Source organism: Dreissena polymorpha, chromosome 14, assembly GCF_020536995.1.
Source record: "Dreissena polymorpha isolate Duluth1 chromosome 14, UMN_Dpol_1.0, whole genome shotgun sequence".
Lineage (NCBI taxonomy): Eukaryota > Metazoa > Mollusca > Bivalvia > Myida > Dreissenidae > Dreissena > Dreissena polymorpha.
The window spans coordinates 16,545,127-16,617,215 of NC_068368.1; the positions used below are offsets into that span (position 1 = coordinate 16,545,127).

Below are 72,089 nucleotides of genomic sequence, written 5' to 3' on the forward strand. Positions count from 1 at the left end.
AAGGTCTTATGGATATGATAACCACGCTGCGACGATGAAACCTCGGAATCGCGACTATAAGGCACAACAGCGAGCGAACACAGCCCAAATTCAGACTGACTTTAAGCTATTAAAGGTCGCTTCCAACTCGCAGGCAACTCACAAATCGGAGACTACATATCCATCGAAACCTGTTTTGAGCCTCGACTTCAAGTATGTAAAACTAAAAGTCAGTGTCTATGTAGGCGAAATCATTATGGCAGAGACAGACGTGATCGTAAACGCAGCCATGGGGCCGCTTTTCAACGGCGGAGGCGTAGCATGGGTCATAGCTTCAAACGCTAGTCCGCAGCTTCAGGAGCAGTGCGACGATTATGTAAAAAAATATGGCAGCGTACCGACGTCGGGCGTCATGCATACGGTTGCTGGCGGAAGGTTGAGGCCCAACGTAAAGCACGTGATCCACGCGGTCGGACCGGTGTGGAACGTCTTGAATCAAGATGACAAGTGTATGTCGCAGTTAACCATGACCTTCTTAAACGCATTGAAGTATGGGAATGAAAAATTGCGTGTGACGTCAATATCTTTTCCACTGATAAGCTCTGGTAGGTGTTCATTTTTGTTGTATTTGATTGAGAATTCTAGAGTTAATTGAAGAAAATAATTATATGTATAGTGTTAACTTAGGTAAAAAGATTGGGCTCATCACTAAAGTTAAAGTTGATAAAAGAGAGAGAGATTGCAGTGAAGACGTACAAAATGAGTTATATAATTATGCACATTGTGTTTTGCAATGGATGGACCGTTATATACGCAGAGTCAAAGTTTTGGTTTTTGAATTAAAATAAGATAACAGTTAATAATCGGTGTGTCATATTTCAGGGATTTTTGGTTGCCCGGTAGAGGTTTGCTCAAGGTCGTTTCTGTACGCAATCCTTCTGTTTGGAAGCCAATACCCTGACGCTGGCTTGAAGGAAATCCACTTAGTAAACAATAACGAGAACAACACCGGTCTTACAGTCGCTTATTTACGAGAAATGATTCATCAGGGAAGTGAGCATCTTTTAGATAAGGCGAGAAGAGTTTACATGGAATATGACGGTACGAGATTTTAACGTAATGCTTACGTCAGGTCCCATAACTAAGAAGTTCTTAAGCTTGCAAATTATATCCTAATCTTATTATCAATCAATTTAATCACAATCTATTGGTAACATGCGTAGATACCACTTTGCATATTTTATTGTTCATTAACGCTTTCAATTTTTTAACTGCCTTGGACTAATGGTGTGGGGAATGTTTACATTTTACTCAACCACTGGGTATCTTTCCGTGTTCCATTTGAAAGTAGTGATTATTTCTGAAGAGTTCATTTTCTCTGCTTTGAGAAAAGCAATTGAAGAATTGCAAATATGTGATTTGTGGTTATTTTCTTTATCAAGTGTCTCTTCAAAATGGTGAGGCATTTAATTGGAGAAAATGTCGAAAGATGAAGTTATTGGGTACGTTTTATGTAGAAATGGGATTTTGTCAATTGTTTTTCCGGCGGTGTAAGAATTGCTAGACGCATTTTCATTTTAGTAATTATATAATATATCATTATATTTTTCAAGAAACATGTATTTAAAGTTGGCCTTTTTATAATGAGAACAAATGGGGTATGGATTTAGTGTAATTTTAGCCATGGTCAGCTGTAGTATTTAACACAATTGGGATAATTTAACTTAACCGTTTCATTGAACGGCATTACTATTGTATAAATCTTTTTTTTTATTTTTATTTTATTCAATATAATACATACAATGTGTACATGTATATGATCATACATCATAGTAATTGTACAAAGCAATAAAGTTCAGACATGTTATACAAGATATGCTAATATATATATATTTATTTTTTTAAAGAGAAAAGAAAAGAACAACAGAAGAATAGTTATGAAAAATGAGTTGTATAAAGTCGGAAGAAAGCATACTGGACTTGTGTGTTTTGTTGTATATTCACAATGATCTTATAAGATTGAAAAAATAAATATACAACAATATTTTAGAAAGATAAACTAACATTAGAGTGAAATGTATATAAGTGGACACAAATTATGAGAATTTAATCCGATTCCATTTTTGTTCAAAGATTTGTAATGTGTCATTACTGAGGGCTATTTCTTTCTCAATCTGGATTTTTAGTTTAAGACTATGGACAAAACAATTAAAATTTGGTACTTGTTTTTTTCACTTCATGTTAAAGATAAAATATTTCATCAACATAAGAATAAAATTCACAATATTATTACAGTCTATTGATTTTAATGAGTATATTCCGAAACTTACATTTAAGAAAGATAGTTTAACGTTTAGTTACTGTTGTTCAAGAAAAGATACTAATTGATTCCAAATAGGCTGGATGTGTTTGCACTCCCAAAAATGATGTTCTATAGTTTCGATGTTTCCACCGCAGAAGTCACACAGATTTGAGTTAGATAATTTGCTTTAAAAGAGATATTTATTTGTAGCTATAATTCTATGGATGTATTTATATTATAAATTTCTCAGTGTGCTTTCAATAGTTGCTTTATATGGCATGGTAAATATGTGTTTCCAATTAAGTTCATGTTCTCCGAAAAGGACTTGCCATTTATTTTGTGTTTTGGAGTTTTCTGTAGGGTTTTTAATTTGTAGTGTGTAAAATATTTTATTTGTTTTGTTTTTTCTTCCAAGTATGTTTTCTACAAATGTTGTTTGAGTACATGGTGTATTTTTTGTATTGATTTCAGATTTAATATGTATGGGTATGCTTTTGATTAGTGTGTAGTACTTCAGAAAATTATTTGAAGGTATTCCGTATATGTAGCATATATCATCAAAAGAGTAGAAATCCTTAATTCTGTGGTCATATAATTGGTCGACATATATAATGCTTCGTTCAAACCAATCTCTATATAAAAACGTCTTATTGTTTGAAGTTATGTCTTTATTGTTCCATAAAATAGTTTTACTGCTGGTTTGGGTTTCTAGGTTATGAGTGACATCACTCCATGCTGATAGAACATCAGACAGAAATATGTTTTCGTTTGCAATTTCATGTAAGATAGTATTGCTGATGTTACATTCAAAAAGTAAGGAGTCACCATATTTTTTTAGGATTTTCTGGTAGAATAATTTCCATTAACTTGTATTGGTATTATCTAGGTATCTTTAAACCCAGCTGCATTTGGTTGCATTCAAGAATGAGTCAATGTTCGTTAATTGGATACCTCCATTTTCTACAGATTGAATTAACTGAGTTCGTTTTATTTTATCAGGCTTACCGTCCCATATGAAATTAATGATTATACTTTTAATATCGGTATAGAATAGTTTGACCCATTGGATGAGACTTTCACCAAAGTTCATATTTTCTAAGCAAGAAAACATAAATGAATGATCAAGCGAATCGAATGCCTTTTCAAAGTTTGCAAAGAATATTAGACCAGGATTATTTGAATTGTTGAAATAGTTTATGCATTCTTGGATAAGTCGAACGTTTTCACCAATGTAACGTCCTTTTATGAAACCAGATTGAGATTTTGAAATGATTGATGGTAATATTTTTTTTATTCGGTTTGCTATACTTTTAGTTACATTTTATAATCATTGTTTAGTAAACTAATCGGGCGCCAGTTTAATAAGGATTCTAAGTTTCTCCAGGTTTTGGAATAAGTCATATAATACCTTGTTTTTGTAGCGTAGTTAAGTTTTCGTTGTTAAATGAATAGTTTAGTGAATTAATTAGATGTGTTTTTATATCATTCCAGAATATTTTATAAAATTCGATTGTGATGCCATCAGATCCTGGGATTTTGTTATTTTGCATTTCTTTTAGGGCTAATCCACATTCATATTCATTAAACAATCCGTCGCACAGTCGTTTTTCCTCTTGGTTTAAAGCGTGATGTGTATTTTTAAAAAGGGTGTTATTTTCATCATTTTTTCGCTTATAGAGGGTTTCGAAAAATAAACGTTGTTCTTCTAGTATTTGAGTTCTGTTTGTTATATCTTTGCCATTGACTACTAATTTGTGTACAGTTTTTTGTTCGCTTTTACGTTTTCCAATGTTTGCGAAGTATTGTGTATTTTTTTCATTGTGGTCACCATGCTGTGCACGCGCTCTTAGTATTATTCCATTGAGTTGTGTCTGATAGATTCCTTCTAATACTTGTTTGTTTGATGTAATTTCATTTTCAATGTCGGTGGTATCATTTGTGTTTGTTTGATGCAATTGTTTTTCAAGTGTTTCAATGGTTTTGATGGTTTCAGTTTCAAGTTTGTGTGTTTCTTTTTGTTTAAATAATGTGTATCTAATTGTTGTATTACGTATATTTCCTTTAATTACTGCCCATAAGGTGTTTGGGTTTGCGTCTTTATTATTTTGAACTGTATTTAATATTTCCTGTTTAATTTGTGTTTGATATTGTGTATCTAATAAGATGCTGTTGTTAATTTTAAAGTATCCTGGGCCTTTTTCAGGTTGTATATTGTGCAGTTTAAGTTCAACTAGAGAGTGGTCTGTCATAAATCCTGGTGTAATGCTACATGTGTCAATAATGTTGCAAAGTGACTCAGATATTAAAAAATAGTCTAATCTACAAAATATTGTTGGTTTTGTGTTTGAGTGCCAGGTGAATTTGCTTTCTTTTGGATTTACTGTACGCCAGATGTCTATCATATTGTAGTTTTCAATTATGTTATTCAAAATGTGTCTAGTTTTTTGATGAGTATAAAGGTTTCCCTTCTGTTTATCTACTGATGGGTTCAGGACAGTATTGAAATCACCACCGATTATTATATTTTTTATCTTGGTTATTAATTATGAAGGCTTGTAATGTTTCGTAAAATGTGGATTCGTCTATGTTAGGACCGTAGGCGTTGATTAATGTTAATTGTGTTTCGTGTATTTTGATATCTATACTTGCTAGTCTGCCAATTATTATTTCGTTTAAGTTATCGACTGTGATCCCTGTATTGTTTTTAATAAAAAAAGCAATGCTTTGTTGATTAGTATGTTGTCCACTACGATAGATGTCTCCGTCCCATTCATCCTTTAAGATTTGTGCTAAAGAGTGTGTCAAGTGACTTTCTTGTAGTATGCATAAAGTGTTTTTTTTTCGTCTAACCATTTGAAGATTTTTATTCGTTTGTCTTTATTGTTTAGCCCTTTTACATTCAAAGTACATATTTTAATCATTTAAAGCGGTAGAGGGTGATGTAATTGATCATTTTTGTGTGCTTGTCCAGATGGTTTCTATTTTAAGACATATATCCATACATACAAACAAAAAAAGGAAACAAAGATTAGAGATACAAAAAGATGAATATACCATAGAAATGAGGAAGTAAAAAGAAATAACAAAAGTGAGAAAAAAAGAACAATAAACGACTGGCCTCCGAGACATGAAAAAAGCATATTTCCGTACACTGGAAATACTCAAACTAATTGAGTAATAAAAGTGATCTGAGGCATAAAATGTATGGCAGTAAATTCTAAAAAGCAGTTGTTGTTTTTTCATATCTTCAAAAGATAATTTTAGTGTTATAGAAATAAAGGTCAGATAAGTACACTGTGCGCAGAAAATCACAATCAAAATTACAAAAATAGCTATTTCATAAAAAAATTGTATAAATCTTAATGTTCACGCGTATTCACAATAATTACGCAATTTATACATTTGATTCAAACGTTTTCAAAGCAGATGTTTAAACAGTCACCCGGTTCGACGGACAGAAACTCTTGAAGGATGGAAAAACAAAGAGCAAAAAATCTTTAAGCACAAAACTCAGGACGGATGGCAGCGAAACCGTTGACTATGAGCCAAGACATTTGGCGCCAATCCTTAACACAATAATCCTGAATAAAACAGACAAAAAGCAGAAATAAGCGAGGAAAGAACGAGTTGCACTGACTACATGCGAGACTTTGGAAACATCTCCCGATGATCATCATAGAAATGTCATACTAGTTCATTGCAGTTTGAATACGAAACAGGTGGTACAATTAAAAAATATCAACTATGTATGAAATTGTTCTATTGAAGAAAGGTAGTACCGATTTGCTATCTATCATGTTAATCATGTGCGTCAAAATATTTTAGGAACGCATACTATTAAGTCAAACGGACTGCAATTAATATGATTCGCTTTCTTAAATATGACATGCTGTCTAGAATATGTTATGAATTGTATTCAGTATAATTCAAATGAAGGGACAGAATGCCAAGGGCCTTAAAAATATTGAATTTGAACAGATGAGGTGTGTGGACAGAATATAATAAGAATATAATGAGTTCAGCTTAGTTGACCCTCTCGATCCTAATCCGAAATGCTATTCCGTGCTTTCGTTGGTATTCAATGTTTTTAGCTTGATTGTTCAACATATAGTCCAAACTATGCTACTCACACAACGGCCGTCGTCGGTGTATGCATATTGCTATTGTTAACGTAAACGCACCGGTCTGTCGGCGGATGGAAGCAAAACTGTCGGCTGACGAAACTTTCAGCAAGATGATGCTGAACAAAAAATATAAGGAGAAGAAATAAGTGAGAAAAAACTGCAGAAGATTGACGGAACTTTCGCCCATTTGGTTTTTCCTTTTAAAGCATTAATATTTAATAGCGTGTTGGAAGGAAGAAACACAATTGTTTTTGTACGGGCTTGTTTTTGTGTGTTCGAAATCATAACAGAATACGTGCTCATGACCAGAAAGCTGTGTTAGAAAAATCATGAAGGCAGCATCTTATAAAACCAAAAGTATTCAGTAACTAAATGCATAAATCTGTATAAAAACGATAATGTTGTATAACTGTTTGAATAAATATTGGTTAACAACAAGCGGACACGTTCTGTTTTAGCTCACCTATAAAACAGGGTGAGCTTGTTTGACTGCTTTTCGTTTATTTTGCGTGGTCCTTCAACACTTCATTCAAGCGACACACATCTCCAAAACCGTTTGGTAAATTTTGAAAAAAAAAACAACTTTAAAGGCATGATTCTTGGGTGACCCTTTTTAAAAGTAGTTAAAATTGTTACGGTCCCTATATAAGGCCAACATAGCTTATGCATAGTGCTTTATTTATTAATGTAAATCGGAGAAACAAAACATTGAACCAAAACTAAGGCTCGATCGGCCATTGTCAGATCATGTTTTACTTAAAAGTACACTGTGCCCTTAAGAGTACCCGGGTTATATTGTAGTATACTTACAAAAGTTATTTCCAAAGGTTTCAACCTTTGTATGATATATTGTAAAGATCTCCTCCACAAAGAGTGCCCAGATGCAAACCCGATGACAATCAATATACACCCACGTTACGAAGTTTTAATGTAACGTTCTCTTTATTACTTTATTATAGTTGTTCAAAAATACAATACTAAAACAATGATAACTATCTTTTGTAAGTGCACACTATACACTGAACATATCCCTGAAGGTGACGGTGATACAAATACCCCCTACATACAATTTTGACCCAGCTGTAAAGCTTTGGCTATTAGTGCTGTATACCTTTGATCTCACGAACAGCGATGTTTCTCTTGGGTGGAACTAGTCATATTCATCATGACATTATGTGAGAAGTCGTTTTCATACCATTGAATACTTGTGTCTGTAATCATATAAAACATCTTGAAATAAAAAAATGGCTGCTGATGAAGACCGTGAGGTCGAAAGCTTCGGCATAAAATAAATACAGCGTTTTTGTTTAAATAATACAAGGCTTATAGAGACTTTGTTATATATATTATATATATATACTTATCCAAGCCTACTAGTCCACTTCGGTTTTGCAAACAGGTTTATGAACATGTAATGAATGCGATTATCTAAGAAATCGAGCTCAAACATATTTACACTGCACAAATACATAATTATTTAGCATAATGTTTCAATTACAGAATTGTTCTACAATGCCATTGATATTGGCACTTAAATAAGAATTTGAAGAATAAAGTACACACAAAATCATCTAGTAAATGATATAGCATGCGATTGACACATTAATAAGCATTTTAAGAATTCAGTAAACATGTTCTACAAAACGATAAATATGCAAACATTTATTTGAAAAAAATACAGAATTCAGAATTTGTATACATGTAGTAAAACGGTCTACACTACAACAATAATGCAGACGTGAAATAAACGCTCCCATAATTCAGTAGAGTCCAAACTTATTAGTCCACTTTGATTTCGGGGACATCGTTCCCAGCTTGTTCTCCATGTCGTATTTGTACTTCCGCTCGCGCTCCAGAGCGGCGTTCAGGCGCGACAACTTCCGCTCCAGGATGACAAGCTTGACCCGCTCGCTGACTGTCTCGGTGTTAACGATGCCCTTTGTGACGTCATGGTTGGTGCAATGCACGTACTCGGCTATGCACATCTGAAGTAGCTCCTCGAACTTGTACCGGTCCGCTATGATTAGGTACTCCTCGTTAATGTCCGCTGAAAACGTATTTTATATGAGCCTCGCTCCTAGGAAAACGGGGCTTAATGCTTGCGCGTAAAATGTCACAGATTAGTCTGTGCAGTCCGCACAGGCTAATAAGGGACGGCACTTTCCGCCTTAGTTGGAATCGCTAACAACAAACTAAGGAAAGAATTATACAAGCGGAAAGTGTTGCCGCGGATTAGCATGCGCGCACTTCACAGGCTAAAGTGTGACGCACTTTACGCACGTGCATTAAGTCCCGTTTTTGTTTAGCGAGACTCAATATAGAATCATTACCCATTTAAGGTAGAGATTTAATAATTTTCAAATCTAGTTAGTCGTCTCCCTAGCTAAAACAAGTAGTTCTATCCCGGTGAAAACATATTTTGTTGATAGTATATATGTTTGCTCAATGTAATCAAAGGGCTGAAGGCAATGAAGTTGTTCGCTGTTGTCGTCCTTGATTAGCTTGTGCGCATTGCACAGGCTAATCAGTGTGCACAGGCTAATCTTATTTGACATGCATTAAGCCTCGTTTTCCCTGAAAGCAGCCAATATGTACAGATTTCAATGATAAACGCTAGACTGGCCAATGTCGTCTTACAAGCTGGTAAATACACACTGCAGTAGTAAGCAGACGCTCCTAAGCATTCGTCGTCTGCAGTGCAGACAGGCAGCGGTAATCGTTCCTAGTGTAGTGAGTTACCGTCCTTAGCGTAGCTAAGCACATACTGATTTGCAAAACATGATCTGTAAATTTAGTCGGCCGCTAACGCGACTTACTAAAAAATAGTTTTCATGAACGTTTGCTCTTGTCAGTTTGCCATCGTTTATGTGATAATATCAAGCGTGATCATAATAAAATTAACAACGGAACTTATGTCTGCTTATTTGGGCTTTTTACCAGTGTAACATCTTAGCATTCGATTGATGAGATAATTTAACACTATTAAGTTCCGAATAATTTGCTGTAAATAATTCGGCACCAAAGCAAATGTCAGATATCAGCTTAAAGCCCATTGATATTTAAAATATAAAAAAAACGCGTGTGTAATGTGGCATGTTTTCGATCATATCGGTATCAAATACAACAGTCAAACAAACAATCAAAAAAGAAAAAAACTATTAATTATTTATATAATTGATAACAAATTTGTCATTTACATCAAACCTGATGATTTTCTATATGTTAAGTGTAAAGTTTTAACTTCTTGTAAAAAGTTGATTTAACTGGGACTTCAAAATATCTATGAAAGTATAAATGCCGTAAGTTCAAACATATTTATATTATATTATACAGGGCCGTACGCAGGAATTTTTGACTGGGGGTGCCCAACCGGGGAGGGTGCGGGAGGGGTCTCTCCCTCCCTATTATTTTTAATTTGGCACTTTTGACGGTGAATTTTAATGCTTAACCCTTTACCACTTAGATATTTATTTTGACGCATTTGTGGTCCATAAGAAAGTTACATTTAATAAATAAATTTTAATTAAATACCTTTCTTACCAGATTCAAGTTTTAAAGGCTTCATTTTCAACCCTCAGATACTGATTAGCAGCAAACGGCATAAAACCTGAACAGACTGCAACTTACTCCTGTATCATTTGCTTCCATTCGCTGCTCGTCTTTCCTTGGTCAGTCAAAAGACGTGTTACATTGACCATCGATAGATGAAGCATTCAGGATCATAATGGGTAATTGACTGATCAGGGATGTGTGTACATGCGATAAGAAAACAAATCCTAACTAGACAACCAGCTGGGGTGGGGGGGCGGGCCCCAGGGCCCAGGGCCTGCGTACGGGCCTATTATATTAAAGTTATATGAGTAATTGTGTTTCGAAAAACAAAGATTAAAGTTCAATATGCTAAATGGTTATCTTCAATAAAAATCTCACGTGGCATGTGGCCAAGTCGATGGTCTTTCCGAAGCTGTTCATACGCATGGTACAGAACGATCTCACAATCCCGTCTGAGTCGAAACATTTCGTATTCTTCCGCGAGAGGCAACAGCTGCTTGGCTGATTGTGCTGAAAAAAGTAGTTCGACATTGTCATGATTTTATATTAAAAAATACCGTAGAAAAGCAGACAGGCTATGTGTAGCATTTGTATTGACCAAATATTTATAATAACAATTTTGATGTTAAAGCGTTTTTTATTATTTTAGTTTACATACATAAATGTAATTACAGCAATGAAATATTAAACTGAATTGAATACATCCGAAAAATGGTGAAGATTTTGTAAAAATAAAGTTTATAATTACCTGTGCATGCAAGGTAGTTTTGCGTGGTCAAATATCAAATAGCCGGTTTCAAAAGTTAACAAAGACTGCGTGTATATAATGGCGGTAAAATGATTTGAAGGCGACTTCCTGTAAAATCTTCACCATTTCGAGAAATGCAGAATAATATAAGATTACATAAGGTATTGAGAGTCATGCATGATCATACATATATATACAAAACATACATTCAAAATAGTTATGAATATTGCAGTTAAATTCATTCTATAAAATATATTTTAGTCTAAACTAAATTAATAATATTAATAATAATATTTATTATTATTTAAGGTTGTATTATGAAATGTCTTGTTTTCGAACAATCAGTAATTATGAAAAAATAAGCAACAACTAGATGTTAAAACAATACATTTTATGAACGAATATAAACTGTTTACTACGATAGTACATGTTAACACACACATTTAAATTATGATTTAATATAACTGTTATACAAAACAAACGTATAGCTAGATTACGTCAAAAACATCTTGTCGCAACTACGATTACAATGTTATTATGTCCAAACAGCTGTTATAAAAATATGTCAGAACAAACAATGTCGTTTATTCCAGAGCATGAGGATGCCAATATTTCTGCCAGTCCGTTTTCGGTGTCAGCTTCTTTTCCTCATCTTGTACCTCGCTCTTGTATCGCCGCTCTTTCTCGAGATGGTAGGTTAGTTTCGCCAGCTTCTTCTGCAAAATCAGTAGTTTCACCTTCTCCGATATCGTCTCCGAGTTCACGGCGCTCTTGGCGGTAGAGATGTCCGGATTAGCGACGAACTCCTCGATGCAAAGGTTCAGTAACTTCTGTATCTTGTATCTGTCCGCCAAAAGCAGATATTCTTCGTTGATTTCCGCTTGGATTCCTCCGATATGGTGGTCTTTCCGAAGGCTAAGATAGGTTTCCATCAATACCTTTTCACACTCTCTTCTTAACTTGTGCATTTCATATTCTTCGGCCAATGGCATCAACTGTTTAGCGGACTTCGCTACAAAGGAGACAGTTGCAACATAGCTGCACAATCTTTCAATGTATAGTGTCGTCAAAGCACTTGTAAGAAATGCACATTTTCAGAGGAGGGTGGGGCGTATATAACATTGAATTGGTATTGTCTGTGCTTCCCAAATCGGAAAACTGTAAACTAGTAAATTCGTTCAAATGATATTCCCCGCAAAATAAAATGTGTTTATGGTTGGTGCAGAGCTTAAAGAAAATGTGCAAGTGAAGTGTAGTGTAGTGTCTTTTCTTAATAAATTTTTCATTTGATTTGTACTTCAAATAGCTTACAGCACACCTTGATGTTTGGTAGAATCCTAAAAAATAAGTCATATAAAATCAAAACATGTAACATTAGACCTTAGGGTGTGACCTTGACAATGACACTAGAAACCCGCGTTTTACGTGTGACACACAGCCAATTAAAGGAGCACAATTGTAGAAAATGATTAACAAATCCATTCATGTACATTGACGTAATGGATAAATTACGAACAATTGATCTTTGACCTCAATATGTGACCTTGACTTTGTCTCTAAGGTTATGGGTCTTGAATGTGACTCTTTCAAATATGGTGGAGAACATACGTCGTAAGTTTCATGACTCTGGCTCATATGTTATTGGAAAGACTGCACACAAAAGTAAAATCCTACATAAATAGGCTGTTGTTTTTTCATAATGAAAAAGGGCATAACTACGTTATTGACAAATGGCTTTTTGACGTTCACAAAGTTCTTATAGATATATAAACCCATGCCAAATGTTAATACAATCTTCTAAAGTAGCTCCAATATGTGGCTCCAGACACAAACATGTGCTTATTTTCAAGTAAAAACAATAACTCCGTTATTTGCAGAAGGATTGCGATGGTATTTGCCCTATATCATTCTCTTATCCATGTATACACTTATACCAAGTTTCTAAGAAATCGACACAATTAATTTTGAGGTATGGTTTCAGACACAAAAGTCTTCTGGACAAAAGGACGGACGAATGGACACCGCTAAAATATTCCTCCGCCTACGGCAGGGGGTAATAACCTCAGTAATAGATGGTCAGCCAATTTATAATCAAGCCTTAATTGTATGATTATAAGACCACCAAGAAAAGTTTTTTAAAAGCTCACTCGGACAATTGGACTAATTCAAATTGTAAAACTGAATTTCAATAAAAACAAGAAGTTCTTATTAAATTCATATGTTTCTTTAAGTACAAAGAATCAAAAGCCGAAGATGGGAAGCTATATACGCCATGATAATGCTACTTCAATGCGTAAAATCCACGGATCTAGGTCGAAAATAAAATACTGTACCACATATTATAACTTATCGTTTGCATGACAAAGTGATATTTAGTAAAATATCATTCAAAAGAATGTATATAACCGTTAGAAAGAACAGTCGGACTGTCTTTAAGTATGATTAGATAAGACTACCTCTATTGCATTACCTTGCAAATAACACACTTTTTGAGTCATGTTATGTGAAAAGGGGGTTTAATGCATGTGCGTTAAGTGTCGTCCAAGATTAGCCTGTGCAGTCCGCACAAGCTAATAAGGTACTACACTTTTTGCTTTTATTATATTTTCCGTTTAAAGAAAGTCTCTTGGTAGCAAAAATCTAGTTAAGGCGGAAAGTGTCGTCCCTGATTAGCCTGTGCGAACAGCAACTACGAACCTGGGACGACACTTTACGCACATGCATTAAACCCCCTTTTCACAGAGCGAGGCTGATTTCTAATATTATGGTAATGTTGATCGCAAAACCTACCGGTGATGGTGTATTGGACCCGGGGGTCGAGATAGCACAACAGTTCCACAACATCATCGTAGTTCTTGTTGTGCAGTTCTATCTCCGTCTTCTTGGCCGGTGCAAGCTGTTTCTCGAACACGGGCGAGTTGTAGGCGAGGATGCACCTCGCAGTCCAAAGCTTCTTTCCTTGCACCTATAGAAGAAATAAAATGATAAATATGGGTTCTTAACATATCTAGTAAGTAGTTGTCGATTTCAATCATCTATATTTTCATAGCAACAATTTATGAATAATATGAATACTACTACTACTACTACTACTACTACTACTACTACTACTACTACTACTACTACTACTACTACTACTACTACTACTACTACTTCTACTACTACTACTACTACTTCTACTACTACTACTACTACTACTACTACTACTACTACTACTACAACTACTACTACTACTACTACTACTACTACTACTACTACTACTACTACTACTACTTCTACTACTACTACTATTACTTCTACTACTACTACTACTACTTCTACTACTACTACTACTCCTACTACTACTACTACTACTACTACTACTACTACTACTACTACTACTACTACTTCTACTACTACTACTACTACTACTACTACTACTAGTACTACTACTACTTCTACTACTACTACTACTACTACTACTACTACTACTACTACTACTACTACTACTACTACTACTATTACTACTACTACTACTACTACTACTACTACTACTACTACTACTATACTACTACTACTACTACTACTACTAGTAAAAACTTGAAACTTGAAACTTATTTATTTGATTAAACGCCTATTTTTATGCGTGCATATTCAATGGCGTTGTACATGTAAATATGACATAAAATTCATAAAAGTTACGAGGTAAAAAGCTGACACCATATAAATATAGGCAGTAACTAAAATCTGATAAACACTTTAAAATAACCAAACTAAATAAATAAAACAAAACACTACTTAAATTAAGTAAAAAAATCAATAAGTAGATAATAAATAATGAATTAATTAGTGAGTGCATTGATTGTGGGGTTTAAAATACACATGAAATGAGCACATTAAAAAGTTTATACAATTTAAAACAGTGTGTCAAACTTCCTAAAATAAAATGTCTTCAGGTTTCTTTTGAACAAATCCAATGTCTCTGACTGCCTGATCGCTAATAGAATAGTGTTCCAGATTCTTGGGCCAGCAGTCCGGAAAGCCCTTTCGCCGAATGTTCGTCTTTTGTTTATAGGGGCTGTGTAGCTCATCACGTTATTGTCGGCAGATCTCAGGTTCCGCTTCGGAAATTGGAGCGTTAATAGTTCCGTTAGATAAGCCGGCGCGTTTCCGCGGGAACAATTGTACATAAAGGTCAATAGTTTGAACTCTATTCGGGTTTTTACCGGTAACCAATGGAGATCGAACATAGCTTGACTGGAACTATCGTATTTTTTCCGATTAAGAACTAGCTTTGCACACATATTTTGAATTCTCTGCATTTTATTAAGATCACACTGGGCGGCTCCATACAATAAGACGTTACAGTAATCTAGGTGTGAAACAACTAATGATAAGACAAGAATCTCTGTGGCTTCAATTGTTAAATATTTTCGAATGCTTTTGATTTTAAAATAATTAAGCATGGCTGTTCTGCATTTACGCGTTATATGCTCCTTAAAATTAAGTGTTTCATCTAGAAAGGCACCAAGGTAGCGTATACACTTTTGTTTTGGAACTGCATCATTTATAATGACAACCGACTCAGTCACACACTTGTCAAGTTGTTTCCGACTACCAAACATTATAAATTCCGTTATTAAAGGTTATAATTATCGGTGTGGATATTAAGCCTGAAGAGAGCAGCTTTTTCAATCAATTTGGATAAAAATGGGAGATTGCTTACTGGTCTATAGTTCGAGAGTTCAAGTTCGAGACCAATTTTCTTGATCAATGGTCGTACTATCGCTTGCTTCCATTTCAGCGGAAAGACTCCTTGTTGTAATGAAAGATTCACTAACCTGGTCAAAAGAGGGAGTATGTCATTTAAATGTGATTTAAGAACATTTGTTTGTAAAACATCAAGTTCACAAGATTTAGTTTGCAATTGAGAAATAAGAGTTTTAACTTCGTCTTCAGACAGTTCTTGAAATGTTTCAAACAATGGTGCATCTTTAATTTCTGCTTTGTAGAAATCTTAAATCTTTCAAAGATTCTCGAATGATATCAATTTTATTCATAAAGTGATCAGCAAATGCTTCTGCAAGGTTGTTTTCTGGAATGTCATTTGGCATTTTATCTTCTATACTACTACTACTACTACTACTACTATTACTACTACTACTACTACTACTACTACTACTACTACTACTACTACTACTACTACTACTACTACTACTACTACTACTACTACTACTACTACACTACTACTACTACTACTACTACTACTACTACTACTACTACTACTACTACTACTACTACTACTACTACTACTACTACTACTACTATTTCTACTACTACTTCTACTACTACTACTACTTCTACTACTACTACTACTACTACTACTACTACTACTACTACTACTACTACTACTACTACTACTACCACCACCACCACCACCACCACCACCACCACCACCACCACCACCACCACCACCACCACCACCACCACCACCACCACCACTACTACTACTACTACTACTACTACTACTATTACTACTACTACAACTACTACTTCTACTAGCTGGATTAACTCTTAGGCTTGTCAAAATACTCAAAATATACGGAAAGTAAAATGCCGTATGTTTTCTTTATGATAATGTTAATTGCACCACTGAAAATGCTGACAGTTTTAACGGAAACTTTTAATATATATATTTATTTCATCACACGTACCCATCTATGCTGTATATCTACTACAAGCACAATCCTTTAAAAGCGCGCTTCTTTCATAATACAAAATTAGATCGTTCAGAGAAAATGTGTCTTCATGCACGTGCTTCTTGATTTTACACAACTGGGCTTATAGATGTTACATGTTCCTTTTCAGTATGTGACGATGTAAAATACCAATATGTGCGCTACGAATGATTTTTTTTCAAAAATAAAGTTTCAACAGCGGTTAGATTTACCACAGGAAGTGGGCGCCTTGCGCCGTGCTGGGCGGCGTCCACACCTCCTTCCGGCGCCCGCGTGTTACTTACTATCAGCCCCACGTCGGAAAAAAAGTCCTGCTTGAAGAACGGCAACTCCCCGTCGTCCTCGTTGATGATGGGCGGAAGTGGCGGGCGCGTTGTCTTCACCATGTTTTGGCGTTTCCTGTTTGACATCCCGCGATCGTTTTGTGTTATTTAACGATTCCAGAGATCGGAGCGGCCCAAAGTAGGATAGGGTTGAGGGTCTTCTGCTTTGATGTTGTGTCCGCGTGTTATGTTTTGACTTTAAGTAACTACGCTCTTCAGTCAGTTATACTTTCAATAAATGTTTCGACTAAATGTATGGTAGATTGGCTCCGATAGGCAGTAGTCCAACGTTAAGAAGTCACTGTATAGGCGTTTAAGTTAAAATGTTTGATGAACCTATTTTAAGATATGTCCTTGTGTTTCGTCACATTTGTGGTTAAAAATCCAACGTGTTTTTGCAGGTTTTCAATTTGCTTTGAACCAAAGTCATTTTCGTTCTTCGCGTTATTGTTTATAGTATTTCAATATGATTTTTTTTTCAATATCCAGCGTAAAGTATATGCTTGATTTAGGTATTTTACAATATGTCAGGATCCCATGTCCAAAAATCCATCAGGTTATATGTGTTATTTGAATATTGATATGAAATTGTCAAATTTAAATTGTCTAGCGTACGAAGTTAAACATTAATTATATCCAATGCTTCACTTCGTTGTTTTCATTTTCTTTTTGAAATATGCCATCTTTACGCAAATTATATATATCACATTTTCTTTTGCAGTAATACATTTGTATTGAACATGATCAAATGAATTTCCATGTATTCATTGTTTGCGTACCTATTCCAAAATGCTGCAATACGATATCAAAAGTGAACAATAAACTGTAAGCATTTGAAAGAAAACGATCGATTTGAGAAACAATAAAACAATAGATTTAAGAAATTTGACGCGCAAGTTTTTATCTCAAAACAATGTATTATTTAACTCAAATCGTGAAATCACATTTGATTAAACTGGTAAACACTGTTAGCTGAATACGTTTTATAAAGCACTTAATTTAGAAACTCATTTTTAACTTTCTGTATTGATAAAAACAATAAGTTTCTACCACGCAGTTTACTCTATAACAGTAATTATCGTGTATCGTTTCATAAGTATAACAAACGTAATTAAAGGTGTTTATTTGTATTTTTATAATTAAGTTTTTTTCCGTACACATGCATGTGGTCGATCACTCTGTTCACCTAAAAAAAATCTCTTATATACAATAAGCAAATACTTGAATTATGGTTTTGTTCTTACACAGGTGATTTAATCTACGCCTAGAAATTTTCGACTTAGACAATTTAAACCGAATTTAAATTATGTGTATTAAGTTTGAAAACTGTATTGAAGTTTTTATTTTATGTGGGCAAATAATTACAAGGTGCTATTGGGCTTGTTATGAAGGTTTTGGCAAAGGCGAAAGTGAGTAGTAAATTATCAGCAGGGATTATCTCCAAACGCAGTTGTCTTTCCTGTGTGTTTATTTACGTAAAGGGAGAGAACTATATTACTGCGCCTAGTGGGGTATTTGTATCTACTTTCGTTTTGAAAACCTAATTTTCATTCTTAAAAAATAACAATTATTTCCGTGTCACACGATTGTTGGTTGTCAAGGTATGCTTGGTTTTATCTGCTCACATTTTGCTGCATGCGGTGTTTGTTATCTTTAAACCATACAGTACGGAGCGATATAGATATTGTTTTACTTGTTTTCAATATCAAATATTGGCATAGCATAGAAATTATACGAAATAAAAAAAGCATATAAACTATGATACCTTGATATTGTGATGACATCGACTATGCTATTATGTATAAAACATACAATAAGTATAAATATTCATTTGTTATATTACCGTGTAAATGTTGTTGGCGCATAAGTTTTAATTTATTCAAGTCATTTATTCACTCAATTACATGCAACAATGAATAGTTTGAGGCCGCCTTTCAAATGATAGTTGATTATCGCAATTTTCTTTGAGTAAAGAAGTGTTGTTGTTTTAACTCATCGAAAGAAACACGAAAAGTTCAATATTATTAAGTAGCAGGGTGCGCTATAAGGGGGATTTATACTGCCTTGCTATATGTGTTGTGGGTGTTATTGTATATATTAACCCGATTCAATTAAATACAAATAGTATATGTATATATAGATAACATAATATGTCTAAATAGATTCAAATGTATGCTTGTTTGCTGTACTATTACTAGTGATTCGAATTTTCAGAATAACAAGAATGTCAGGCATTCGTATAAGGTACGTGCCATCGGCACTTTCAACAAAAGACCTGACTATTTACTTCTCAAACCCTGCTAATGGAGGTGGGGCAGTCAAGAAGATATATTATCCATTGTTTGACGAATCAGCTGTGGTCGTCTTTGAAGATCAGATGAGTATGAATACTTAATTTATGTTCACATTTGATCATATCAAGCGTCCCGTGTGTTTTTTTAAACATTCGCGGACAGTTTAATTTCGAGCTTTGGGATTTTGCCAATGTTCAAATCAGCAACATAACTTTTTTTAAATGTATTTTGTGTTTTAAATACGAAAAAATACAAAATTCCCCTATTTACCATAAATATTGTACATTGGTTTCAGCTGTTGAAACAATCAGAGTTAAGGAAGATCACGTTATAAACGGCGAGAACATTTATATTAAACCCTATGGGGCTTTCCCGGTAAGTTCTGTTATAAATCTAGGCAATACCTACTAGTGTAAGCTGTTTGTTTTATTCATAAACATCATCGAAAACGCTTTCATGCTTTCGAGTTTCAATGTTAATTAGTATAGAACAAAGGGTGAATTTCTGCCTTAGCCGAGATGAATGATAATTTAACATAAAAACTCACTAATCAATGACAGAAAGTTTTTCTTTTGTTTAAGAGGCCTATTGGGAGAACAGGCACCTTTCCTTTAAACGCCAATTTAGCTGTCGTTATTCAAACTCGGCTAAGGCAGGAATGTTCCATTTGTTCTTATATTAAATAAAATTTAGCACACATTAATTATGCGCTGTCGAAGATGCTTTGAAACAAAAAAACTGCAAATACAATATCTCCCCGCTTTATTAATGATGTACATCTGCGGTGCAGGATCATGTGACTTTGTTGGGTTCCAAATTAAACGTTAATTTGAGTAAACACACCGGTTAGTTCTGCTTTTTTTCAATAACTTGTTAAACAAATTTTTTCTTAAGAATTTCAACCAGTGCATAAAAGACTGATTTTTAAGCTGCTTATGGAAATGTGAAATACATCAGAATAACTTTATTTAATAAATGTGTGTTCTTGTTAAAAAATGCCATGTATACTGCACGATTATTGTACACGCAACGTGAACTTTTGTCACCGATTTCAGACGTTTTCAATGATTTATTCTTATACCTTAAGATAACGACACAAACTGCAAGAAATACTGTATTTTATCCACTAAAGATTTGTGCAAATGTATTTCAATAACTTGAGATATTTTCAAAAATTCTTAACGGTGTGTTTACATTCTGTCCAGCCCGTGTGTAAATCCCTGAAAACCCCGTTGATTCTGCATCCTGGAATCCAGACTTGGGGATTCATGAGCGAACGCGATGCACTTTTTAAGTATCTACATCTGGTAAATGATACGGGAAAGGTCTACGTCCTTAATATATATATATAAACCATGTTTAAACTTAAATAACAACACATGCGAATGATATAAATGTACATTCATTATTATAATGATTATGTCCAACATTAACTTGTGTTTTAGGTTTATACGAAACTTAGTGCAGAGCTGGATCCAGCATCCGCGAGCATCCTAGAGGCGGATCAAGAATTCCGAGATGAATTAGAACTCTGCGAAGGTCTTGAGATAAAGAGAAAAGATGGTGCTATTAAAAGCCTAACCGGAGACTGGTTTCAGCTGGAATGGGTTTGGGAAAAGATAGATGGATTCACAAGACATCAGTCACGAATCCAGAATAAAATACAACGAACTTTTAGTCGTTCTATAAGCTCTGAACAGGCGCTTGGTGATCAAACAAAATCACCGCTGTTGGGGACAACGGAAAGCAAACGCGGAATTGAAGACAGACCACCCGCTTCTGCTCATAATGACGATAACGGTGTGAAAATGAGTAATCCACAAATGTACAAGGGAGGTGCCAACCATTCGGCGACGATAAGAGCGCAGATGCGCGATGGTGATGAACGAGATAAAGTAAGCAAAGGCCAAACCCAAACATTTAAGTTAGACTTTCAAAAGGATGGCACGGAGACGTCTAAGGCGAGTGTCCATTGCCAGACTGATCACAAATCGAACACTTCGCATCCATTGAAGTCAACAACAAAATCGCTGACGAATTCTGTGCTAAACGAATCTGGCGAAAACGCAGTCGTTGGAAGTGAAATAGAAATAATGGGTAAAACGGATACGGTTTTAAGCCTGGACTTCAAGTATGGCGGATTGAAAGTCAGCGTTTATGTAGGCATGATAACCATGGAAGAAACAGACGTTATCGTAAACGCTGCCATGGGGCCGCTTGTTAACGGCGGCGGCGTCGCATGGGCAATAGCTTCAAACGCTAGCCCGCAGCTACAGGAGCAGTGCGACGATTACGTAAAAAAATATGGCAGTGTACGAACGTCTGGCGTCATGCATACGGTCGCTGGTGGGAATTTGAGCTCCAACGTCAAACACGTGATTCACGCTGTTGGGCCGGTGTGGGACGTCTTGAATCAAGATGACAAGTGTATGCGGCAGTTGACCATGACCTTCTTGAACGCATTGAAGTATGGGAATGAAGAATTACGTGTGGCATCCATTTCCTTTCCGCTGATAAGCTCCGGTAGGTTGTCCCAACGGTGTTATTTGATTTTTATTTCAATAATTTCTGGTGCATTATACATTACTTTAGTTTTATGTTGTGAATAGATTTGGTCCAAAACAACAGTAAAACTGCTAAAGAGGTGATGTGAATTTAAGGGGACAGTATTAAAAAAATGTTTGTATTGTAAACAAGTCTTTCGGAGATTAAGGTTGTTTAACACTAATCCGAGAATATTCTATTTGTCATTATAAAACAATGGCAACACGCAAATCATCAGACCAATCTACATTAAGTTTTCATTTTCTAAACGTAATGCTGGATGAAAACAACATCTGTATGCATGGTGTCTCACGAGAGACCCATCGCTATACATGCGATTTCACAAGCTTGCTCTAGCATATGTTTGCTGAGATGTGTTTCGATTTAAAAGTTTATACTTTTTAATAATTGGTTTTCTCTCAGGAATATTCGGCTGTCCAGTGGAGGTTTGCACAAGGTCGTTTCTCTACGCCATCCTCCTGTTTGGGAGCCAATACCCTGACGCTGGCTTAAAGGAGATCCATTTAGTGAACAATGATGAGAATAACACCGGTCTTACAGTCGCTTCTTTACGAGACATGATTCAGCAGGGAAGTGTGCATCTTCTAGATAAGGCCAGACGAATTGACAGGGAATTTGACGGTATGAGCTTTAAAGCTACATCCACATGTCAGTTCTCATGACAACTAGCTTATTAAGTTTTAAGATTAAATCTAAGTCGTATCAATAAATGTAAACTAAATCCCGTGGCAAACACGTTATCACATGTAGATACGTGAATGTGTATTGTTTGTGTGGCTTCGAGTGTGATTTTTTAACTGTTCTTGAATGTGTGGTAACATAACAATTAATTATTTTTGTATCTCTCCATTCAATTTTTTTTGTCAAGAGTTCCTTTTCTCTGTTCGTATAGAAGCCATGTAATAATCGGAAATACGCACTTGATATTTTCAAACATCCTGAATTTGTCTTCAAAATTGTGAGGCATTTAATTTTAGATTTAGTTGTAAGGCGACGGTTTGGAAAGCGTTTAATGTATTACTTGGCTTCAAAATTTGTCGGAAGTTCTGAACCGAAATTCGGTTTTCTGTTGTTGTCTGGATTAAAACAAAATGCTTTTCTTATAAGTAATATGACACACATGTTTAATTGCAATTTTCGGAAGAGTAATGATTTTGAAATTTTCTTATTAAATTGATGCTAGGCTTCCACAATCTGAAATAAAGGACATTCCAGAAAAATGCCTTTAAAGTTGGCCGTTTTAAAACAATTGTAAAATCCTAACCATGTCTGTATTAAGCACCATTGTGATGTTAACATAACCGTTTTATTAAATACACGTTTTATTGTGTTCCGCAGGTATTGAAACTGTGGTCCGAGTCGCCGGACAGAAACTCGCGCTGGATGAAAGAACAACAAGAGACGATCTACCCTCCCTGTCGGACACCAACAGAAAGGGCCACACATCTGTAAAGACAAAACTCACGACAGATGTCAGCAAAACCGTTGGCTATGAGCCGAGACCTCAGCCGCCACCCCCAAATACAATTATGTCCAATAAAACAGACAAAAAGAAGAAATAAGCGAGCATAGAAAATGTTGTGTTAGCTTCATGCCAGAGACTTTGGTTGCGTTGAATTGATAGTAAAATCTCCGAGTGATCATCATAAACAATGACACACCAGTTCATTGCAGTTTGAATACGTTAACAGGGTTCTTCAATCCAAAAAATATCAACTATATTTGAAATTGTTTTAATGAAGAAAGGAACAACTTGATTTGCTACCGTTTTTAATCATGTTGGTGAAAATCTTTAAGGAACGCATACTATGAGTCGCGTTGTGAGAAAAATGGGCATAATGCATGTTTGTAAAGTGTCGTCCCTTATAAGCCTGTGCAGTCCGCACAGGCTAATCAGGGACGACACTGTCCGTCTAAATTGGATTTTTGCTAAGACGAGACTTCATTTAGACGAAAAATGTCATTAAAGCGGAAAGTGTCGTCCCTGATTAGCCTGTGCGAACTGCACAGGCTAATCTGGGACGACCCTACCCGCATGCATTATGCCCAGTTTTCTCAGAACACAACTCATATTCATACGACTCGCTTGCTTTAATGCGCTATGCTTTCTAGAAGACGATATGCTGTGAACTCATTTAACTTTTGCTGATTTCGTAATGTTATGTACAGCAATAATTTAAAATACTATCGCTACTCGAATACTTAATAGGATGGGAAAGAATTCGATTTGCATATGAAAATAGTGAACTTGTACAGGTACTTCAGGGTTGGGCAGCATACTATGCGCCTTAAAAATATTGGATCTATAAGATAAGGAGTGTGTGCAGAATGCAAGGGGCTTAAATATTGAATCTCTACGGACAGTGTGTGAAAAAGTGGGTGGGGACATCATGCATAGAGCGTTAAAAGGGGCATTGTGGTGTGAACGGAGTCAATGGACTGTCAAAATATTGAATCTGCACATATTTAGGGTGAACGGGGCCGTTAAATTTTGAATCTGTACAGACATTGGGTGGGAAAGAATGGAAGGGCGTCTGTAAATGGGCAGAGACAGCATTGGCGGAGTTTTATACAGGATCACGATACAATGATGAAATCGAAAAACCACAAAATTTTGATAACCCATAATAACTTGAGACATTTGAAACTTTAAAAGAAATTTAGTATAAGTATGTTAAATATTGTTTTGCTAATAGCCGCTTTTAGTTTTATCTGTGTATAAACCTTTCGGTAGATATATTTAATAAAATAAAGATTGATAATACGTGATTAGTTATATATGTTGATGTTGATGACGCACGATGGACTAAAGGCGATCACAAAAGCTAACCATAAACACGTTGTTAGGTGAGCTAACACATATTTCCATTCAAAAACGTGAGTTGTTATGCGAATATTGATGTGTAATTTTGTATGTTATTGTCTTTTATACAAAACCAGCTTAGGATTGCATTTGCGACCTATAGGCAAAGTCAAAGTTTCGAAAAAAAACTGTTTTCTGTCAATAGGTTGATTTTGCATGGAGGTGTTGCGTTTAAATAGTGTGCTGAGACTGGTAGCTTACACAAAAACCTAGCATGTATAATATACGTTATTGGAAAAGTGTATATTCATGTCTTGTCAGATGTTGCTCTCAGTAATGGTCTATGTTTTGACAAGTGCCCACCAGTTTTACTAACAATGATTTCCTCGTTCATTATATCGGATTAACACACGAACACGCATGTGTTAGAAATATATACAGTGGAGTATCTGTGCAACATTTTCGTCTGTCGTTCGTTGTAAAAATGCCGCGCCTTTAAGTGCCTAATGTTAGCAAGTCACTTTATATCATGACAAACATTTGTATTTATTAGCTCGGCTTTTCCTACTGGCGTCACCGTGCATGTCTGTACTTAGTTACAGTGATGATTGAGCCGTATGCGACTTCCATTTCATATTTTTGTTGCAGGTCACAAAAATAAATTACCTTTTAAAATCGTTATACACCGTTACTCTAAAAAAGCATAATTAGGTGTTTAATATCGTACATGTGACATTCGACGCTGGGCCTCTTCAGTCTTAAATGATTAACCCCTGGCTCAAAGCTGATTACGCTTCGGTAATTACATCGATAATAAAACTTAAACTGCAAACCGCTAATGACATCAAACTTTTCGTCAAAGTAAGATTTCGACTTTAATAGGTAATATCGTGATATCTTCATCCTTCGTAGTGTTAAAATTGGACCGACTATGCAACATCGCGCGCGTCACATTTATCTTTATTGGATATGTATTGATGGTTTTTGAAATACGTTTGAATAAATATCAACAAACACGAGAAGGTGTGTCACGCGCTAAATAAGCTGCCATTACACGGACTTCTTCACGGATTGTCGAAATTAAGAATTTCCAATATTTGTCACTGATTAAGAAAATTAAAGAAAAGTATACGCAATTTTGGGAAATAATTTCTTGAGTTGTATGCTAATTAAAATGGCGCTCTTGAGTTTAGATTTTTAAATCTCGCAATTTAAAGAATTTACTGAAAAACAAGAGATGTGTTTGTCAGAAACACAATGCCCCCCAATGCGCCGGTTTGATTTTGTTTACATTTGACTTTGAAGGATGACCTTGACCTTTCACCATTCAAAATGTGCAGCTCCATGAGATACACATGCATGCCAAATATCAAGTTGCTATGTTCAATGTTGCAAAAGTTATGGTCAACGTTAAAGTTTTCGGGCGGGCAAAAGACAGACAGACAGACAGACAGACAGACAGACAGACAGACAGGCAGACAGACGGACGGACAGACGGACAATTCAACTGCTATATGCGACCCTACCGGGAGCATAATAACATGCTACAATCTGTGAAAACGTCCCTTCAATATTACGCTCATTAGTTGTTTACACAAATTGTTCGACACAAAATGTAGTAATTATAAATAAAAGGTAGATTTAAGTAATCCAAAAGAACACGACTTTAATTAATTTTATTAGAAATGCACAGGTATTAGGTAAATGTTATTGTTATTCAATCACAAATAGTACATGCCATGTATGAAGAGAGTGATTAAAATAAACATCGTAAGATAAAACAGAAGAAATGTTTATTTTATCAACGCGAAATAAATCCAATACTGAAGAAGAAAACAAAAAAAGTTAAGTGAATAATATAGCACCTGCAAAAATTAATTAATGTAAAAATATAATATACAACGTACTTATTCGAATATTAAAGAAACACGTTTTAATAAAGTAAAATATTTTTTAAAACATGCTTAACTGAAAACGACACAACCACATAATGTAAAGACAACAAAATTAATATACAGTATTATGTAAAGAAAATGACATAGCCATATTATCGCAAGAAAACAATATAATATATAATATTGAGACAACGACAAATTGTTGCTTTTAAAAAAAATGATAAAACCTTAGATTGTCATGAAAACAACAAAATAATTGTATCTAAAAATACAGGACATAACCATATTATGTCAAGAAAAGGAATTCAAAATATTAAAAGTATTATGAAAAGAATAGATATTAACCATATTATGTCGATATAACCATAGTATGTCTTTTTTCTTCAGCCATTCTTAATTAAACCTGTTTTGAATATGTAGTTATTATAAATATTTATATGCATAAAATTGGATGGGGGCAAGATATTTAATTGTCAAGCTTTTTTTGTAAAAGTATGTTGTAAGAATTCAAAAGAAACAAATCTTGAAAAATCTACTTTATCTGTAATTTGTTTATTCCACACATATACATGTATTCAACAGTCATATTTTAGATATATAAGATTATATAAAAAGTTATTACATAAATAAATGTGTTAACAGACAAATGTATGTTTTTATTTATTTATGGGGGGGGGGGGGGGGGGTAATGTACTTTGTTCTTTAAGTACTTTGAAAAAAATTAATATTAATAAACGTCAAAATATACAATATAAAATCAAGTAAAAAGGCATTATTTATCAATCAAGAACATGGATTTCAAAAATAAGCATAAAAATATATAAATAAATACCACACCTTAAGTGTCAAAAGAACACTCAATAGTGTTAAATACAAGTATCCTGTAAGTAACTTCCTACTTTTAATAGGATTTACTAGCCTTTACATTTTACAAAATTATTGTTTGTGCAGTGACAAGATTCGGTTTCAACTGTTTAGGCGAAGCATGCATAGCTGTTTGTCCATTCTGAAGCACAGCTTCATCAGTTTCTTTCGACTTTGACTCCCCATTTACTCCTGCATTTGTAATACCACTTGAATTGTTTACTGCTTCTCCATTTTCCGATGGCTGCCTTTGACTTTCCAGTACATTAACATCGATACTTATTTTGCTCTTATTGTAAGAACTATGTTTTCCATACAGATTCTCTCTTTCGGACAGTGCAATTAACCCGTTTTCATGATTCGTTTCTGCTTCTCCATTTGCCGATGTCTCTCCATGACCTTCGAGTAAATCTCCCTCAAAGCCACTCTTGCTATTATTATAATAACCGGGTTTTCCATAAACAATCACTTCTTCAGGTCTAGCACTTATCCCATTTTCCAGAGTCGGAGTAATACCAGTTGAATACTTAACTGATTCTCCATTTTCAGACCGCTCGTCACTTTTGCTACTATTGTTAGAACCAGGTTTTCCATACACAATCACGTCATCAGGCATAATACTTGTCCCATTTTCAAAAGACTGCTCCTTAAGTGAAGACTGTCGGCGGAGTGATGGCACTTTGATAGGGAAAGTCCAAGGTGATCCCCAACTGTTGGACAGTGATCTGTTTGATTGAAACATCTGGAACTCGCTTGGGCTGGGAGTAAAACCGACACTTTTTGATTGCTTCAATCGAAGAGCTGGATCGACTGAAGATTTAATTCTCTGGACGAGGACTTCCTGAAAATCTTCATCTTGGCGACGCTAATCCGAAACGAAATAAAGCAGATCTTAACAGTTGTTGATGCATTATCGAGAATTTAACGGCGAGTCTGTAGCTCACAGCTATTGAAGTACATTTTTATACATGTGTTAAGATTTTTTGATAAGTATGAAATGGCTGCAAGGGATAAGCAAAAATACTCGAGTAGCATAAAGATAGATATCTGATTGGTGCGACTACATGTGGAAGCCGATGTTCCCATTTAATTGATAAAATAATTTAATTCTATTAAGACCATAATGAAGAACAAGGGACAAAATTGTCACAAAACCAGGTTTTCATTGTGAAAAAAGAATCTGATAAAGGGAGAAAACTCAAACTGAACTTTTGAAATGACCAAAAAAAATTAACCCCCTTTGTAAGTTTTTTTTTTTTTTTAAATCTATTTTTAGTCGTGGCGACCTTGACATTGGAGATATTGACGTGATTCTTTCGTGGGACACACCGTCCCATGATGGTGAACAAATGTGCCAAATGATTTTAAAATCTCACAATGAATGACATAGTTATGGCCAGGACAAGCTCATTTATGGCCATTTTTGACCTTTGAACTCAAAGTGTGACCTTGACCTTGGAGATATCGACGTAATTATTTCGCGCGACACACCGTTCAATGATGGTGAACAAATGTGCCAAATGATTTTAAAATCTGACGATGAACGACATAGTTATGGCTCGGACAAGCTCATTTATGGCCATTTTTGACCTTTGAACTCAAAGTGTGACCTTGACCTTGGAGATATCGACGTAATTATTTCGCGCGACACACCGTCCAATGATGGTGAACAAATGTGCCAAATGATTTTAAAATCTGACAATGAACGACATAGTTATGGCCCGGACAAGCTTATTCCGCCAGCCCGCCAGCCCGCCAGCCAGCCAGCCAGCCCGCCAGCCAGCCAGCCCGCCAGCCAGCCAGCCCGCCCGCATTCGCCAATCTAATAACCAGTTTTTTCCTTCGGAAAACCTGGTTAAAAACAAGTACAGGATATAATTATAAAGAACAATTCTTTGTGCACAATTATTTCTGATAATAAATCAATACATTGTTATGATCAGTAAGTGGCAAATAAGAACAATACATAATATGTTTTGAGTAAAAAAATCAACTTAAAAAAATAAATAAATGACAAACACATGGGAAAAATGAGACCAAGTCTTACCTCCAATCTATGTGAACCAACAAGCATGGCCATCCAGTCTGGCATCGTGAAGCCTTCATAAAGGATCGGAATGACCCTCTTCCGATGCTCACAGTAAAACACCTGAATAGGTCAATAAAGCAAATTAAGTCAAGAGCACGAATAGTAGGGTCTGTATTTACCAAACCACTCCTAGACTATTGAAGATGTAATATAATAGAATAAAATCAAGAAATATTACTTCAAACACATTTAGAACATATCAGTTTTAAGATTAGTCTTTTTTACCTGTTGCTGACAGACTCTAGAATCTGCAAACACCTCCGACAATATAAACAACACAACACTTGCTTCATCGGCCATCTCTTGAAACTTGCAAATGTTCTTTCGGTTCCTTTCCTCATTCTTTAGATCCATATCCTCTTTTTTTCGGTCCCTAAGATCTTTCTTAAGGTCCCTATGATCTTTCTTTAGGTCCATATGATCATTTGTTAGGTCCCGTTCCTCTTTCTTTAGATCCCAATCCTTATTCTTTAGGTCCCTTTCCTCTTTCTTTAGGTCCCTATCCTTTTCACTAGCTGACAGGTGCGATTTACAGTCCGACTTGTTGAGGATGGAGTATGTGATTCCTGAAAAAGAAATTGAGTTGATGTTTATTGAAATAATTGTTTAAATAATGCCTGGTGAAGAATTGTTGACTTTTTTTGTAAAATAATTCAATAGTTGCCAATGTCATAGCAACGCTACCTTCTTGGCTGTTGGCAAGGCTGTCAATGTACTCCAGGTGTGCCTTATCCAGCTGCGTGGTACACCAGACCTCCAAGCCCGACCGCTCTAAAAGGCTCTGTAACTCTTCAGCCTGGCAAGAACACAAAACAGCACTCAGTAAGTTTACACCCTTTACCACTTAGATAATATTTTCACGCATTTGTAGTCCTTTAGAAAGTTATATTTTATTTAAGAGCTTTCCTACTAGATTCTAGATTAAGTTTTTAAGGCTTCATCTCCAAACCTTAGATACTGCTGAACAGCAAGTGCATAACCTGAACAGACTGCGAGTTACTCTTTTTATGCTGTTTGCACATAGCCATTTTTACTTTCCTTCTCAGTGAGTAAGGGTTAAAAGCTTCTAAGCCGATGCATTGGACATAATTTGAAGATACTCTCTGGTTGTGTGCATAAACGGGCCACGCAATGCATGCATTACTCCTACTCCTCTGGCGTATAAAGTGAAGGAACATGACCTTGACATGGTAAAAGGTCATCATTTGATGGATGTTTTGTTACCTAATGAAATCATTTAAGCAAGTTTGGTTTCGATGGCAACCAATTGAGCAAAACTTAATTATTTCAACATCTAATAAGTGATTTAAAACGTCGAGTTTTCAAACAAGCTATAACATATAACATAGCCCTCCCTGTTGGACATGTATTTCAATAGTGCAGATCCCTTTGCGAAACTTTGGTATAAAACACTTATGGTAAATTTCAGTGGATGTGTTTGTATTTTACTTTTTATGTTAAGATGTTCAAAAATGTTTCCATGTCTGTATTCATAGCTTTCTTGCAGCAAACCATAACCATTTTGTACAGCCATTTAAGGAACATGTTCTGATGTTCCATAAAATATGGTTTAACTTCTAAAAGAAAATGTTACACACATTCAAACAAATGTGCGGGCAAATGGAAATTACATAAGGTAAGTGAAGCTTAAAACAACTTGGTAACCAAAATGACTTTATAATTTCTAGTTATGGGCAATTTTATTATGTTAAAAGATCCAGCCACTTACAAAGCTGACTTGATCCGGATGCAGGCAGATCATAACAAGAGGTTTTCCTTCGCGATCGTTTATGGTTGCCATTAAGTTGTCCTCTTCTACGCATGCACAACTTTTAACTACTGTTCCCTGAAATGTTACACACATTTTCATACGACATAGGTTTATTATTATATGAAAATAAGTCGATTCAAAGTTTAATACATCTACACAAAATGATGGTTTGCATCACAAAACATTTTCGCATTAAATGATCTTTTTTTATGTCAGTAAAAATTACCAATGTCACCATTTTCGATGAATAAAGCTTTCAACAAACTTATTATCTCAATGTATATTCTTTATACGAAATACACTTTCAAGTATAAAATAATAATATTTTAAAACATTCAATTTAAAACCCAATTGCATTTGAATTAATAGTTATTGAAAATTTAAAAAATCAAAATCATTCACAATTTGATAAGCAATTACATCTAGTAAAATGTAAATTAAACAATTAACAAACTGCATTACAAAATCTATTATAATACCCTCTGAACGGTTACATACTCGTTTTAACAGTGACGGCATTTGGGAATTCACAAGTTTTCTGACGCGGTTTGCTATTTTCTCCGACACAAGTTTGACATCTTCTGTCTTCCAGTTCAGAATATCATCATCAGCATTATCTAGGTAAAAAGAAGAAACATTAAGTGTTTAGAGCAGTGAACATTTTGTGTAATGCAAATATCTTATCCCATCACCTTGTCAGTAAGAGTTGTGACTATGTTGAATATTTTGAATATCAGGACTTTAAAAAAGTATGCATAATAATAAGAATCCAGAATGATCTTTGTGAAATCGGGTATCATATTTGTGAGAACTATTCACTATTGTACCTGGATTCAGGTCTGTTGGTCTCCATGGTATGAACTGTGTCGTGGCAAACTGAATGGCAAGACACCTTGGTGGCCACTCTTTCAGGAAACTCACAGGTAGAATATACTTGCCCAACACATCAGCTAGCTTTATCTGAAACAAAATGTTAAAGTATTTTATCACTCAAGCATTCATTATTAGCTAACTCTTATGTTAGTTTTTAAATCTGTTTAAATCTGTTTTATGACTTATTATCAAAATTGATAACCTTTTTGTTGCTTACTTATGGCCACGATGATTAGCTAACTTCAGCATGGTAGGGTTTAAACATCACCTTATAATTAAAAAGGTGATTAGATAAAACCCCCAATCCTTCTATACATAGTCCAGCGCTCTACACACCGTGCAAGCTTGCCTGATTAGCTACGATAAAGCTTAGTAAATGTTCTAAATCATTTTATGACTACCCGTTGATCTCTAAAACAAAAGCTTATGTCAACTTTATGATGGACAAATTTTACACTCTGGGTAAATTTAATGACTCATTATCTTACTACATTAACCCTTTCCCCCATAAGAAGCAAAAAGAAAATTGGCATTGCAATCAGCATAAAACCAGAACAGCCTGCAAGTAACTTGCAGTTTGTTTAGGTTTTATGCTGTTTGCTGCTCATCAGTATCTAAGGTTTGGAGATGAAGCCTTTAAAACTGAAATTTAGTAAAAAAGGTATTAAATTAAATGTAACTATCTAAAGGACTACAAATGTATCAAAATATGTATCTAAGTGGTAAATGGTTAACTGGAAAGACTTCAGATCATTTAATAACTCATCTATTGTACATGTATATGGTTTTAAAGCGTAAGATATTTCAAGGTAGTCATGTTCTTTCTTACAAATATCATGTATATTTTAAGATAGGTATGTGTGTTTTAAAATTGCCAATCCTACGTATATTTTCAGATAGTAAGACTCTAAATACATGTATACCTCTCTGTTGGTCCATTGTGTCTCGCCATACGTTTTGGTTACCAAAGGAACAAACACTTCACAGCCACTCACGGCAAAATTCAGAGAATCTTGCCAATCTACGCCTGTCTGTATCTCATGAACGTCCTGAAAACAATTTAATATAACGTTAGCCGCGTTCTAATAAAACAGGGATTAATGCAGCTGCTAAGAGTGTCATCATGCATAAGCATGTGAAGTTCACACAGGTTAATCAGAAAGGACACTTTAAGTTTTAACTGGATTATTACTAAGAAGAGACTTCCTGTAAGCGAAAACTTCTATGAAGCTGAAAGTGTAGATTCTGGTAAGCCTGTTCGGACTGGTTTGCTTATCTGAAATGACACTTTACAAAGAAGCATTAAGTCCTGTTTTTTCCAGACCGAGCCTCATAGCTCATGGCATATTTAAGAGATTCCTGCCAATCGACTACAACTTGTATCTCATTAACGTCCTGAAGGAAATATATCATAGCTTCTATCTTTATATTTAACATGTGTCTTGATCCCATGATTGTAGAAAACAACACATGTCATATATCAAATTTGTCCTTTTTTTGCCGTTAAGAAAACCGTTTTGCTAAAAAGAAAAAAAGAGCGGACACAATTGGAGACAAAGAGATGGGAAAAATGCTTCCTATTAACTTTTCCCCACACTATAATTAACACAAGTCCAACCATTACTTGTTTGCAGCAACCAAACCAGCATAACATCAACCAGATAGACACTGAGTCATTAACCAGATAGACACTTAATCATTTACCAATTACCAAGTAGACACTGAGGCATAAATCAGACATATATTGAGTCATTAGCCAGATAGACACTGACCCATTAACCAGATAGACACTGAGCCATTAACCAGATAGACACTGAGCCATTAACCAGATAGACACTGAGCCATTAACCAGATAGACACTGACCCATTAACCAGATAGACACTGACCCATTAACCAGATAGACACTGAGCCATTAACCAGATAGACACTGAGTCATTAACCAAGAATACACTGAGGCATTAACCAGATACACACTGAGCCATTAACCAGGTATACACTGGGCCATAAGCCAGATAGACACTGAGTCATTAACCAAGTAGACACTGAGTCATTAACCAGATAGACACTGGGTCATTAACCAGGAATTCACTGAGTCATTAACCAGAAAGACACTGAGCCATTAATCAGATAGACACTGAGCCATTAACCAGATTGACACTGAGGCATTAACCAGATAGACACTGAGCCATTAACCAGGTATATACTGAGCCATTAACCAAATAGACACTGAGCCATTAAGCAGGTATACACTGAATCATTAACCAGATAGACACTGTGTCATTAACCAGATATACACTGAGCCATTAATCAGAAAGACAATGAGCCATTAACCAGATAGACACTGAGCCATTAATCAGATAGACACTGAGCCATTAACCAGATAGACACTGAGCCATTAACCAGATAGACACTGAGTCATTAATCAGGTATTCACTGAATCATTAACCAGATAGACTCTGAGTCATTAACCAGGTATACACTGAGCCATTAACCAAATAGACACTGAGCCATTAACAAGATAGACACTGAGCCATTAACCAGATATACACTGAGTCATCAACCTGGTATACACTGAGCCATTACCCAGATAGACACTGAGCAATTAATCAGATATACACTGAGCCATTAACCAGATAAACACTGAACCATTAACCAGATAGACACTGAGCCATTTACCAAGTAGACACTGAGGCATTAACCAGATACACACTGAGCCATTAACCAGATAGACACTGAGCCATTAATCAGATAGACACTGAATCATTAACCAGATAGACAATGAGCCATTTACCAGATAGACACTGGGTCATTGCTTTGCATTACTGACATGTTTATTCTCATCCAGCGTTGAAAAATAACATTTTCAACACCACACATAGTTACAAACTAACATATTCAACCTCATTACAGTTATAAACATTTTCAACCTCACCCAGGGTTATTAACTTATATTTTCAACCTCACCCAGGGTTATGAACTAACATTTTCAACCTAAAACAAGGTTATGAACTAACATTTTCAACCTCACACAAGGTTATGAACTAACATTTTCAACCTCACACAAGGCTATGAACTAACATTTTCAGCCTCACACAAGGTTATGAACTAACTTTGTCAACCTCACACAAGGCTATGAACTAACATTTTCAGCTGCGCACAAGGTTATGAACTAACATTTTCAACCTCAAACAAGGTTATGAACTAACATTTTCAACCTCACATAAGGTTATGAACTAACATTTTCAACCTCACACAAGGTTATGAACTAACATTTTCAACCTTACACAAGGTTATGAACTAACATTTTCAACCTCACACAAGGCTATGAACTAACATTTTCAGTCTCACATAAGGTTATGAACTAACATTTTCAACCTCACACAAGGTTATGAACTAACATTTTCAACCTCAAACAAGGTTATGAACTAAAATTTTCAACCTGACATAAGGTTATGAACTAACATTTTCAACCTCACACAAGGTTATGAACAATGACCAAGTAACAATCTGGGCAACCCAGCATGTCATAGTGCATATACACAAGCACTCACATACCCTTGACCATTGTGACTGCTATATTAAGCTTTCGGCAAACGGGATCAACAAAAATGATTACATTTTGCGTCACCACCTTGGAGCGCTAAATGCAAAGCATTGATGTTGTCAATGGCAATTACAAACAGCAGCATGGACACAAATTTACCAGATAAACACTAAGGCCTTTTTTTGATAGCCACTCCTTCAACCTCAGGGCATGGCTAGCGGCCTCGGAGCGCACATAGCTGATAAGCACTTGTTTGGGCTCTAGCTGCCCGTCGGTCATGTCCGTCGGCAGTGTGCTTGGCCGCGAGAGGTCCTTACTAGACCGGAACGACAACTGGGGGTTGCTGAAAGGCAACATGCAACATAAACTAAGCATCAAACACAGTGCTTGATCTTATCATCACAGTTATTGTGCCTGTATGTGCTTTATAAAAAGAAACATTACAAATTTAAAGCAACTGATTTAAAGACATATGAGGTCAAATATAATATTTTAGCATAATGCTCACTAGTTGTGGAGCGTTCCCCTAAAAACTTATGTATATGCTTTGAATTTCTGTCTATAATTAAGAGAGTATCTATATACTTGTTTACACATTCTTGTTTATGTATGGATGATAACATATGAACCTTGACCTGTGAAAAGGGGGTTTAATGCGTGTGCGTAAAGCGTCGTCCCAGATAAGCATGTGCAATCCAGGCTAATCAGGGACGACACTTTCAGCCTAAACTAGATTTTGCAAAGAAGAGACTTTCTGTAAACAAAAATTATCATAAAAGCGGAACGTGTTGTACCTGATTAGCCTCTGTGGACTGCACAGGCTTATCTGGGACGACACTTAACGCATATGAATTAAGTCCCCTTTTCACATAACACAGCCCATATTGATTTTACACAACAAACCAGACATGTACATTTTCATTCTTTTAAATGGTGGTTCCTTTGTTGGAGAGATTTGAGGTGACTGGATGATCATATGCAAATTAGTTGTAACGCAATGTCCAATCAGAATGTCTGCAATGATCATGTGATCCTCCTGGAGCAGGCTGATTGGCCAGAGGTTACCATCGAGGAATTGGAATGTTACAGCAGGCTTGTTGAAAAACAAAATCTGCAATGTTACAAAGAATCAAAATTATGGGAAGCAGCAGTGATGTAGGTATATGAGTTTGCGCCCAAAAGAATACATAATATAGTTTGCTTTTTAACCTAAGTTTTAAAAGTATAACATTATTTTTTAAAGAAAATCAAGCCAAATAAATACAACATAGGAAGAAAACTTATTATAGAATTGGGTCCCAAATACCTTTATTTATGGTAAACAGTGTGACTCAGCAACCAAGCAGTAGACCCAGCACACAAACACGCAACAAATGCACCAAATGCACATATAAATTATTAGTAAATACAACTGAAGGCAACACTGCTTTATCAAACCATTCTTCTATAAAACAGAATGTTATCTTCTAGTATATTATCAAACCTCTTTTGAATCACCCACAACATGATATCAAGCCCACTGTTCTATCAAGCAGAATTTCCTATCATGGCTTCTGTTTTATAAGCTTCATTTCTCTATCAAGCCCACTGTTCTATCATTTCTTCCATAATACCTAGCCCACTATTATATCAAGCCCAAAGTTCTTTCAAGCACACTATTTTATCAAGTACACAATTCTGTCAAGCAGACAATTCTATCAAGAACATTGTTCTATCAAGCACACATTTATATCAAGCCCATTGTTCTATCAAGCTGATAGTTCTGTCAAGCACATTGTTCTATCATGCCCACATTTCTATCAAGCAAACATTTCTATCAAGCACAGGTTTTATCAAGCCCACAGTTCTATCAAGCACACATTTCGTCAAGCAGAATTTTTTATCAAGCGCACTATTCTATCAATCACACTGTTATTTCAAGCCAACTATCAAGCCCAATGTTCATGCGTCCTGCTGTTCTATCAAGCATACTGTTCAGTCAAGTACACTGTTCTACCAATCAAACTGTTCTATCAAACCCACTATCCAATAATTAGGGTGTTTTATTAGGCCCACTATTATACCATGCATACTGTTTTGTCAAGCAGGGCCCTTTGTACACTTTGGGGTATTGGGGCCAGGGTCCTTAGAGGAGGGAATTTTGCGTTGTTTTGGGCGAAAAGGGGAATTTTAGAAGATCTTTTCACCAACCATTCAACACCTAAAATTGCTATATTTTAATGTGATTTACATAAATAAACATTTAATCAAAAGTTAGTAGCACGATACCAGCTGGCAACATAGGTATAAAAGTAAAAAAAAGGGGGGTAATTTTTAGCAGAAATGGGGGAAAAAATATACTTTTTTCATGGGGGAAGCCGCCGATATTCGGTGGTAAAAAGTGCAAAACGAGGGCCCTGTCAAGCATACTGTTCCATCAAGACCATGTTTTATCATACCTGCTGTTCTATCAAGGACCTTAGTCCTGATAATTTGGAGGTAAATGAGGCATGAACAAACCCAATCATCACATGCTGTCGATTTCGAATTCCAACTTTTGGTAAATCTGAAAACACAATTAATCTGGTAGTTGACAGACCTAAAAGGGATGAAAATCTAAACAGTGTCAGTTTAGTTTGGAGGATTCTTGACCTGGTACTAAGAAAAACAAATTTTGCTCAATTTTCTATATACTTCTCTGTTATATATCACAGAAAAATCAAGAAATAAACTTTGCAAAGTCTCTCTGTTTTTAAATGCTTCATTGACCAATGCAATTTATAAAATTCAACATGCTTATTTGACCTATATTTTTTTTTAATTATCCATAGAATTATTATTTATGGGGAAAGTTTGTACAATATATTGGCAATGATTACGGGTAAGTTTAAGTGATATTATGGGCATCTAACAGTTTATAGGTGTCTATCGCAACCGTTGTTTATTTTTGGTGTTTTCACTTCATATACACTTATATTTGTTAATGCAGAATCAACATACTAAAACAATATCATGGAAAGAAAAAAATAATGCATTTGAATATCAACCGTACTTTCGTTAAACGACTGATCATGCATGTACGATGTGAACCTAAATAGGTTTTAGTGCAGATTCGTTCATATGACACAAAGACAAAATTTTGTTTTACAGATCATTTCGGCTTACAGGACTGGGTGAGTCACGTAAGACATCGAATATAAAATATACTTTTATAAACAACTGGTAGCAAGATGAGTTGTAGATAATTGGTCAGTAACCACATTTTAACTAACTCTTTTGACCTGTTTATTCTTTTCAGCTCAATTCAACAGTGAAAAATGCCCATAATATCACTTTAACAGTTTATGTTGGGGTATACAGCTTCTTTATCAGTACTAATATTTTTATCTGACATTCGTGTAAAATATTTCTGATTGAACATACCGTATTTTATCTTTAAGTTGATTTCGTTGTTTTGATTCAGTAACTGGGCAACACAAATATTTGTTTCTTGTACTTCTGAAATAATCCATCTGAAAATATCCAACAATGATGTTTTTACCACACATCACCATCAATTAAATCAAAATATTCATACAAAATTGTTAATTGCTGTAGAATGTTTTGAATAAGCAATCACCAATTTTCTCTCAAAATGACAATTTTAATTATTTATTTTGAAAGTCATTTACGTATGTTGTCTTCTGGATGTCGAAATTGACCTAAATTCAAGACCAAAATAGATAATTTGTATTGTTTTTATTGATTTCAAATACACATGTATACATTTAAAAAGAGTATTACACATTAACAATAGGCTGTTTTTATACCAGCCCTTTGTTCCCTTTTCAGGATACCACTCATAGTAAAACAATAACATTATGACCTGAACTTTGAGTTAGCAGATAAGACGTGAATTAATATTCAAACTTACACATTAATTTGTTCTAGTATTGAGTTCCCTAGGAAACAAACTCGCAAATAATTGAATAATTGAAAACAATAAACAAACACAAATAGAACCTGTCCTTCAGAACAGAATTGCTTAACAAAACAAAACAATAAAATGCTTATTCTACCTGCAAGAAAAATAATTTAGACTCTCGAACAAAAAATCATAAATTCAAGTGTAAATTTGAAATGTAACCAAATAACGGCTACAAAATAAGACAAACTTGGAACTTTGAACACATCTGGTTTTGGGGAAAAAAAGATAATTGTAGAGATTAAAAATATTTCCAAATACGAGCTTCAAAATTGGCGAAAATTTCCATTCAGTTGGTAAATAAGACATAATGCGGAAAAAACAGATACTTTTCAAGATTGAGAATATTACCCCAAAAACAGCTCTATATAAAAGTTAAAAAACACGAATAGTAGTCACTTACCCTTCTTTTGTGCAGAAGCAGTAATTTGTGGGGCATGACAACAATTGGTTAGACAGAGATACCCTGAGATCCTTCAGTGTTGTGACACGTGGATCAATGCCGTGTAGAATACCCAGATTCGAAGCCTGCGATCCTATCACATCACTGAGAAGATGCACCCCAATTATACCAGGATCCATGGCTTGACGGAACCTGTAAACACTAATACAAAAAATAATGTCAGAAACCTGTAAACACAAATACAAAAAATAATTTCAGGAACCTGTCAACACAAACAATAACTTTGTAAACACAAATAATACTTTAAAGGGGCCTTTTCACTGATTTTGGCATTTTTTTTAACTTATTCATTAAATGCTTTATATTGATAAATGTAAACATTGCATCATAAAAGCTCCAGTAAAAAATCAAGAAAAAAATTAAAAAAAGGAAAAGAACATTGCCCGGATCAGGTTTCGAACCAGTGACCCCTGGAGTCCTGCCAGAGTCCTGAAGTAAAAACGCTTTAGCCTACTGAGCTATTCCGCCGAGTACACAAACTTGACGTATTTTATACCTTATATAAGCAATCTTCGTAGTTACACAAAATTTAACGACAAAAACAGAACTCTCCAAATTATTCAATCGTTTCGCATTGCAACGCTTTATAATTTTTAGGTTTTAAAATCGTCAAAAGATGCATATAATGGCTATATTAGAGCATGGTTAATGTTCAGTATTACTGTTTCCTCACAAATATCATAACTAAAACGAAAACTTACGAATCTGAAACAACTATTTTAAATTTTGTCAATTTACCAAAGCGTGAAAAGATCCCTTTAAGGAACCTGTTAATACAAATACAAAAATAATTTCCAGCATATACTCATCATTTAAACAAAACAATATTTTGTAATTTAAAGTTGTGAAATTGCAATGATCTTTCAATAAAGACAGAAAACTGCATTTGGCTAATAACCAAGTAATTTTCTTTTGTAATACTATTTTCCTTAGAAATTATCAACATTTATATAAATGTAAAAAATCAGTAATAAATGTTATGATTTATTGATAATGGAAACATTAATGAAACAATGCATCCTACTTTCAACCAGACCTTTGTGTAATGGGACACTCCTTTGTACTGAATCTAACACACTTAAGTAAATAAACTTATCAAATATATGAACATGCACTTAATTCACAGTAACTTACACACTCTTCTGACAAAAATTCAAGATTAAATGTAGGTTTAACATAAACTCGTGTATTTTCATACCTTTTTAGTTATATTTTTGAAAATCAAAAGGTTAATCTTAAAATAAAAATGATAACATAAACAGCATTCTTACACCTGAACACGAACTTTATAAGTAAAGAAGTTTTTGCCTTGACACCGGCAAATTTTCCGCGAAAAAGAATGAAACTCGATGTAGGAGAAAATGTGTTGCAGGAAGATCCATTTTGTCACGTTTTGCTTCAACAGCATCGGGGATCTCGTTGTGACATGTGTTTTGATTCGTAAGAACCATTTGCTGACTTTTCTGATGTACCTATAATAAAACAATGGACTGTTCAATTTGTCATATATTTTCGGATCGTATTTTCGGATGAAAATGAATTTTCGGATATGGAAATCGGATAAAAAGTAAACTAACAAATGGACACAGTGTATATCTTATTTGCAAACTACGGAAATCAGTTTGTTCCTAAGTCTGGTATCCAGAAAAGATGACAAACTCATTTAAAACAGGATCTCAATATCCTCATCATGTGAATACTTGTCCTTGACCTGAAATCAGAAAGAAAATAACAAATTATTACTGAAATATTTGTTACATTTGAGAATAAATTAAGACATCATAAGTGGCAAATGAGTACCATAATTCATGTAAGTGTTCTTAACTAAAGCATCAAAATCATACAAAATAAGTAATGTTTATCCTCAGTTCCTCCCACTTACATTGATTATCCCTTTCACAAATAGCAACTGAGCCATACATGCCAGACGTCCCGATCTCAGCGGGACAGTCCCGCTTTTGGGCCCTTTGTCCCGGCGTTGTTTATGGCACCTTATCAGTGATTTATTGGCTAATTATTGATTTTATCAGGCATTCACACCATGGTGGTCTTCAAGGTAGTGGTCGCTTATTGCTATCGATAGTTGTATTATAATGAAATAAATGTTGAAAATGTGTTTGTTTTTGTCTTTGTTTTAAATGGTTTACAAAAAAATTGTTTTGTAAAATGAACTCTACGTCATTAATGAGTCTTTTACATTCAATGTTTAGGTCCAAAATAGCGGGATAATCCGAATGTGCAATATACCAAATTCGCAACAAACAGTCCAATAAGTAATACCCATCCTGTCTAGTGTAATTGGGTGTAATTGTAATAAAAACAATGAGGTGCTATGCATGACAGTTTGACCCTACTCCAATTAAGCCGCGACAATTAACAAGTAACAAACTGCGCATGGATACATGCTTAAAAAAATGTTCTGTAGATAGTTTACTGTAACCCGTACTTTCAGTGTACTGGATAGCCTCCCCTGCGTTAATGTTTGCCATTGAAAGTAATATAATGATTATTGTTGTCGTAATGTTCCAGATTTTGTACTCTAAAAAGATGAATATTATCTTCGTTGTTTGCTATTGTCTTATTTAATAAAACTGTTATTGTTATGTTTTAGATTTCATGCTTTATATCAGATGTTTTATGTCTTGAATTAAAGTATCAAGAGGATTGTTAGTACTAAACTGACTACAGTAAAGGTGGAATGATAGATCGTTTTTGGTGTCCTGCTTTTTGGTCAAATGTCCCGACAATTTTTTATGGAATGTCCCACTTTGGACCTAAAAAATCCTGGCATGTATGACTGAGCCATAAGTTAACTGTTATTAACCAGCGTTGGCATTACATTCTTTTTATTTGAAGTCAACCATGGTTATCTTCCCCAGCATTCACTCACTGAATGGTGTATTTGCGATCATTGGCTATCACTCTAAATTTTCATTCTTATTTCAAAATTCTACATTCAGGCCTTTTCCGCCCTATGCCACGGGTCCAAAATTCTTTTTTTTTTTTTTTTTTTTTTAACCTTAAAATATATAAGTTAACCTGATCCAGTGTAGAAAATAAAAACGAATTGCATAATTAAATTATCCGTTGCCTAAAATTTGTTTTAAAAACAGTAAAATATGTTAAATTCATTATTTAAGACTTTCCTTATTTCCCCCAAAATCCGGCGTTTCCGCGATTTTTTTCACCTAAAAAAAGGCCAGGCCCTTGCCCCAAAATAAGAAAAAAAAAACTGCATTTATCACACATGTTCATAATATTTTTTTAAATTTTAATCATATGTTATCAAAATGGTGGTTATTTACCAGTTAACGGCTTCTTTGAAATATAGGAAACACTATTTACATGCGATTATTTTTCCCAATTGAGCCAGTTTTGTGATTAATTTTTTTCCCAAAATGGGGTTTTTCACGACGTGAAATTCCCAAAATTCCAGTGTGGCGTTTTCCCAAAATGGAGGGGAAAAGGCCTGACATAATGTAACATTTTTCAAATCATTATTGATTTAAACTCCATAGGGGCTGCCATCTTTAAAATTTTCAGCAATCTTAGGGGGCTTGGATAACATTCAAACATTGGGGAGGCCTTCCAGTTTCTGTACTGGGAACATAAAGGGGTTGTGTGTAAAATTTGAGTCTCAAATTAGGCCCAATTCCCAATCTCAAAAGAAGTCTTCAATTTCCAGAATTAGTGACTAAAATTCCATATGGAAAGGATTAAAAAAATGTATCAAAATATCAGATCATCTTTTTGATCAAGCTCTATTAGTTGATACTTAGTAAATATTATAAACAAAAAGCACACATTTTAAATGTGAATTGTATAGGTATTCAATTTAAATGACTCAATTCTTAGTCAAAACAATTTTTTCCAAATCCTAATGGCCTTGATCCCATTCCAAAAATTGTGAAAAAAAGTACTGGTCATCATGTTATTCAAAACAGTAATTAACAAATGGTTTCTTTTTTACTTTATAGATCTGATGACTTAAAAAAATGCACAGGATGTGGTGGGGTGTATTACTGCAATCGCCTTTGTCAGGTAAGATTGTAGAAAGTACTAAACAGTGGTGTTTTCATTAGCAGGGCTTTTTTTTGTGCCCGATTTTATAGCCAAAATTCGGCTATATTCCCAATCGCAAAAAGTATACTTTTTTCCCAAAAATTGCTAAAAAATTCCCAAATAGAAAAAAACAGCTAATGACATTGGCTGGTTCGCTTTTTAACAAAGCCTTGTCAGATTCGTTCTCATACGGGTTTTAGACTATACCTCGATTTGGATAATGTCGGCATTATTTGTGTGCAAGATATTCTTCGTGTTGTTAAGAAACTTATTTTATTTGTGATGAAATTCAAGTGTTTTATGATTCGGCTGCATGGAAAACAAATATGTTGCGCAATTTTAAATATAACATGAAAAATATTCCTAAGCAAAACCCTGGCGGCAAAACAAAAACTGTTATTTTGTTAAGCAAGCGTCATTAAATAATAAATAAACAAACATCGTCAAGAAGTACAAGTCTTACCATTGAAACTCCCTCCATTGTTAATGATAGTGATTAAATAACAAGTGAAGTGACTCTTTTGCATCGTCATACTTGATTTCCGAAAGCCAGGGGCGTAGATAACCTCCAAACATTGGGGAGGCGGACGCAAGGTCCCGGCTCTTAAAAGAATAACATTGTTAATGTAATAAATTTTGTGTTTAATATAAATGATAATAATAAAAAAACATTATTAAGCAACAATACAAGTATTATTTGTATGTTGTTGTTTTTTCTAAATTTTGTTTGTATTTAGATCGACGTAAGGTTCATAAAAGGTAAGAATGGTCGCAAATTAAAATTTAATACTAATAAACATACCTCATCGTAGTGGAGCCATGTGAAAGAATCAAACCATTTAGATTGGAATGAGCGCTGTTCTGGCTTTTTCTTCCCGAATGTTCGCTTAGGAAAAGCAAAATTACGAGGCTAATTAGGAATACTCATTTTGAACATTAAACAATTACATATATGATATTATTTCAATTGTTTCTAATCAAATAAGAACTGTTATACTTAGAGAACAAAAATATTTTCAATCAAATTAATGTTTTACACGCGTATATTTACTCAAAATTGTTTTGAGTGGTAGTTACCTTTGAATTAAAGTGATCAATAAAAATTAAAAGAAAAGCCTGTCCTTAATCAAAACACCGACAGTGCAATCACGGAAAAGAACAATAAAACAATTAATGCAATGACATTTACCGGGGCCCCTGGTTAATGACACCTAACAAGGGATATTGACACATCACTATTGGCAACCCCGGAGCAGACTGGGAGGGGACACATGGCTTCTGCACTGACGGCGGATGATTACAAAAATACTGGTTTTGGGGCGGCGAATTTGGGGGATTTTACCTTTTATTTATATAACGAGGACTAGCCGAAATATTGGGGAGGCGGACGCCTCCCCTGCCTCCCCAAAACCTACACCCCTGCCGAAAGCAAAGTGCTGACTGATATTCAACATGTTGAAAGCAGAAGTTCTTCAGAAGAAGATGAAGGGCCTCCTGATAAAATGGTACCTGATGTGACTGAAGACTTTGTGTGAGCTTATTATGTGGAAATCTGTTGATCATTATCGTGTTTGTGATTAAAGATGCTGAACTCATTCTGACATATAGTTTTCAATCCCAATTGATTTCCCCAATTTCTTGAAAATGCCAATAAAATCCCCAATTTCAAAGCCATGGGCTATCTTCCCAAAAAGCTGAAAAAAAGCCCTGACTAGAAGATGCATATCATTTCATTGTCTTTAACATTCTTATACTACTAGCTGATTACCAGGTAAACATTTTAGTAAGTGTAAAAACAGTGTTCTCCATAAAAATTTGAGTACCGGTAGCCAGTTATATTCTCAAACGACTAAGGACTAAAATGGGTGTTATTTGCGCTGTTTTGAATTGATATCTTAGGAAAAAGTTTTTATGCCCCCTTTCAAAGAAAAGGGGGGGATATAGTGATCGGACTGTCCGTTTGTCTGTCCGTCTGTCTGTCCTTATTTCCGCCACACTTTGCGTTTAAGTTTCAATAAAAAAAATGCTCAAAACTTCTATGTCCCTTGAGATATAAGTGGTGAAAGCGCCAGCTGCCGTTGCTTGTTGAGAACAGTAGTAAAAAGTTCAGGGGTTAATTTCCTTGATACTGTTTACATTAATCACTGAAACTGCTTACATCTGTTCTACGAAAAGGTACTCAAAATCAAAACCAAAATTCTTTCATTCTCATCATGTGGATAAGTTATTAGCACAGCTGTTCTCGGAGATACATGCCACACCCATTTCTGGGTCACTAGGTCAAAGGTCAAGGTCACTGTGACCTCTAAAAAAATAAATTCTGACAAGCTTTCATTTATTCAAAACTGCACCTGCAGCCGAGCTTTGGCATCCATGATGCGGTGCTCTTGTTTAAGTCTCTACATGACCGTGTTCTCTTTTTTTTGCAAGAAACGAGATTGGACGGTTCACAAGCTGGAGTGCAAATGTCTGAAGGCTATTACTCCTAAGATTCCGATGGATTCTGTGAGACTTCTGTTGCGATTGGTCATCAGTCAGAACCTCAATCTTCCGATGAACAATCAGTGGTCGAGAACAGTTGAAGATTTGATGGCTCGTAAGATATGGTCTTTTAATTTTTTGTGTGTTCCTGTTTGATCCCTTGACTGGTATTAGTGTCAGAATTCTATTATTATTTATGTTTTCATTTTTATGACTGTAAGGGTAGAATTATGTCTCGGTTTGAAATTGAAAAACAAATTTGAACACAATTATGATGTTCATTTTGCTATAATTATATGAAGAAAGTTGTTTGAAATCATTAGATTGTAAGTTATGTTGCTTTTATGTTAGTTAAAACTTTACTGCAAATATTTATGTACCAATAATGTGGAGTATATATGTATGAGCCGTGCTCTGTGAAAAGGGGGTTTAAATCATGTGCGTAAACTATCCTCATAGATTAGCTTGTGCAGTCCACACAGGCTAATCAGTGACGACACTTTACACTCAGGCATTAAACCCCCTTTTCACAGAGCTCGGCCCATACATTTTATATTCCCTCATAAACAAGGTGGAGGAGGTGTGTACTGGACTAACCTTAGACATTTTTCTGTAGACAAAACTTGTTCTACAAAGTATTTCCACACTTATCAATGTACAACATAAAAACTTGCACTTGTTTTTATTATTATGCCCCCCAAGGAGGGCATTTAGTGATGGGACCGTCCGTCTGTCTGTTCGTCTGTCTTTCCATCACACTTTGCATTTAGATTTCGAAAAATGCTCATAACTTCTATGTCGCTTCAAAAGTAACCTTCATATTTGGTATGCATGTGTATATGGACAAGGCCTTTCCATACACGCAAATATTTCGACCCCTTTGACCTTGAACTTGAACTTCGGGTCCGCGTTTATGTTTCGAAATCTGCGTTTAGGTTTTGAAAAATGCTCATAACTTGTATGTCGCTTCAGATGTAACCTTCATATTTGGTATGCATGTGTATATGGACAAGGCCTTTCCATGCGCATACAAATTTGACCCCTTTGACCTTTAACTTCAACTTAGGGTCTGTGTTAGGTTTCGAAAAATGCTCATAACTTCTATGTCACTTCAGATGTAACCTTCATATTTGGTATGCATGTGTATATGGACAAGGTCTTTCTATTGGCACAAAAACTCTGACCCTTTTGACCTTAATCTTTAACTTAGGGTCCGTGTTAAGGTTTCAAAATCTGCGTTTAGGTTTTGAAAAATGCTCATAACTTCTATGTGGCTTCAGATGTAACCTTCATATTTGGTATGCATGTGTAAATGGACAAGGCCTTTCCATACGCACAAAAAGTTTGACACCTTTGACCTTGACCTCGAACTTAGGGTCCGCGTTTAGGTTTCAAAATCTGCGTTTGGGTTTCGAAAAATACTCATAACTTCTATCAAAGCGTTTTTGGGGGCATATGTCATCCTATGGAGACAGCTCATGTTCCCTTATGATATGAAGTTGTACATGTGTAACTTGTATTATCCTACATAAACAATGGCATAGTTTTTCCTTTTTTTGCAGGGTCCTCAATCTATCAAATCTGCGGCCGAATTTCGGCCTCAGTCTTCCACCTGAAAAGTATACTTTTTTCCCCTTTTTGGGGGAAAAATTCCCCCTGAAATTAATTTTTTTTTTTTTAATAAGATGTGTCTCATGATTATTATATCTCAATTCTATTTCAATTTAATCTTGTCAAACATACTAAATTATGAAAAAAGAAATGAATATAGTGCAAACATGCACAAATGTAATAATGAAAGAGTAAGTAAAAAATCCCCCCAAAAGCAAAACGCCGCGTAATTCCCCCTCATGGGTAGTGACCCGCTTCCCCTAAAATGGATTGAGGGCCCTGTTTTGATTTTTAGCTCGACTATTATATATGAAATATATATAGTGCATCTATCCTACTCCTACTCATCGGCGTTTCCGTTTCCGTTAGCGTGCAAATGTTTTAAGTTTTTGTACTACCCCAATTATTTTCATTGTCCCTTGACATATTGCTTTCATATTTTGCATACTTGTTTTCCATCATAACCCCAACCTATAAATAAGAGCAGACAACTGTATCAAGCATTTTGACAGATTTATTGACCCTTTTTTACTTAGAATATGCATATTATTGATAAATCTATGTTAAAGTTTGCGTACTACCCCAAATATTTCCTATGTCCTTTGACATATTGCTTTTATATTTTGCATACTTGTTAACCAACATGACCCCAACCTATAAACAAAAGCAGACCACTGTATCAAGCATTTTGACAGATTTATGGCCCCTTTTATACTTAGAATATGCATATTATTGATAAATCTATGTTAAAGTTTGCGTACTACCCCAAATGTTTCCTATGTCCCTTGACATATTGCTTTCATATTGTGCATACTTGTTTACCAACATGACCCCAACCTATAAACAAGAGCAGACAACTGTATCAAGCATTTTGACAGAATTATTGCCCGTTTTGTACTTAGATAATTGAACATTTTGCTTACATTGCCATAACTTCTTTATTTATGATCAGATTTTATTAATACTTTGACAAAACAACACTTACCTGAATACCACAATGGATTCCACCCAAACAATACCCCACGCCCAAACCCAGATTCCCTGCCCGCCCCCCCCCCCCAAACAAACAATTTTTTTTTTCCTTTTTATGTCCCCCACTATAGTAGTGGGGGACATATTGTTTTTGCCCTGTCTGTCTGTTGGTCTGTTGGTCTGTTTGGCCCAACTTTAACATTTTGCAATAACTTTTGCAATATTGAAGATAGCAACTTCATATTTGGCATGCATGTGTATCTCATGAAGCTGCACATTTTGAGTGGTGAAAGGTGAAGGTCAAGGTCATCCTTCAAGGTCAGAGGTCAAATATATGTGACCAAAATCGCTCATTTTATGAATACTTTTGCAATATTGAAGATAGCAACTTGATATTTGGCATGCATGTGTATCTCATGGAGCTGCACATTTTGAGTGGTGAAAGGTCAAGGTCAAGGTCATCCTTCAAGGTCAGAGGTCAAATATATGTGGCCCAAATCGCTTATTTTATGAATACTTTTGCAATTTTGAAGATAGCAACTTGATATTTGGCATGCATGTGTATCTCATGGAGCTGCACATTTTGAGTGGTAAAAAGTCAAGGTCAAGGTCATCCTTCACAAGGTCAAGGTCATCCTCCAAGGTCAAACGTCATATAGGGGGACATTGTGTTTCACAAACGCATCTTGTTTTATTTTTAAAAAAATCATCTAATAAATTACCACACCCCACATTATACCCCCCTCTAAACCCCCCCCTACCCCCCCCCCCCAATTTTTTTTTCCTTTTTTTTTTGAAAGATCGTCTAATAAATGACCATAACCCACATTATACCCCACCCCCCTCCCCCCCCCTGCGATTTTTTTTTTCTTCTTTTTTATTTAAAAAAAATCGTCTAATAAATTATTGAATATGAACAATTTCTCCATGATGGCTTACGTTATACTGTCAAGCACTCGAATAGTCAAGCGCGCTGTCCTCTGACAGCTCTTGTTATATAACATAGTTATTACATATTTCTGCATATATTAATCTGGTGTCAAATGATATTGCCCTCTACTTCTTGTAGATCTTGAGTACATCAATATTTTTTTTATTTTTTGCAGTCATATATTAAAAATATGTTTGCTTTTGTTTAAGCCATTTGCAATTGTTGTTTTAACAATCTTGTTCTATGACAGGTCTGTCAAATAAGTGTTAGCTTTGGAATTGTCGATTTTTCAGACACCGATGAAATCAAAGCTGACCCAGATCGAAGTGAGCAGTTTGCAAAGTTTGCTTACACACTGTCAGAGTATGCAGGGAAAACTGTCACGCTACCTGACTTGCAGGGGCTTCTCAAACTGTTTGGAAAGGTACAGACAGGAAGGTCCTTTTAGAACTTTTTGGGGACAAGTACTAAACTAAAATTGGGAATAAAGTATTTTAAAATTTGTCAAAGCTAGTTAGTAAATAACCATCATGACTTTTTGTTGAGCTTCTTTAGAAGAAGCTGATGTATATTCCTTTGAACCATAGACCAAGCGCTTCTACCTGCATGGAGGTATCAACATTTCAATTGTTCATGTAAAAAATTAATGTATTGCAAAAATCTGGATGTCTACAAGCAATAGGCATTTTTGTTGTCCAAACAAAAACATAGATATGTACTTTATAATTTCTGAGATAATTTTCATTAAAAATTAATTTGAACACAATTGTTAAACATTTTCAGGATACAAGAGTTTATAAATATGCACACAAGAACTAGGGGAGAATTGTTTAGCACCTGTTGGGTAGTAGATCAGTACGTATGTCCGTAGGTTGGTCCGTAGACCTTTAATTTCTGCATGACATTTAGAGAACGCCTTCCCTACAAACATGCAAATTGGGTTGATGGCTATTTGGGATTTGAAGACAAGTTCATATGAGCTCCTCTCATCTTACACAATTATTTATAACTTGATCAATGGAACGTCAACAGATAGTTTATCTTGACAATATGAAGGCCAAGTTTGAATCTGGGTCCCATTTGTTCAAATACAAATAAGGTCACATTTAAGAAAACACTATAATTATGAACAAATCTTCATGAAACATCATGAGATTGTTCATCCTGACAATACATAGGCCATCTGGTTCTGTTGGAGTTAAAAACAGTGTCAATCTCTGCTATTTGTGTACCTTAAACTCAGCTGTGCACTTTGGAGCCATAATGGGCCTAATGTTACTTTTTAAAAGTAGCTACAACAGTTCACGGTGGTTTAAGTGAAGACTTCACATTTTTGTTAACTGCATAATCTTCCAAGTAAAGGCTTAAATCTTTAGAACAATTAAACACTGACTTAAATTTGGAAAAATAGCAAATTTCACCAAATTGTTAATTCTATGCTTGTTAGAAAATAAAACATGGTTATTATTGACAAAATGAAAAATTATAGCTTGAGACCATGAAGTCGAAATTCTACAGAACAAAGTAATAATTTCTGCTGATTTTTTCACTGATAAATTCACAGATGATTATCAAATTGGTATGAAAGAAAATATTCTGGTTGTAATGTATGTAATCATTTGATTGCCAATTTTAAGATTATCTAAGTACAATCTTCAATAATTGCACACCAGATGCCATGATGGTGTCAACAATTTTACTGCAGTTTCTACTGCCTGTCATATGAAAATGGTATAATATGAAGCCACAATTTCTCTTATCTTGGTTTTTGACTTTGCTGAATAGACATCTTAGGATTCATAAAAAAACTTATTAAACTTCTGTTCTCAGGTGAGCAATTTAAGACCTTTGGCTTTCTTGTTTTAACAACTGGGCCCTGGTAATACATGGTCTATCATGGCTTGAAAATGTGATACAGAATTTGATCATTATCATTGCAGATGGTTATCAACAGCCACACAATATATGACGGTGAACTGAGAGACCTCGGTGTTGGGATATATCTCAGGTACATTAATTATTATAAAATATATGCATTAAGTTGGACATTTGTGGTGTACCCAGCATATACATTAAGGATTATATATATATATATATATATATATATATATATATATATATATATATATATATATATATATATATATATATATATATATATATATTCAGCTGTGCAAATTAATATGGGCCATCAATCCAATAAGAAAACTCATAATATTCTAAGCACCATAAATATTGAAAGAACAGCATATTTTAATCAACACTAAAAGGACTACAAATCCCATGATTGCGGGGTAAATTCCAAATTTGGTCACTGAACTTGTATGGTGACAGCCATATTTAGCTCGACTATTATATATGAAATATATATAGTGGAGCTATCCTACTCACCCTGGCGTCTGCGTCTGGGTCTGCGTGCAAATGTTAAAAGTTTTCGTACTACCCCAATTATTTTCATTGTCCCTTGACATATTGCTTTCATATTTTGCATTCTTGTTTACCAACATGACCCCAACCTATTAACAAGAGCAGACAACTATATCAAGCATTTTGTCATAATTATGGCCCCTTTTCCACTTAGAATATGCAGCAAATGTTAAAGTTTGCGTATTACCCTAAATATTTTCAATGTCCCTTTACGTATTGCTTTCATATTTTGCATACTTGTTTACCATCATGACCCCAACCTATTAACAAGAGCAGACAACTGTATCAAGTATTTTGACATAATTATTGCCCCTTTTATACTTAGAATATGCATATTATTGATATATCTATGTTAAAGTTAGCGTACTACCCCAAATATTTTCTATATCCTTTGACATTTTGCTTTTATATGTTGCATACTTGTTTCCCAACATGACCCAGTGCCCCAGATAATTATTTGGGTAATAGGGTTTTCACCCGTTGATTTTGAAAAATAGGGTGATTTCAGTTTTTAAAAAGGGTGAAATATGTTATTAACATTTATACCTCAAACTCATGTATGCTTTACTTTTGTTGCGCTGACTGGTTGCAGTATGCACATTTCAACTTTTATTTCTGCCCTATCAACGCAAACCATTTCTAACCAGGGATATGACTTTTTCCACTTTTGACAGTTGTTTTCAACACAGTGGCTAAGAAATCGGTAACACAAATGATTGCGTTGTTTGTACGTGGTTGGACAAAGTTTGCGATCGACATACATTTAGCGCAACAATCGCGCACGTCTTTCGACCTCACATGGACATTTTTATTACGCATCGTTATAGAAACTGAAAGTACAGACGCTTTACAAGTGCACGTCAGACGCTTAATTTGTTTTGAAATTTAGTCCGCATAGCGTTTGAATAACTTCGACTGTTTTGCTCCTCCGTCATCCAGGCGCTTGCTCACTGTTGAAGGAATAAAGTCTTCGCCGACGTACGATAATTATTCCAATTAAAAGTTACCGAAATTGAGCAAAGCATTTTCGATCGAGACTCGTATCGTACGCATCAAATTTAAAGAATAAGCGTAAAAGTCAAATTGATTGCGTTTTCAATACGCATTATATTGAATTTCTTTGCGTATTTAAACATTTTAATAGGGTGAAAAACGCCGATACGCAGCTTATCTGGGGCACTGATGACCCCAACCTATAAATAAGACCAGACAACTCTATCAAGCATTTTGTCATAATTATGGCCCCTTTTCCACTTAGAATATGCAGCAAATGTTAAAGTTTGCGTACTACCCCAAATATTTTCAATGTCCCTTTACAAATTGCTTTCATATTTTGCATACTTGTTTGCCATCATGACCCCAACCTATAAACAAGATCAGACAACTGTTTCAAGTATTTTGACAGAATTATTGCCCCTTTTCTACTTAGAATATGCATATTATTGATAAATCTACGTTAAACTTTGCGTACTACCCCAAATATTTCCTATATCCTTTGACATATTGCTTTTATATTTTGCATACTTGTGTTCCAACATGACCCCAACATATAAACAAGAGCAGATAACTGTATCAAGCATTTTGACATAATTATGGCCCCTTTTACACTTAGATAATTGAACATTTTGCTTAATTTGCCATAACTTCTTTATTTATGATCACATTTTATTATTACTTTGACAAAACAACACTTACCTGAATACCACAATGGATTCCACCCAAACAATACCCCACGCCCCTACCCAGAATCCCTTCCCCCCCCCCCCCCCCCCAAACTCCCCCCCCCAAATATTTTATTTTTTAAACATCATCTAATAAATTACCCCACCCCACATTATACCCCCCTCTCACCCCCCCACCTTCCCCTACCCCCCCCCCATTTTTTTTTTTAAACATCATCTAATAAATTACCACACCCCACATTATACCCCCTCTCAACCCCCCCAAAAAATGTTTTCTTTTTTTTTTCTTGAAAGATCGTCTCATAAATTATTGAATATGAACAATTTCCCCATGATGGCTTATGTTATACTGTCAAGCACTCGAATAGTCGAGCGCGCTGTCCTCTGACAGCTTTTGTTAAGTTTAATTTTCAATTGTCACATCATACACATTCGCACAATTCATAACGTCTTCTCACTTTTGACAGATGACTTGTTATTAATGATTGATAATAGCGAAACAAGCTTTGTAACAAGTTGAGCAGTCCGAACAAGCTAATCAATGAGGATATTTTCTGCCTAGACTGGACTTTTGTTAGAAGAAACTATCTTTGAAAGAACAATAACATCAAAGCAGAAAGTGTCGTCCCTCATTATAGCCTGTGCAGACTGCATATGCTTATCTGGGACAACACATTACGCACATGCATTAAGCTCAGTTTTCATAGAAGGCAGCTCGATTCTTCACATTTACAAATGCTCCAGTGCCAGCAAGCTCGATCACAGCTGCCGACCAAATGCTGTTGCAACATTTCACGGTGTGACGTTGGTAGTCCGAGCAGTGAGGGACATTCCAGATGGGACCAGTGACAAAGTATGTGGATACCGTATTTCCAAGTTTGCAAGATCTGCCTGGGCCAGAGCATTTCAGATTTGACCTTTGACCCAGTATTTGTATTTTTCCAAGTTTACGAGGTTCTTTGGCATATGAGGCTTCATTATGTGGGAACGTAGACTTTGGCCCTGCACTCCTTCCAAAGAATTCTACTAGAGTTAAAAAAGCTAGGATAAAATTTGAAGTATAGCTATAGTGAAAATGTATATTCAGTTTCCATTGTCACATGTCATTAACAGTTTGACTCCAAAGAGATCTCTTTCTTAACAAGTGGGCCAACATTGCTTAAACTATGCATAAATCTCTTGTAAAGTTGTTTACCGATTGCCATTCAATTAAAAAAAATGTTTCTGAAAGAAGAAACTTTTCCTCCAAATTTGCAAGAGCTAGAGCTACTTTTATAAATCATTGTCTGACGGTTTGTTCAAACTATTGCTGTGAGGTCAAAATTAGCTCCACTGATGTGATTCATGGATTTTCCAAATATGTGCTAGTAAAAATTCGAAAGTCTATTCTGGAGTCAAAATCAGCCCTGTCTGGAGTATTATGAGTTTTTTATCCACCGCCATAGGCGGAGGGATATTGTTTTGGCTTTGTCCGTCCGTCCTTTCGTCCGTCCTTTCGTTCGTCCGTCTTTCCGCTTCCGTCCGTCCGTCCGTCTCTCCGGAGCCATATCTTGGAAGTGCTTAGGCGGATTTCATTGAAACTTGGTATGAGTATATATATGGATAAGAGAATGATGCACGCCAAATGGCATTATACACCATCTGTTAATAACAGAGTTATGGCCCTTTGTATCTTGAAAAAATGCTTTTTTGAGTGTCAAATATAACACTTTTGTGTCCAGAAGCATATTTGCGGGGGATATCAATTCAACGAATTTGCTTGTTCTTTATGTTTTATAGTGAAAACATCAAGATTTCAAAGATTTTCTTCCCTGAAACCACTAAGGCTGGAATATATATTTTGCATGTAACATTCTTTTGAAGACTTCTACCAAGATTATTCAAATTATGGCTCTTTGGGTTATTTCTAGATCTTTGGGTTTATTGAATTTGTGTATGTGTATGGAGTGAACAACTTCAAAACTGAAACACAAATGGCTAGAGCTTCGATATTTGGCATGAACTATTGTCTAGTGTATTTCTACCAAAGTTGTTCAAAGTATGACCCTGGGGTCAGATGACATCTGGTTTTTAGCTCATCTATTTTTTGAAAAAAAAAAAAGAGCTATTGTCATCTACTTGGCGTCGGTGTCGGCGTCGGTGTCGGCGTCCCGTTAAGTTTTGCGTTTTGGTACACTTTTCTCATAAAGTATCACTGCTATTGCATTCAAACTTGGTACACTTACTTACTATCATGAGGGGACTGGGCAGGCAAAGTTAGATAATTCTGGCTTGCATTTTGACAGAATTATGTGCCCTTTTTATACTTAGAAAATTGAAAATTTTGGTAAAGTTTTGTGTTTAGGTCCATTTTATTCCTTAAGTATCAAAGCTATTGCTTTCATACTTGCAACACTTACTAACTATCATAAGGGGACTGTGCAGGCAAAGTTATGTAACTCTGACTGGCATTTTGACAGAATTATGTGCCCTTTTTATACTTAGAAAATTGAAAATTTGGTTAAGTTTTGTGTATAGGTCCACTTTTTTCTTAAAGTATCAAAGCCATTGCTTTCATACTTGCAACACTTACTAACTATCGTAAGGGGACTGTGCAGGCAAAGTTGTGTAACTCTGACTGGCATTTTGACAGAATTATGTGCCCTTTTTATACTTAGAAAATTGAAAATTTGGTCAAGTTTTGTGTTTAGGTCCACTTTTTTCCTAAAGTATCATAGCCATTGCTTTCATACTTGCAACACTTACTAACTATCGTAAGGGGACTGTGCAGGCAAAGTTGTGTAACTCTGACTGGCATTTTGACAGAATTATGTGCCCTTTTTATACTTAGAAAATTGAAAATTTGGTTAAGTTTTGTGTTTATTTCCATTTTTTTCCCAAAGTATCAAAGCCATTGCTTTCATACTTGCAACACTTACTAACTATCGTAAGGGGACTGTGCAGGCAAAGTAATGTAACTCTGACTGGCATTTTGACGGAACTATGGGCCCTTTATACTTGAAAATTTGGTTAAGTTTTGTGTTTTGGTCCACTTTACCCCAAAGTATCATAGATATTGCTTTCATACTTGGAACACTCGCAAACTATCATAAGGGGATAGTAAAGGACAAGTTGCATAACTCTGGTTGTCATTTTTACGGAATTATGGCCCTTTTTTGACTACGTAACTTTGAATATATGGTTACATTTTGTGTTTAGATCCACTTTACTTCTAAAGTATCAAGGCTATTGCTTTTAAACTTAAAATACTTTCATGCTATCATGAGGGTACTGTACCTGGCAAGTAGAATTTTACCTTGACCTTTGAATAACCTTGACTCTCAAGGTCAAATTATTAAATTTTACTAAAATTGCCATAACTTCTTTATTTATGATTAGATTTGATTGATACTTTTACAAAACAACTCTTACCTGACATACCACACAATTGACTCCGTCCAAACCATTCCCTCCCCCCCCCCCCCCCGAATTCCCCCGAATCCCCCCTCAATCCCCCCCATTTTTTTGTTAGCTCACCTGATTGCTCAGGTGACCTTTCTTGACTGGTCTTTGTCCGTCGTATGTCCGTCCGTCCGTCCGTTAACATTTGCTCGTAAACACTCTAGGGGCCACATTTCTTGTCCCATCTTTATGAAATGTGGTCAGAAGCTTTGTCCCAATGAAATATCGGCCGAGTGCGAAACTGGGTTGTACCGGGTCAAAAACTAGGTCACTAGGTCAAAAAAAAGAAAAACCTTGTCAACACTGTAGAAGTCACATTTCATGCCCAATTTTCATGTTACTTTGTCAAAATGTTTGTCTTAATGGTATCTTGGTTGAGTTCAAAAGTGGTTCCAATCCGTTGAAAAACATGGCCGCCAGTGGGGGGGGGGGGCAGTTTTCCTTATTTGGTTATAGAGAAACCTTGTTAACACTCTAGAAGTCACAATTTTTGCTCAATCATCATGAAAGTTGGTCACAACCTTGGTTCAATTGATGTCTCGGACGAGTTCGAAAATGGTCGAGATCGGTGAAAAAACATGGCCGCCAGTGGGCGGGGCATTTTTCTCTATATGTATATAGTGGCAGTTTTCCTTATTTGGCTATAGAGAAACCTTGTAAACACTCTAGAAGTCACAATTTTTGCCCAATCATCATGAAAGTTGGTAAAAACATCGGTTTTATTGATATCTCAGACGAGTTTGAAAATGGTCGGGATCTGTGAAAAAACATGGCCGCCAGTGGGCAGGGCATTTTTCTCTAAATGTATATTGTGATAACATGTGAACACAGTAGAAGTCACATTTTTGGCTCAATTTTCATGAAATTTGCTCAGAACATTTGTTTCCTTGATACGAGAGTTGAGTTCAAAAATGGTTCCAGTCAGTTGAATAACATGGCTGCTGGGAGGGGGGCAGTTTTCTCATTTTGCCCCCCCCCCCCCTTTCGAAGAAGAGGGGGTATATGGTTTTGCTCATGTCGGTCCGTCTGTCCACCAGATGGTTTCCAGATGATAACTCAAGAGCGCTTATGCCAAGGATCATGAAACTTCATAGGTACATTGATCATGACTCGCAGATGACTCCTATTGATTTTCAGGTCACTTGCTAGGTCAAAGGTCAAGGTCACTATGACCTGAAATAGAAAAATGGTTTCCGGATGATAACTCAAGAACACTTATGTTTAGGATCATGAAACTTCATAGATACATTGATCATGACTCGCAGATGACCCCTATTGATTTTCAGGTCACTAGGTCAAAGGTCAAGGTCACGGTGACCCAAAGCAGTTAAATGGTTTCCGGATGATTACTTAAGAACGCTTAGGCCTAGGATCATGAAACTTCATAGGTACATTGATCATAACTTGTAAATGACCCCTATTGATTTTGGGGTCACTAGGTCAAAGGTCAAGGTCACGATGACCCGAAATAGTAAAATGGTTTCCGGATGATAACTCAAGAACGCTTAGGCCTAGGATCATGAAACTTCATAGGAACATTGATCATAACTTGTAGATGACCCCTATTGATTTTAAGGTCATTAGGTCAAAGGTCAAGGTCACGGTGACCCGAAATAGTAAAATGGTTACCAGATGATAACTCAAGAAGGCTTATGCCTAGGATCATGAAACTTCATAGGTACATTGATCATGACTCAAAGATGACCCCTATTGATTTTCCGGTCACTAGGTCAAAGGTCAAGGTCACAGTGACCTGAAATAGTAAAATGGTGTCTGGATGATAACTCAAGAATGCTTATGCCTAGGATCATGAAACTTCATAGGTACAATGATCATGACTCGCAGATGACCCCTATTGATTATCAGGTCACTAGGTCAAAGGTCAAGGTCACAGTGCCAAAAAACGTATTCACACAATGGCTGTCAAGATCACGGTGACTCAACTTAGAAAAATGGTTTCTGGATGATATCTCAAGAATGCTTACGCCAAGGATCATGAAACTTCATACTAAGGTACATTGATCATGACTGGCAGATGAAATAATGATGAAACTTGACCAGGATGTTTGTCTGGACAATATCTAGGTCAAGTTTGACATTTGGTAAAGATTGAATGAACCAACTCCTCTCAGGTGAGCGAACTAGGGCCATCTTGGCCCTCTTGTTTTAATTAAAGATCATCTAATAAATGACCACCACACCCTCACACTATACCCCCCACCCCCACCCAAAAAAATAATTTTTATGCCCCCCGGTAGGGTGGCATATAGCAGTTGAACTGTCCGTCCGAAAAAAAATTTAACATTGGCCATAACTTTTTCACTTTAAGATAGCAACTTGATATTTGGCATGCATGTGTATCTCATGGAGCTGCACATTTTGAGTGGTGAAAGGTCAAGGTCATCCTTCAAGGTCAAATGTCAAATTTATGGTGTCTGTCCGTCCGAAAACTTTAACATTGGCCATAACTTTTTCAATATTGAAGATAGCAACTTGATATTTGGCATGCATGTGTATCTCGTGGAGCTGAACATTTTGAGTGGTGAAAGGTGAAGGTGAAGGTCATCCTTCAAGGTCAAATGTCAAATATATGGCGTCTGTCCGTCCGAAAACTTTAACATTGGCCATAACTTTTTTAATATTGAAGATAGCAACTTGATATTTGGCATGCATGTGTATCTCATGAAGCTGCACATTTTGAGTGGTGGAATATCAAGGTCATCTTTCAAGGTCATCCTTTAAGGTCAAAAAATAAAAATAAAATTCAAAGCGGCGTTCTCATGAAGCTGCACATTTTGAGTGGTGGAAGTTCAAGGTCATCCTTCAAGGTCAAGGTCATCCTTCAAGGTCAAAGGTCAAAAAACAAATAAGAAATTTCAAAGCGGCATTATCATGAAGCTGCACATTTTGGGTGGTGGAAGTTCAAGGTCAAGGTCATTCTTCAAGGTCAAGGTCATCCTTCAAGGTCAAAGGTAAAAAAAATATTCAAAGCGGTGTTATCATGAAGCTGCACATTTTGAGTGGTGTAGGTTCAAGGTCAAGGTCATCCTTTAAGGTCAAGGTCATCCTTCAAGGTCGAAGGTCAAAAAAAAATTAAAAAATCAAAGTGGCGTTATCATGAAGCTGCACATTTTGAGTGGTGGAAGTTCAAGGTCAAGGTCATCCTTTAAGGTAAAAAAAAATTTTAATTTGTTAAAAGCGGCGTTCTCATTAAGCTTTACATTTTGAGTGGTGGAAGTTCAAGGTCAAGGTCATCCTTCAAAATCAAAGTCAACCTTCAAGGTCAAAGGTCAATTTTTTAAAATAAAAATTCAAAGCTTCATTCTCATGAAGCTGCACATTTTAAGTGGTGGAAGTTCAAGGTCAAGGTCATTCTTCAAGGTCAAGGTCATCCTTCAATGTCAAAGGTAAAAAAAATAATCTTTTCAAAGCGGCGTTATCATAAAGCTGCACATTTTGAGTGGTGGAAGTTCAAGGTCAAGGTCATCCTTCTAGGTCAAGGTCATCCTTCAAGGTCAAAGGTCAAACAAATAATATTTCAAAGCGGCCTTCTCATGAAGTTGCACATTTTGAGTGGTGGAAGTTCAAGGTCAAGGTCATCCTTCAAGGTCAAAGGTAAAAAAAACAAACAATAAAAAATTTAAAAGCGGCGCAATAGGGGGCATTGTGTTTCTGACAAACACATCTCTTGTTTTTTCAAACATGGTTAAAAAACACAAATATTTATTTTTATTATTTTATTTTTGAAAAACTGTCCAACCATCCCCCCCCCCCAAAAAAAAAATAAATTTTTTTTTTGCATTTTTTGGGCATTTTTGGAAGATAATGTAATAAATGACCACACCCCCCACACTAAACACCCATCTCCACTCCACCCCTCACTTCTTTGTGATTGAAATTGAGATAGGTTCCTACACCTTTAAAAAAAAAAAATGAGCGGTCTGCACCCGCAAGGCGGTGCTCTTGTTTATTTTCCTTATTTCATATGTTTGTGGATACAACCTCATTTTAAATGACCAATGTACATGTTATGCATTGATGACTTGTTGCATCCATATTGTGTGCTATAAAACATCAGTCAAAATTGCTAGTTAATAAACATTAGAAACTAATTCTAATTTATTACTCTTAAACATGTGTGTGTGGTCCAGAGTTTAATTACAGGTCCTGCGCGCCCCTCCATGGGGTCATTTTGGCTAGACCTTCCCTTGTGACCTTTAAGGGAAAAATATTTAATTTTGAGCCAAACATCTGGTGGGACATGTAATATGTGCTATGATGTATTTATCTGTGTAGAGTGAATAGCAATGCCTATTTATAGATGATTTACAATTGATTTCTATTAAAGTACAAATTTTTTATATGCAAAAGCAAATGATACAAACAAAAACAAAGCATGATTTCAGTTTCAATATGTACTCCTTATTATGAACTAAAAGGGAGATAATTGCAGGTGTTCATTAACTACATAGACCAGTTGTCTCCCTTAGAAGAGAGACAGGAGGCTTTGAGGAAGCAGTACTACTTCCAGTGTGCATGCGAGAAGTGTAAAGATGAAGAATATGTAAGTAGGGATTTACATCCCCCAAAATAATACTCCTAGCTGTAATATTTGTGTAAAGTAATTTTGGTTGAAGACTATTTTTATGCTTTCCTGTGGTTTAAAAGGAAGAAATATCAAAGATTTAAAGTTTGTAATACACTATTTGAGAGAAAAATAATATTTATAATTTTCACTGCTTCACTTTACAATTTTTTCCTGGTTCCAGAATCAGTATAGTAAATAAGCCTAATTTTCAACAATGCTGGACTCAAAATTTGTGAAATATATATTTTTTCTCCGAGGCATTATTATTCCAGCAAAATTAGTAAACCATTTTAAAATGTAAACATGCAAAAGAAAAGCATAAAAATGAAAACAATGTTTTTGATATTGATACTTCATTATAGGGATAATACACGTTTTCAAGGGCATGATCATCTGCGGGCGCTCGAAAAATCCTGCGCACTCGGGCAGGAACGGATTTTGAGAGTGCCCGCAGATGATCATGTCCGAGAAAATGTGTATTTTCGCTATTATTGCATAAACAAATCACACATACCAAAATAATTTTGAATAACATTGAAAACAATGTTTTGTTCATTCGACATCGACAAAATAATTTGATTATTTCAATACAGTTCAAGGTTGTGTTTTACATATGCCTCACTCGGTCATCATCCGAAATGACGAGGCTTTACCTTCGGATAGGCAGTTTTCGATTTAAAATGTGTTTAAACAGTGGATGAATGCAAAGTTGAAATGGAGCCGCGTAAAGTAAGAAATGAGGAATTATTTTGGAATTTACAGCAGGAACGTTGAAGGTACATAAACACTTACACTTACAGCATAGTCTTTTGAAAGTGTTAAGTAAATAACCTTAACTGCAATGACATTGCCAATACAATAAAGCTGTTGTCAAGAGAGTGCAGATGGTATAACTTAAAAAGTGGATTGAAATAGTCATTATCCCTGCAAGCATGAGGAAACTGGTGCTTATTCAGTTTCCCAGTTATGCTTGGAAAGTCGTAGAAGGCTGGAGAAGGGAAGTAACTGCGTGTAGACCAGATTATGGATATGAAAAACACATAACAGGGCTTGAACGGCACGTGAATCGCATTGTTAATACACGATTTCTCCCGTTCAAGCCCTCCTTTTGCCAAGTTTCTGCACCCCGCCAGAGGGCATTATAGATAGAGTTTATGCAATAATAATTTTTTGTCAACTCTTGGTCATGGAAAATAATACTGAATTTTTCTGATTACTCGTAATTTAAAATAAAAAATCTAGCTCAGTGAGCTTTTGTGACCGGTCTTTGTCCATCATCCGTCCGTCGTCCGTCCGTCCACATTTGTTTGTAAACACTCTAGAGGCCACATTTATTGTCCGATCTTTATGAAACTTGGTCAGAACATTTGTTCCAATGATATCTCGTTCGAGTTCGAAACTGTGTCATGCTGTGTCTTAAACTAGGTCACTAGGTAAAAAAAAAAGAAAAACCTTGTAAACACTGTAGAAGTCACATTTCATGTCCAATCTTCATGTAACTTTGTCAAAATGTTTGCCTTAATGATATGTTGGTTGAGTTCAAAAGTGGTTCCGGTCCGTTGAAAAACATGGCCGCCAGTGGGCAGGGCAGTTTTCCTTATTTGGCTATAGAGAAACCTTGTTAACACTCTAGAAGTCACAATTTTTGGCTAATTATCATGAAAGTTGGTTTAAACATTGGTTTTATTGATATCTCGGATGAGTTCGAAAATGGTCCTGATCGGTGAAAAAACATGGCCGCCAGTGGGCAGGGCATTTTTCTCTATTATGTATATATTGAAAACATGTGAACACTCTAGAAGTCACATTTTTGGCCTAATTTTCATGAAATTTGGTCAAAATGTTAGCCTTTATGATATGTTGGTTGAGTTCAAAAGTGGTTCCGGTCCGTTGAATAACATGGCCACCAGTGGGCGGGGCAGTTTTCCTTATTTGGCTTTAGAGAAACCTTGTAAACACTCTAGAAGTCACAATTTTTGCCCAATCATCATGAAAGTTGGTCAAAACATTGGTTTTATTGATATCTCGGACAAGATTGAAAATGGTAAAAAAACATTGCTGCCAGTGGGTGGGTCATTTTTCTCTCTATATATAGTGAAAACATGTGAACACTCTAGAAATCACATTTTTGGCCCAATTTTCATATAATTTGGTCAGAACATTTGTTTCCTTGATACGAGAGTTCGAAACTGGTTCCGGTCAGTAAAATAACATGGCTGCCGGGGGGGGGGGGGGGGGGGGGCAGTTTACTCATATTTTTATAGTAAAAAAAGCTTGTGAACACTCTAGAAGTCACATTATTTGTCCAATCATCATGAAATTTGGTGAAATGATTGGTTTTATATATATCTCAGATGATTTCCCAAATGGTCCCGATTGGTCAAAAAACATGGCCGCCAGGGGGGTGGGGCATTTTTCCTTATGTGACTAGAGAGAAACCTTGTGATCGAACACTATAGAAGTCACATTTTTTGGCTAATCATCGTGAAACTTAGTCAATACATTGTGTAACATAACGCACACAAAACGCACATTTGGGGCATCGTTGGATTTATATAATGATCGAAATTTGTACCTAAATAGGCAGCCATCTGGATCAACAAATCATTAGCCTCGGGTTATAATTACAGGACACGAATATTTGCTTACCGTATGTGTCAATCTTCGGTCATTTCCGTATGTATTCGTTAGGTGTCCGTTGCATACGTATATTTAGGTTGCAGACACGTGGCTTAACAAACAGCCAATCAGAATTGTACATGTAGACACGTGACGTTACACAGCCAATCAGAATTGTACACATAACAATTATCAAAGCTTTCGTTGTTTATATCTATATTTATGGACAGTCTAGAGAGAGTTTGACAATCGAGTAGAGTAGTCACGTTTTCTTGACGTGGCAGCCAATAGGCCGCCGCGCTGTAAAATTGTACTTCATGAACATTGGAAGCGTTGTGTTAGAAATTATTTAACAGAAATAAATCTCGATAAAAACAGAAATGAACTTTAGTTGTTACTGTGTATGATCAAGGAACAATGTGTAATTACGTGACACAGTACATTTAATGGTGCGCAGTGCCAGGATGAACCAGAAGTGCCACTCATTTTAACGACCAACAAGGAAAAAACCAACGCGACATGGAAAACGGAGTACAAACAACACTATACGGAATCACAGGCCAACGTGAAAAAACAACGCAACATGGAAAACGGTCAGTGTTTTCATAAATTATGGCAAACAGGGGTTTATTTCAAATTCTAACACGGCACGCGACTTGTTTTCTATAGACAAAGAAGGAAATCAAGTGTGGGTTATTCTGCAATAACTTATGGGCGGAGCTTAATGTTTCGAAAATAGTTCCGAATAAATAAAGAAAATATTGTAGTAAAATGCACGTGCTAAAACCCGCCCTAAAAGAAATGTAATAAATGTAGCATGTTTATAAATGTAATGAAACAACAAATTGTATATTTGGTGATAAGTGGCATAACCACACCTACAAAGAATGTTATTGGTTAGGAAGCGTAATTAAGAAAACATTTATAGCATGTCAGCTTTTCAGTAGCATCAATAAACGTGACGTCATTACGTTTCTACGATTGTTGTTTTCAATGAAAGTGACGTCATTTGCAAAATATTTATGAATGAAAACGACGTCATATGTTTGTACAAATCAATGACGTCACTAAATAGTGAACTTTGTACTAAGAAGGGCGGAGTATTGAAAAATATAGTTCACGTCCTAAAGCTTGAACCAAATCAATCAGAATCGTGTTAGAATCGAAATAAAATTTTTCTATGATGGTTTGTTGTCGCATAACCCACAGTAAGTTGTATAGATGCGTGTTATCGCACTCGTGATTTGATTCCTACGCATCTACACTCCTTACTGTGGGTTATTCGACAACAAACCATGATAGAAAATTATTATTTCTTAATTTTATTAAGTAAGAAATAAAAAGTAAAACAAAAGCGTCATGACAACAAAATGTTTAAGAATTGTTTTAAAGAATTTTACATAGTTAGGGGTTAAAGAAATAATTAATCATGTACGAAGAAATTATGCAAGTATCAAAATCATACAGTTTTTCATTGATCTGTAGTTTTTCTAAAATATCGGGAAATTAAGAATAAAATAAATGAAAAAGAAAGTAATTTAAATTTACAGAATTTTCTGAGTTATAGAAATAATGAAATTAGAGGCGAACAAATCATTGAGAATATTTAAAGAATTTTATATAAATGGTGTATGATTATAATATAGATTGTATACGAACGTGCGTTTTTTGCGCACAAATCCATTTTAAATTGTTGGTATTTTTTTGTAAAATTCCATTTAATTAAAACGTACAAGGAAATAATAATATCTTATATAGTTTTGATTATTATTTTAATAAAGAAACTTTGGCGGTGGTTTTATTTATTAATATAATAGAAAAAACTCGGAGATGATACAAATATTCAAAGAATTTACCTAGTATTTTACATTGGCAGAATTAATAATTTAGGAATTTAGATTATTTAAGACAGTTTTGTTTATTATTTTAATAAAGAAAATAAGGCGGGTTTTGTTTATTAGAATGATAAAGAAAATTCAAGAGGACGAATAAATAAAATCATTGGGAAATTTAAAAATAGTTTTCCGAATTGTAAAAGAAAGAAAATAGGAAATAAGAACAGTAATGGTAATTGCGAATATGAATAGGGCAGACCCTTAAAAAAAATAAATATGTAAATATGTATATACGTCATTGTGTTGATGCAAATTTATGTAGGATATCGGTAATAATGAAGGTCTTGAGGAATTTTAAGTAAGAATTTAATGCGATCTGACGTGTATAGCGCAGTTAAAATATAACGATATGTACGCATTAAATTTCTAATATAATTGTTTAAGGGTTACAATTATATTTTATGAGCACAGCTGACTGATCAGCGTTCGGACATACCCAGCCCGAGGTTCTGATAACCTTAGCGTCCTCATGAGTAAGAGAATTTATCCTTGTGCCATCGAAGCAAATTACGCTATGGACAGAAGATGCGATGTCGCATAAGAATTATTTGAGTAGTTCGATTAGGAGCAAAGACCTGAATTTTGAAGTATACCGATACGTGTTCTTATATTATGAATGCATATATATAAAAGTCTGCCTTGTCATATTTGTGCATTTTTACAAGTGCACAGGTCACACATGTCAATAAATCTATGCCCAACGGCAAAACGTTAGTAGTAAAGATGAGGTTTATGAAGTCATGATATGAACAGTTACGTCTATCATAACCCATTACTCTAGGGCAATAAAGTGGCGCGCGCCTGTCAAAAATTTACTGGCTGCACGTGCGTAAAACGACAAAATACCAAATAGTCGAAATAGTAATCATATGATGCCTAAGGCGGTACACAAGTCATATTAAGTAAATGGCTTGTCAGATGTCAAACTGTCATGTACTTATCCGAAGTATGTTTTGAGGAATTGACTTATATTTTTCGTTGTAAAGAATTTATTTTTTTGAATAAGATATCACAGTAAGTTGTCATGACGATATTTAACAATAACTAAGGGGATATTTATAAATGTTTGCCATGATTTTGAACAACTGATACTTGTATCACCACGACGCAGATAAAATATCTAGATTTGAAGACAACGCTGAAGAAGAGCGACTTCGCGAGACAACGCCTTCCACAACGAATAGAAGAAACAAACAACATGATTAGGATGGAACATCACGGCGTTTACTCTCAAAGTGAATACCTGGTTTTATCGCTAAAAGAAGACCAATCAGCATTTGGCCCTGCAGGGCCAAACGTAGTAATCACCATGCTTTGACCGATAATCACATGCATTTGAGTCATTGTTGGTACTATATATAGAAACATAAGTATTAAGCGAATAATAATTTTTTCAACAAAAAATCGTTGGCGTTGTGCTGTTGTTTTAAATTGAGATTAAAGTTTTGAATATATGACATAAATGTATGACATACATGAATATGAGCTGTTGTGAACACCCTTTGTCTGTTGACTGTCTTCCTGGTGTGTGCATCGTCTACTTTTAGCTCACTACACCTTTCAAGGTCACATTCTTCATTTAATGTTGGTCAGACTGTTGGCACATATTTTTAATCTTGATTCTTATTCAGAATGTTTATCTGGACCAACACCAGAAGATTTCGAAGGACAACAAGTGACGCAACACTGGACACAATACTTATGACGTTAAACACTATAGAGTAGATGCAGCCGTTCAACTGTTTGACATGCGTAGATAACGCATTTGGAATGATACTTCCGAGGCCTAAGACATCAAGGAGAACACTGCTATAGTTAAAACATCGTGAGCATTATGGCCAATAGAATATCTTAATGTCCCGAGAGAAATAAAGACGCTGGGGCCATCAACAAAAGTACAAACGACAACGAAAACAACAACAACGATGAATACAACAGAAACGACAATCGACGACGCAAGTTAAACATCGGAAAGCAGAGCTGAATCAACAAACGCATTCCAATCGCCACGGACGAATCCACAATCGGCTTATCTTCATGACGGCGGCAATGACTTCAATGAAACATCGTATTCGCCGCGAGCTACAACTTCAAGACAACATGGACGACACCAGATGTACAGATGGCCAACGATCAACATATGATGTTCTACACAACATTTCGATTGACATTTAAATTGTATAACAATTACTAATGTTATTTTTTTCAGCAGAGATGCTTGTCAAGGAAATCATATTGTTATCCGCATATTTTCCATCATTTGAGTGTGTTTATATGAATGTAGTTTTTTTTATTTAATTAGTAATTCAATAGTAAAATTTTAAAAGATTTTTTTAAATCATAAAATATAAAAAAATCATATTTAGGGGGAAAGTTGTGTAACATAACGCACACAAAACGCACATTTGGGGCATCGTTGGATTTATATAATGATCAAAATTTGTACCTAAATAGGCAGCCATCTGGATCAACAAATCATTAGCCTTGGGTTATAATTACCGGACACGAATATTTGCTTACCGTATGTGTCAATCTTCGGTCATTTCCGTATGTATTCGTTAGGTGTCCGTTGCATACGTATATTTAGGTTGCAGACACGTGACTTAACAAACGGCCAATCAGAATTGTACATGTAGACACGTGACGTTACACAGCCAATCAGAATTGTACACATAACAATTATCAAAGCTTTCGTTGTTTATATCTATATTTATGGACAGCCTAGAGAGAGTTTGACAATCAAGTAGAGTAGTCATGTTTTCTTGACGTGGCGGCCAATAGGCCGCCGCGCTGTAAAATTGTACTTCATGAACATTGGAAGCGTTGTGTTAGAAATTATTTAACAGAAATAAATCTCGATAAAAACAGAAATGAACTTTAGTTGTTACTGTGTATGATCAAGGAACAATGTGTAATTACGTGACAATTGGTTTTATTGATTTCTAGGACAAGTTGGAAAATGGCTCAGAACGGTGAAACACACTTTTTAGCTCACCTGATTGCTCAGGTGAGGTTTTAGGATTGGTCTATGTCCGCCGTTTGTCCGTCCACATTTGGTTTGTAAACACTCTAGCATTCACATTTCTCAAGCATTCTTTATCAAAGTTGCTGAAAGATCTCAGTCAATTTTGATAATGAGCAATCTTGGTCATAATATTTTTTTGTAGGCAAAGTTTGATGTTTGGTTAGGGGGGTCAACTCAAAATAAAGGTAACGAGGTCAAATCTTACAAAAACAAAAACACTCCATGCGCCAGAGTTTTGGTTCAATAATGACGAAACTTGACCCGGATGTTTGTCTGGGCAATATCTAGGTAAAGATTGAATGAACCGACTCCTCTCAGGTGAGCGAACTAGGGCCATCTTGGCCCTCTTGTTTATCTTTAGAATCAGACCCATGATTTTGTGGGCACAATACAATTACATTTTATTCTAATGTTGAGAACTAGATTATCCATTGAAAACAATGCTTTAATAAAAGTTAACAATTTTTTTCAGAACGAGAACATGTTGAGTTTTTGTTGCCAAAATTCTCAATGTTGTGGAGCAGTATGCCTAAGCAAAAGTAAGTCATAGCTGCTTTGAGATGCAGAAAGTAGCCTTGATTTGGGAAAACAGGGTTTAATGTAATTGCTTTAAGTGTCATCCCTAGATTAGCCTGTCTGCACAGGCTAATTATGGACGATGCTTTTCTTGTTAAATATATTTTTTGTTTAAAGTAGGTTTCTTTTAAATAAAAAATCCAGTCTAGGCAGTAAGTGTTGTCCCTGATTGAGGGGACTGCACAGGCTAATCTGGGACAACACTTAACGGACATGCATTAAGCCCTGTTTACCCAGAGCAGGTCTCAAATGTAATGAGAAATTGCTTGATTTCTTTTATGCTCACATGAACATAATAAAGTTTAATTTTCTTATACCCCTAAACATTGGAGAGGGTGTATACTTAGCTGTTAATACCTCAAGCATCGATGGTATTACTGTCTTTAATACTTAATCCCCTTTAACTGTACTATTTAGTACAAAACCAGCTTTCCATACCTTAATTTTTATTCAATTGATCACCCAATTTATGACGTATCTCATATGACGTAATTCCTGTGAAAAAACACAGTTTTAGCTAGACTTTCTGGATTTTAGGGACAACAATTCCGTCATGGGGGATTTATATTTAACAGTTAAATATTTTTTAGCATCGAACAAATCCGAAACTTATTTTGGATTGTGTGTTTGTCATGCATTATTAGGAATTAATTTTGTGTAATTGCTCCGACAAGTCATTCGATTTCGTAAATCATGTTTTTAGTGAAAGTGGTTAGCATTAGTTACAATCGTTTAAAAAAAGTGTGATTTAAAATCAATATAAAATAACGGATGGAATAACAAAAAAGGACGGAATAGCACATCGTTGTTATTTTATTATTATAAACATCAGATTTAAGTTGTCGAAGTAAATGTTTCTTTAACTATAAATTTTGCTGTTCGATGAATCCTGTTAAAGCTCAGATATAGGCATAAATCTAATGTACAGAAGAGTTTCAGTTTCAATCAATATTTGTATTATCCAAACTGTGTCCTACATGTTGTTCACATTATGTTCGATTCTTTCGTTGAGTTGTGGTAAAATGTATTGATCACCGTTGGTTAAGACTGAAAGTGGATGTCATTTTGTTATTATGTAACGCGTTGGCCATAACGTCACGTGCTTTAGCTCAGGGGCAGATTACTGATTATCAGCATTTGGCCCTGCAGGGCCAAACGTAGTAATCACCATGCTTTGACCGATAATCACATGCATTTGAGTCATTGTTGGTACTATATATAGAAACATAAGTATTAAGCGAATAATAATTTTTTCAACAAAAAATCGTTGGCGTTGTGCTGTTGTTTTAAATTGAGATTAAAGTTTTGAATATATGACATAAATGTATGACATACATGAATATGAGCTGTTGTGAACACCCTTTGTCTGTTGACTGTCTTCGTGGTGTGTGCATCGTCTACTTTTAGCTCACTACACCTTTCAAGGTCACATTCTTCATTTAATGTTGGTCAGACTGTTGGCACATATTTTTAATCTTGATTCTTATTCAGAATGTTTATCTGGACTGAGTTCGAAACGGAGTCACATGCGTCAGAAATCTAGGTCACCATAGCAGGTTAAATCTTATAAAAAGCTTGCTAACACTCTAGGTGACACATTAATGACTGAATCTTCATGAAACTTGGTCAGAATGTTTATTTTGACAATATTCAGGTCAAGTTAGAATCTTGGTAAGAAAGGGACCAAATCTAGGTCATCATGTAAAATCGTAGAACTACCTTTTTACAATTCTAGAGTCAACATCTATGACAAAACTGCAGCTGAATCTTGGTCAGCATGTTTATCTTGACATCTTCTAATGTTGGTCATATGCATTCTGTATCTTGGTCATCGGATCAAATCTTAGAATACCCTTATTCCAACTCACACATTTATGACTCAATCTTGAGGAAACTAAAACCTTTTTAGCTCACCTGAGCACAATGTGC

The 72,089-nt window shown here is 35.4% G+C and overlaps 4 protein-coding genes across 6 annotated transcripts in view; 2 read left to right on the plus strand and 2 right to left on the minus strand.

Annotated features, from left to right (window-relative positions):
* Positions 1 to 1,582, plus strand: part of LOC127858647 (macro domain-containing protein lmo2759-like) — a 6,503-nt gene extending 4,921 nt beyond the window's left edge. For both annotated transcript variants that reach the window (XR_008038995.1, XM_052395863.1), the window contains 2 exons: positions 1 to 584; positions 862 to 1,582. The exon at positions 1 to 584 is cut by the window's left edge. Coding sequence is in view for 1 of the 2 variants with exons in the window: in XM_052395863.1 (XP_052251823.1) it covers positions 35 to 584; positions 862 to 1,094 (783 nt within the window). In the remaining variant the exon portion in view is untranslated. The remainder of the gene's footprint in view (positions 585 to 861) is intronic.
* Positions 1,583 to 11,289: 9,707 nt separating this feature from the next.
* LOC127857199 (uncharacterized) lies at positions 11,290 to 16,808 on the minus strand. The gene is made up of 3 exons (XM_052393616.1): positions 16,635 to 16,808; positions 13,496 to 13,670; positions 11,290 to 11,717 (listed from the first exon to the last, which is right to left on the minus strand). The coding sequence occupies exons 1-3, from the start codon at positions 16,806 to 16,808 to the stop codon at positions 11,290 to 11,292; spliced, it is 777 nt and encodes a 258-aa protein (XP_052249576.1).
* A 2,314-nt stretch (positions 16,809 to 19,122) lies between these two features.
* LOC127857200 (uncharacterized) lies at positions 19,123 to 24,366 on the plus strand. Its single transcript, XM_052393617.1, has 5 exons — positions 19,123 to 19,126; positions 19,335 to 19,414; positions 20,485 to 21,562; positions 22,007 to 22,225; positions 22,943 to 24,366. Exons 1-5 carry the CDS (start codon positions 19,123 to 19,125, stop codon positions 23,164 to 23,166), a joined length of 1,605 nt encoding a protein of 534 aa, XP_052249577.1. The 3' UTR covers positions 23,167 to 24,366.
* Positions 24,367 to 26,987: 2,621 nt separating this feature from the next.
* LOC127858620 (uncharacterized) lies at positions 26,988 to 41,011 on the minus strand. 2 transcript variants are annotated; one of them, XM_052395823.1, is made up of 14 exons: positions 40,875 to 41,011; positions 39,791 to 39,991; positions 38,847 to 38,935; positions 37,883 to 37,989; positions 36,359 to 36,555; positions 35,604 to 35,787; positions 32,823 to 32,948; positions 31,854 to 31,986; positions 31,525 to 31,643; positions 30,985 to 31,101; positions 29,940 to 30,051; positions 29,481 to 29,821; positions 29,214 to 29,315; positions 26,988 to 28,031 (listed from the first exon to the last, which is right to left on the minus strand). In XM_052395823.1, exons 2-14 carry the CDS (start codon positions 39,967 to 39,969, stop codon positions 27,231 to 27,233), a joined length of 2,607 nt encoding a protein of 868 aa, XP_052251783.1. In that variant the 5' UTR covers positions 39,970 to 39,991; positions 40,875 to 41,011; the 3' UTR covers positions 26,988 to 27,230. The 2 variants fall into 2 exon arrangements, with proteins under 2 accessions (XP_052251783.1, XP_052251784.1); XM_052395824.1 differs by lacking the exon at positions 40,875 to 41,011 and having other exon boundaries at positions 39,791 to 40,049.
* Positions 41,012 to 72,089: the final 31,078 nt, after the last annotated feature.

Bases quoted from the DNA above. Each gene is read 5' to 3' on its own strand.
- LOC127857199 (XM_052393616.1), bottom strand. From the start codon at position 16,808: ATGGTGAAGACAACGCGCCCGCCACTTCCGCCCATCATCAACGAGGAC. The intron at 13,671-16,634 runs GTAAATCTAACC...TTTCTTCTATAG, and splicing joins CAAGGCGCCCACTTCCTGTG to GTGCAAGGAAAGAAGCTTTG. The intron at 11,718-13,495 runs GTAGGTTTTGCG...TCTCCTTTGTAG, and splicing joins GGTCCAATACACCATCACCG to CGAAGTCCGCTAAACAGTTG.
- LOC127857200 (XM_052393617.1), top strand. The intron at 21,563-22,006 runs GTAGGTTGTCCC...GTTTTCTCTCAG, and splicing joins CTTTCCGCTGATAAGCTCCG to GAATATTCGGCTGTCCAGTG. The intron at 22,226-22,942 runs GTATGAGCTTTA...TGTGTTCCGCAG, and splicing joins AATTGACAGGGAATTTGACG to GTATTGAAACTGTGGTCCGA.
- LOC127858620 (XM_052395823.1), bottom strand. From the start codon at position 39,969: ATGGATCCTGGTATAATTGGGGTGCATCTTCTCAGTGATGTGATAGGA. The intron at 31,644-31,853 runs GTACAATAGTGA...CTTTTTACCTAG, and splicing joins ACCAACAGACCTGAATCCAG to ATAATGCTGATGATGATATT. The intron at 28,032-29,213 runs GTAAGACTTGGT...GTTTCGGATTAG, and splicing joins TTGGTTCACATAGATTGGAG to CGTCGCCAAGATGAAGATTT.